General features: G+C 37.0%; 2 protein-coding genes across 5 annotated transcripts in view; both read left to right on the top strand.

Annotated features, from left to right (window-relative positions):
- Nucleotides 1-9,900, top strand: part of slc6a4a (solute carrier family 6 member 4a) — an 18,822-nt gene extending 8,922 nt beyond the window's left edge. For all 3 annotated transcript variants that reach the window (XM_051129266.1, XM_051129265.1, XM_051129263.1), the window contains exons 6-14: nt 7-141; nt 294-397; nt 2,586-2,713; nt 2,891-3,003; nt 3,610-3,741; nt 3,904-4,003; nt 4,496-4,596; nt 6,212-6,379; nt 6,888-9,900. In XM_051129266.1, coding sequence (XP_050985223.1) covers nt 7-141; nt 294-397; nt 2,586-2,713; nt 2,891-3,003; nt 3,610-3,741; nt 3,904-4,003; nt 4,496-4,596; nt 6,212-6,379; nt 6,888-6,971 — 1,065 coding nt within the window. In that variant the 3' untranslated portion in view covers nt 6,972-9,900. The remainder of the gene's footprint in view (nt 1-6; nt 142-293; nt 398-2,585; nt 2,714-2,890; nt 3,004-3,609; nt 3,742-3,903; nt 4,004-4,495; nt 4,597-6,211; nt 6,380-6,887) is intronic.
- Nucleotides 9,901-34,078: 24,178 nt separating this feature from the next.
- On the top strand, nt 34,079-65,955 carry ssh2a (slingshot protein phosphatase 2a). Of its 2 annotated transcripts, XM_051129126.1 has the most exons (15): nt 34,079-34,259; nt 41,412-41,455; nt 57,635-57,747; nt 58,900-58,964; nt 59,035-59,156; nt 59,231-59,296; nt 59,393-59,458; nt 59,544-59,738; nt 61,128-61,221; nt 61,336-61,464; nt 61,743-61,789; nt 61,892-62,038; nt 62,113-62,313; nt 62,753-63,578; nt 64,263-65,955. In XM_051129126.1, the coding sequence occupies exons 1-15, from the start codon at nt 34,197-34,199 to the stop codon at nt 65,532-65,534; spliced, it is 3,450 nt and encodes a 1,149-aa protein (XP_050985083.1). In that variant the 5' UTR covers nt 34,079-34,196; the 3' UTR covers nt 65,535-65,955. The 2 variants fall into 2 exon arrangements, with proteins under 2 accessions (XP_050985083.1, XP_050985082.1); XM_051129125.1 differs by lacking the exons at nt 34,079-34,259; nt 41,412-41,455 and adding an exon at nt 49,580-50,095.
- Nucleotides 65,956-72,089: the final 6,134 nt, after the last annotated feature.

The raw sequence follows: 72,089 nt of genomic DNA, 5'->3' as shown, positions 1-72,089 counted from the left end.
TGGCAGGTAGTCTGGGTGACGGCTACCTTTCCGTACCTGGTGTTGCTGATCCTGTTGATAAGAGGGGCCACTCTGCCGGGAGCATGGAAAGGAGTGGTCTTCTACCTGAAACCTGATTGGCGCAAACTTTTAACCACTTCAGTGAGTAGAAACCAAGCAATTCTGAATACTATATTGCACAATCTGTGTTGGTTGCTGCGTCCCTCTTCCCCTATAACACATAGTTCTTGTCAGGTATGATATGGATGAATGAAATTCTTTACAGACAAATCACTCCGTCCTTGTTTTTTCAGGTTTGGCTTGACGCAGCTGCACAGATCTTCTTCTCTTTGGGTCCAGGCTTTGGCGTTCTCCTGGCCTTTGCCAGCTACAATCCCTTTCATAACAACTGCTACAAGTACACCTGGCTCACATTTATACTGCTGTCATTTTCTATTATCTGCACTAAGGTTCTGTTATCACAAACTTGAGCTTAAAATGTGAACTTTATTCTCCCTGTACCATTTTTATTCCCTCTGCATCTTATTGCATGTGTTTCTATGCAGGTTTGACATTGGCCTAATCCTAAGCATTACACTTTGGCGCATAACTCTTCCAGCATTGTTCAGGCTATAGCCAAAATGATATCATAAATCAGATTTGTTGAGGAAAGGAGTGCTAGTACTTCTCTAAGCAACCTTGTTTATTATAAAGCAAGTGTGAAAAAATTATCTAGACTTATCTGATAACCAGAATATCATAGAGACTTGGAGGTGGACTCTGTTGACTTGGTGCTGTCAGAAACAACCTAGCAACCTTTCTTAACACCATAGCAATGCCCTAGCAAACACTCAGTACACTATAGAAATGTCCAACGTTATCTCACAACCAATTTGTATGTATTTTAGGAGGTGGCTAATTCATATGAACTCGTACAATTATATACAACTCCTGTGAGGGGTAGGTTAAAGGGCGGGGCTAGGGGTGGTTCTTTGTACGAATTTATACAACCTCATTTGTATAATTATATACAACTTCTGTGAGGGGTAGATTAAGGGGCAGGGATTGGGGTGGTCCTTCGTACGAATTCCTATTAATTTGGCACCTCGTAAAATACGTGTGATTTTTCACAAATCGTACGAATTCGTGCAACCTCACTCATACAACCTCACTCGTACAATTATATACAACTTCTGTGAGGGGTAGGTTAAGGGGGGTGTGTTAGGGGTGGTCCTTTCGTATGAATTTATACAACCTCATTTGTACAACCTTATTTGTACAATTATATACAACTGTGAGGGGTAGTTTAAGGGGCAGGGTTTGGGGTGGTCCTTCATATGAATCCCTATGAATTTAGCACCTCGTAAAATATGTGTGATTTTTTCAGAAATCGTATGAATTCGTACAACCTCACTCGTTCAAATATATACAACTTCTGTGAGGGGTAGGTTAAGGGGCGGGTTGGAGTGGTCCTTCATACGAATCCCTATGAATTTGGCACCTCGTAAAATATGTGTGATTTTTTTCAGAAATCGTATGAATTCGTACAACCTCACCCGTACAATTTCATACAACTCCTGTGAGGGGTAGGTTAAAGGGCGGGGCTAGGGGTGGTCCTTTGTCCGAATTCATACAACCTCATTTGTACAATTATATACAACTTCTGTGAGGGGTAGATTAAGGGGCAGGGTTTGGGGTGGTCCTTCGTACGAATTCCTATTAATTTGGCACCTCGTAAAATATGTGTGATTTTTCACAAATCGTACAAATTCATACAACCTCACTTGTACAACCTCACTCGTACAATTATATACAACTTCTGTGAGGGGTAGGTTAAGGGGGGCGGTGTTAGGGGTGGTCCTTCGTACAAATTCCTGCGAATTTGGCATCTCGTATAATACATGTGATTCTTCACAAATTGTACAAATTTGTACAACCTCACTTGTACAATTTTATACAACTCCTGTGAGGGGTAGGTTAAAGGGCAGGGTTTGGGGTGGTCCTTCGTATGAATTCCTATTAATTTGGCACCTTGTAAAACATGTGTGATTTTTCACAAATCATACGAATTCATACAACCTCACTCATACAACCTCACTCGTACAATTATATACAACTTCTGTGAGGGGTAGGTTTAGGGTCAAGGTTAGGGGCAGTCCTTCGTACAAATTCCTATTAATTTGACACCTTGTAAAATACGTGTGATTTTTCACAAACCGTACAAATTTGTACAACCTCACTCGTACAATTTTATAAAACTTCTGTGAGGGGTAGATTAAGGGGTGGGGTTTGGGGTGTTCCTTCATACGAATTCCTATAAATTTGGCACGTCGTAAAATACATGTGATTTTTCACAAATCGTACGAATTCGTATAACCTCAGAATTAACCTCCTAATAAAATATGTACAAATTTCTGTGAGTTTAGGTTGAAATTTCTTAGTAAACCACATCAAACACCCCAGCAACAGCATAGCAATGCTCTGACAATCACCTACTAAAAATCAGTTTATTTTCTATTACCCCTTTTCTCTGTCGCTCCCTGTTTAAACTACTTTTTATCCTTTCATCTTTTGCTTAAAGCTTTATATCTCTCTTTGATTTGCAGAGATGCATTAGTCACAAGCTCAGTGAACTGTTTGACCAGTTTCCTGTCAGGCTTTGTAATCTTCACAGTTTTGGGCTACATGGCAGAGATGCGGCGACAAGATGTGGAGACTGTAGCTAAAGATGCTGGTAAGCACCGCATTTAATTTCTACCTAATTTCTTTATTCTTGCTTTATGGTTCCCATTTCCTTTCAGTTATTAGAAACCTTCATATCAAATAAATCACTGCATTGACACTAAACATTGCTGTTTATACTAAAATGACATTTGATTTACCTTTCCTGATCGGATGCATGTGTTCAAAGGTCCCAGTCTGCTGTTCATCATCTATGCTGAGGCTATTGCCAATATGCCGGCTGCTACGTTCTTCGCCATCATATTCTTCCTCATGATAATTATGCTGGGGCTGGATAGCACGGTCAGTCTTTCTTGCTTTCGTGGAATACTAGCCAATGAATTCTCTCTTAATGAATTAGATTTTTTCCCTCTGTTTACTCAGCTTATTGTTTCTGAATTTAGTAAAATGTATTGTCAACAGTGTTTCATTACATTAGGTCTTCAGTGTACATAGTTAACCTCTTCCTGTCCCTATGCTGACCACACACACACAATCAAATCATGTTAGGCATGGCTTAAAGGGACAGTTCACCGCAACAATAAAAACTACCCCATTATTAACTCACCTTCAAGCCATCCTAGGTGTATATGACTTTCTTCTTTCAGTTAAATACAAACTGAGTTATATTAAAAAAATGTCCTGGCTCTTCCAAGCTTTATAATGACAATGAATGGCTGTTGAGATTTTGAAGTCCAATAAAGTGAATTCTATCCATCATAAAAAGCTTAGCATACAGTCTTCTAATGACATAACTCTATATGTATTCTATTTATTTTTTGATTGTAATGTCAAAAATCCACTGAGTGCTCTATTTACCATAAGGAACATTGTTTTAATTAATGCCTGTACAAGTTCAATGGGTCCTTGACCTACTTTTCTGTCATCCCCTGTGTTTGCGCACTATAGTTTGCAGGTCTGGAAGGGGTAATTACAGCCATGTTGGACGAGTTCCCCCACCTGTTGGCCAGGAGGAGAGAATGGTTTGTGCTCGGCCTAGTGTGTGTCTGTTATCTGGGCGCCCTCTCCACTCTTACCTACGTAAGTCTAACAGCACTGCTAACAAAAATTTTCCTTCAGTTCTAACTACAGGCATTAAACACTGTCCAGAGACCAAATTTGGAATTTTATCAAATTAAACACATTTTCCAAAGTGGTGCACATTAATTATTCCTTTTTAATACGGAGGCAATGTGTTTATAGGGAGGTGCGTTTGTCGTTAAACTATTTGAGGAGTATGCCACGGGCCCTGCTGTTATCACCGTAGTCTTCCTCGAAGTCATTGCTGTTTCCTGGTTCTATGGTATGTATCCAGCTTAATCATTCAAAATATAACTTTCATTTTGATTGTGCCGCTGGTTTAAATCCATGTCGGTTTGATGAAGCAATCAAACTCTTACATAGTCTCTTAATGAACTGTCTAAACAAGATGTTCCCTTAAAGGCTTTCTGGGCTGAAGCTAGAAAATGTTTGCTTTTGATATGTCAATTTTTGTGTAACAGTTCCTTCACTCCCTCAAAACTTCAAAATGAAAATCCTGAACCTTACTGTTAAACTTCCTAGCACTGTGAAAATTAAATTTCTAGTCACTACTACAGGGAGAGAAGTCATTATATCAATCCATAAAACTGTTGAGCTACTTCCGTCACCTTATACTCTGCTGTTGTCCATCTGTTCTTTCTTATTCAACTACCGTTTATAAGTCCCAAGATTTTATCATGTACCTCAATAGTTTCCTAATCCGATATGCTGCCTCAGGCAATGTGCGCTAAGTCTGTTTGTAAAATACGTGCAGGGACGACACGTTTCTGCAACGACGTGCAGCTGATGCTTGGCTTTGCTCCTGGTGTGTTTTGGAGGGTCTGCTGGGTAGCCATCTGCCCCTGTTTCTTATTGGTCAGTCCATTACATTACATTTATGTATTCAGTGACTTACATTGCATTAAAGGTATACATACAGGTTTATGCATTCCCAGGGATTCATACCCATGCTTTTGATATGCTACAGTTGAAGTCAAAAGTTTATATACACCTTGCAGAATCTGCAAAATGTTAATTATTTTAACAAAATAAAAGGGATCATACAAAATGCATGTTATTTTTTATTTAGTACTGACATGAGTAAGATATTTCCCATTAAAGATGTTTACATATAGTCCACAAGAGAAAATAATATTTGAATTTATAAAAAAATTACCCTTTTTCTTAATACTATAATGTTACCTAAATTATCCACAGCTGTTTTTTTTTTTTGAGTGATAGTTGTTAATGAGACCCTTGTTTGCCCTGAACAGTTAAACTGCTCGCTGTTCTTTAGAAAAATGCTTTAGGTTCCATAAATTCAGCATTTTTGTGGCCTGGTGAAAAAACCAGCATATGTTGGTAGGTATGTTTTGATGCTGGAATGCTGGTTAGGTAGGTTTTGATGCTGGTTTAAGCTGGTCCTTTGCTGGTTTATGCTGGTCCTTAGCTGGTTTAAGCTGGTCCTTTTCTGGTTTTTGCTGGTCATGTTGCTGGTCAAGGACCAGCATAAACCAGCAAAGGACCAGCTTAAACCAGCATCAAAACCTACCTAACCAGCATCCCAGCATCAAAACATACCTACCAGCATATGCTGTTTTTTTCACCAGGGTGTATTTAAACCCTTTCCAGCAATGGCTGTATGATTTTAAGATCCATCTTTTCACAACTGAGGGACAACTATTACAGAAGGTTCAAATGCTCACTGATGCTCCAGAAGGAAAAAACATGCGTTAAGAGTCGGGGGTGAAAACTTTTGAATTTGAAGATCAGGGTAAATTTTACTTATTTTGTCTTCTGGGAAACATGTAAGTATATTTTGTAGCTTCTGAAGGGCAGTACTAATTGAAAAAAAGAAAGATATTTAGGCAAAATAAGAAAAATGTACATATCTTCATTCTGTTCAAAAGTTTTCCCCCCCAGCACTTAATGCATTGTGTGAGTCCCTCAGTTGTCCTCAGTGTGAGAAGAAGGATCTCAAAATCATACAGTCATTGTTGAAAAGGGTTCAAATACACAAAAAATGCTGGAAAGCCAAAGAATTTGTGGGACCTAAAGGATTTTTCTGAAGAACAACAGGCAGTTTAACTGTTTACGACAAACAAGGGACTCATAAACAAATATCACTAAACCAAAAACACAGCTGTGGATCATTCAGGTAACAACACAGTATTAAGAATCATTTTTTTACATCTTATAAAACTATTATTTTGTCTTGTGGGCTATATGTAAACATCTTTTAAGTGAAATAAAATAACATGCATTTTGTATGATCCCTCTTATTTTGGTAAAATAATTACCATTTTGCAGATTCTGCAAGGTGTATGTAAACTTCTGACTTCAACTGTATACTGTCCGAGTTACAGAAACCCAGTCCAGAAAGTGATCTCTTTAAACTCTCAGACAAACATCATACACTTATCATCTATTAACAGATCTCAGCATGTCAGATGCAAATACAGTTTTGTCATTTTTTCCTCTTTGTCTATAGTTCATTATTGGGAGTTTCCTGGCAGTCCCTCCTGAGGTAAAGCTGTTTGACTACCTGTACCCTTTCTGGACCACAGTTCTCGGCTACTGTATTGGAGTCTCCTCCTTCATCTGTGTGCCTTCTTACATGGTCTACCATCTACTCACCACCAAAGGGACCTTCAAACAGGTGAGCCTAGACAGACAAAAACATCAAAACACATGCATTACTGCATCTTGTCAGGTCTAATAAGTGAGACAGATTTAATAATGACACTTAAACACATTACAGCAGCACAAACGCAATTATGCTGCAACGCATCAGCTTGATAACGCTGTAAATTTTCTGTTTGAGACGTGAGGATAGACATCAAAAAGTCCATACAGAGTGACACCGAGAGTGTGTGCTTTAGACACAGGATGTGTGTTTGGCATACGATGAAACGACACAAGGTTAACCTTTGTTGATTCTGTAATGTAACTACTAGTGCCTTTAGCATGTCAGGCTTTGAGTGAGTAATTATGTGTCTCGCAGAGAAGAGGTTTAGCCCACAGCTGTTCAGTATTTTAACTGACAAGAGTTGCAACATATCACTTAGTGCAGTTTCTTTGTAGTTGAGCTGTTCGACTTGCTGTAAAGCTCTCCTGTAGCTTAAATGTTTTCACCACTCCAAAAATCTCACTGCTTACCCCCATAGCGTCTGCTAAAGAGCATTACCCCTGAGCCTCCAGGGTCCAGCGGCCCTCAAAGAGACACAATTGTCATCACCAACGCCGTGTGACACATTCCCTCTTCTGCTGGACATGTAGCACAAACGCAGGAGACCCGTGTCTCCTGTAAGGGCCTCGGCTGACCTCCCTTCACACCTCAACCAAGAGGAGTCTGCTACCTGTATTGTGTGACGGTGAGGCCAGGCCTCCAAAAACAGCCATTGTTTTATTTTTATTCTTGCCGTCCATGTGAATGACTGTCATAGCTCATGAGTTACTGACTGCCATGTTTGTGTTTTGTCCATCTGTTGTTCATTTCAGATCTCCATAAACAATTAATATAGATAAATTGCTCATGACTGTGTACACTAATGTTGAAAAGTTTGGGGTCTGTAAGATTTGTAGCATTCATCAAAGAAGAGTTTTCAGCATTGATAATAAGAAATGTTTCTTGAGCACCAAAATGGATCGTGTGACATTAAAAAAATCTTACCAACCCCAAACTTGTTTAGTGAAATTTGAGATAAGAACAGGAATGGACACACAAATGGTTCATTTACTTTATAAAAATCTAAAATTTATATAGATTGTTTTTCTACATTTTCTTTTTCCTTAAATAGCAACTAAATACATAAAGATTGTTATATTATGGTTTTGTGACCAATTTTCAGGTATGTTTTACATGTATACACATTTATATGAGGCCAAAAATTTTGTTTCTTTATTGTTATTATAGAAATGTGTAAGTATGACTTCAAAGAAGCTGATTATGTGGTTTAGGGACTGAAAGCATCACTTAATTGTGGATATATATTCTTATTTTCTTTCTTTTTTGTTAAACATTTTTTATTTTATATTTTGGAAAGGGTAAAAGTAGGAATGTAACAGACATTTTTATGAGAGAAGCAAGCACCCAAATCTTATGTGGCCAGATGTGTTTGTTTGGGGGTTTTTTTTGCACAGGTGTGTATGTGTGTGTGAGTGAATATGAGTGTATGTGTGCGTCTTTGACCACCATGCCCATATACAGTTGAGGTCAAAAGTTTTCATACACCTTGCAGAATCTACAAAATGTTAATTATTTGACCAAAATAAGAGGGTTTTAGTACTGACCTGAATAAGATATTTCACATAAAAGATTTGCATATAGTTTATAGTCCACAAGAGAAAATGATTGAATTTATAAAAATGACCCTGTTCAAAAGTTTACATACGCTTGATTCTTACTGTGTTGTTACCTGAATGATCCAAAGCTGTGTTTTTGTTTAATGATAGTTGTTCATGAGTCCCTTGTTTGTCCTGAACAGTTAAACTGCCTGCTGTTCTTCAGAAAATTCAGGTCCCACAAATTCTTTGGTTTTTCAGCATTTTTGTGTATCTGAACCCTTTCCAACCATGACTGTATGATTTTGAGATCCATCTTTTCACACTGAGGACAACTGAGGGACCCATAAGCAACTATAACAGAAGGTTCAAATGCTCACTGATGCTCCATAAGGTAAAACAATGCATTAAGAGCCGGGGGGTGAAAACTTTTGAATTTGAAGGTCAGGGTAAATTTAACTAGCTTTGTCTTCTGCCAAACATGTATGTATCTTCTGTAGCTTCTGAAGGGCAGTGCTAAATGAAGAAATATGATATTTAGGCAAAATAAGAAAACACATGTACACATCTTCATTCTGTTCAAAAGTTTTCACCCCCGGGTCTTAATGCATTGTGTTTCCTTCTGATGCATCAGTAAGCGTTTGAACCTTCTGTAATAGTTGCATATGAGTCCCTCAGTTGTCCTCAGTGTAAAAAGATGGATCTGAAATACACAAAAATGCTAAAAAACCAAAGAATTTGTGAGACCTGAAGGATTTTCTGAAGATTAGCAGGCAGTTTACCTGTTTAGAACAAACAAGGGACTCATGAACAACTATCACTAAGTAGATCATTCAGGTAACAACACAGTATTAACAATCAAAGTGTATGTAAACTTTTGAACAGGGTCATTTTTATAAATTCAACTATTATTTTTTCTTGTGGACTGCATGTAAATGTCTTTAATTTTCATTTTGTATGATCCCTCTTATTTTGGTCAAATAATTAACATTTTGCAAATTCTGCAAGGTGTATGTAAACTTTTGACTTCAACCGTATATGTATCAGATATTAAGTGTTTAGCCTACTTTTGGAGGATATGTACCAATTGTTAGGCATATGTGTATTTATTTGTGGGACATTTGTTGCATTTCATTCACATTATGTTTATTTTATTTACAACTGGAACTTGCCTACCCAGTTACCACTTACATGTAGCATTTACAAGAATGGGACCAAATATTCAGCACTGAGGGAGCAAATGTAATTCAAACAAACAACATTGATCAACCACTAGCACGTTCCTCAACGTCAACGGGGGGCTTCGGCATTTATATTTACATATTTCTTTATGTGAGTTACACAAAGTAGCAGAAACCAAATACTAATGTGCTTGTTACAAATGCTTCAGCCTTGATCCTCAAGACTTTTTCATGAAAAAAAGGTGTGACTGGACATCTAAGTATGTGCATGTGTACTTTGTGAGTCTTGCTGTTCGTGCGGTCCGGCGTTCTGTGCTGACTCGTTGAAATTTGTAGAGTGGGCAAATGTGAGGACGTCGATTTCTCTGTCGAACTGACGTGTGAGCTGTACATCGAGGTAGAAAAGTAATAAGCCATGGTCAGTTCCGTCAGTGTGCGTGTGCATGCCGTAGACGTGAGTCTATATTGTGCATCTGTGTGTGTGTGTGAGTGTGTGCGTGAGTGTGTGTGCGCTTCAGTCCAGTGCTGACCTTTCCTCTTCTTTCTCAGCAGAATTTACTATTCTGTCTATCAAAGTATTGAAAATCTATTGTACTTTATAAAGTCTAACTTTGATCTATGTATGTCTCCAAGACTGTTATGAGAAAATATGTATAGGACGAAGACATATATGAATTATTAGAGATATAAAATAAAGGTATATGTATTAATAATGGATGTGTGTCTTTACTGTGTTTTATGCTACAAAATAGGTGAATTTGTTTTTTTTAGCAAGGATGCATTGTTCTTTTTAACTTTTTTTCAGCAAAAAGTCCTGAAAAATAACCGTTTTGACAAATATATTAAATAGCAGAATTCTGATAGTAACAAATGTTTCTTGAGCAGCAAATCAGCATATTAAAATGATTTCTGAAGGATCCTGTGACACTGAAGACTGAAAATTCAGCTTTGCATCACAGAAATAAATTATATTTTAAAATGCATTAAAATGGTAAACACTTATTTTAAATAATAATAATATTTCACAACATTACAGTTTTTACTGTATTTCTAATTAAATAAATGCAACCTTGGTGAGTATAAGAGACTTTTCAAAGTCTTTAAAAAATATTCCTGACCCCACACATTTGAACTATGACAGAACGTATTAAAAAATATTACCTCCCTTAAATTCTTTGACTGGATCTGATTAGAGTTGAATCACATCTAACTCTCCCTTGAGCTAATTCATGTGTATTCCCTCTCTCCCGTCTTTAGAAAACCCATTTATCGCACACTCCTCCCTGAGAGGCTGTTATCAGGTGGGTTTGGGCGTAGATAAATGAGGTCTTGCTCACAGATGTTGTAAGGAGCGGATTGCACACATATACACACACGCTGGTGCTCTGCACCGCAAGTCACAAAGGAGTCAGAGCTTCTCCTCACTGAATTAACATGAGCTGTCAGTCATGTTCCTCCTCAACCTCTTCCCTAGAGGAGCGGCTTTCCACATAATCAACTACAACATGTTTTTCTGGTTTTACAGATATACATTATCCATTGGAAATGATCCAGTCATAAATTTCATTCTCGTATCAGATTTCAACTGTTTTATGCTTAAAAATTACTTCCTTCTGGTGTGTTACAAATTATAATAATATTCCTAATGGGCTGAAGTGTTGTTAATAGGGTCCATATGGATTTTTAAATGTTGGCTTACATAATAATAATAATATTCATCGTCATCACAATTTGTAGGGTTATTATATAACACTTTGTTTAATATTTATCTAAATATTTCAGGAATAATAAAGCATTTTATTCAGCAAGCACGCATTAAATTGGTCTGAAGTGACTGCAAAGACATTTATATTGTTATAACAGATTTCTATTATGCTGAAAATCCAGCGTTGACATCACAGAAATAAATTACATTTCAAATATATTAAAATAGAAAACAGTTATGTTAAATCGTAAAAATATTTCACAATTAATTATGTATTTATAATAACATTTTTAATTTTAACTGAAGACACTGAGCTATGAAAATGTATCTTTTGTAATATTTACCTGTCATTTCAAAATATAAAGTATCTATAGTGTATATGTTTCCCCAGGAGAGATTTTAACATTCTTTAATTTTATTAATGCACTTTCTAATTACTTTCTCATACTGTATACTACTGAAAAGTTTTTTTGTGTTTTTTTGTTTTTAAGTCTCTTTAAGTCCAAAGCACAGCAAAAACAGTAAAACTGAAACTGTTCTATTTGAATATATTTTAAAATGTAATTTATTCCTGTGATTTCAAGGCTGAATTTTTAGCATCATTACTCCAGTCACATGATCCTTCAGAAATCATTCTAATATTTTGATTTGTATGCTTAACAAACATATATTATTATGATTATTATGTTAAAAACAGCTGAGTAGATTTTTTTTTTTATGTTTTCTGATGAATAAAAACTTTAGAAGAACAACATTTATTTAAAATAGAAATAGTCTGTAACATTATAAATGTCTTTATCATCACTTTTGATCCATTTAAAGCATCATTGCTTTTGAATGGTATAGTGTATAATGTTACAAAAGCTTTCATTTTAGATATAATATTGATATTAACAATAATAAAAAATGGTTTTTTTTTGAACGGCAAATCAGCATATTAGAGTGATTTGACTGGAGTAAGACTGGAGTAATGATGCTGACAATTTAGCTTTGATCACAGGAATACATTTTTTAAATATATTCAAATAGAAAGCAGTTATTTTAAATAGTAAAACTATTCAAAAAATTACAGATTTTGCTGTATTTCGGTTCAGATAAATGCAGGCTTGGTGATTCTTTTAAAAAAAAATCTTACTTTTCATGTAAAATCTTACTGTTCCAAAACTTTTGCCTGGTAGTTCAGAAATATTTCATAGTGAAAGCATCTGGGTTTCTAAACAATTACATAATGATGATACTGATTATATAATTCGTGAAGAATTAAATTGCATTGAGAATCTTGATGAACTCATGATTAAAATGTGCTTTCAGTACACTGAAAGTCACATGCATATCAAATTCTGCTGGTGCAACAAGAGCCATGTGACAAGCAGCAATGTTGAGTTTCTGTCATCAAGGACTAATCTATACAGTACATTGCATGTAAACGCTGGGCCTCTGAACCAAGAGACTAAACAAACACTCCTCTGCACTCTCACACAAGCTGAACTCAGATACGTACAGTATTGAGTTACAGCTTTCACACGATGTGAACCGCAATGCAAGTTCCCTTCAGGATTTTTTTTTTACTCAGAATGTTAACACTAATCAAGTTGTACAACCATACCATGCATGCATTTGGACAAACCCCATATCTGATTACCAAAGCTCAGTAATAATTTCTAAAAAAGAGAGAAGAAATACAGAGTAATGAGGGGTGTCAGTCACGTAAACCTCCTCTCTCATTCTCTCTCTCTCTGTTTTTCATTCTGGCAATTTCCTATGAGTCCCTGGTCTTCTGGGGATGGGAACCTCCTGTCAGTTTTATCAGACTGGAGGATCTATATTAAACACCCTGTCACATCTCCCTCTCTCCCCTGCAACGATCACACCATCTCTTTATCTGTCCGTCTGCTTTCACACGCCTACTCTGCTCATATTTTTGCTTTACTGTTTTTGTTTGGTGATTTTGTAAGCCTATCATTTTGACCTCTAGCACTCATATTAGCTCAAGAAAGTTCGTTTTCTCATTGTATACTGTTCATCTCACTACACTATAAGGTCACTTAAAGGGATAGTTCACCCAAAAATCAAAACTCTGTTTTATTAATTACTCACCTTTATGTCATTCCAAAACCGTAAGACTTTTGTTCTTCTTCAGAACACAAATTAAGATATTTTTGATTAAATCAAATCAGCATTCTGACCCTGCATAGACATCAACACAAGAGACACGTTCAAGTCTCAGAAAGGTAGTAAGGACATCATTAAAATAGTCCATGTGACATCAGTGGTTCAACCTAAAATTTTATGAAGCTACAAGAAAATGAAAAGTATGACTTTGCTCAACAATATCTTCTCTTCCATGTCATTCTCCGCTCACATTTCATCAAAAATATGTTAATTTGTGTCCTGAAGATGAACAAAGGTCTTGCAGGTTTGGAACGACATGAAGGTGAGTAGCTAATTAATGACAAAATTTCCATTTTGGGATGAACTAATCTCATTAAAAACAGGGAACAGTAAAGTTTGAACCTTCCAAAAACTGAAAACGAAAGCCAACTCTGAGCAGCATTGAACAGTCTGTGTGAAAACACCTAAATGCCACTTCAGAAGCACTTCTATGGCACCTTTGCAGTGTAAATTTGACATAACATCAATAGAAATTGCATTGAACCGAGAAGATAATCATAACAACAGAGCATTTTTAATTATCTATATTTATGAACAAAACACAAACACAATTCAAATAAAAAAAAACCCATTGGTATTATCCACCTTTTTTCCTGAGTAACCGATGAGCGCCGCCATAATGGATTCTAACTTCCGTTCGGTTGCTCTCGTGTTCCGGTCTCTAGAAATCCATGTTAAAATGGGGAAAAACGATCGATGGAATTAACTTAACTGAAACTTTTTAAATGTAGCTAATATAAGTTGTACATTAATTTGACTAGAAACACCAGAGACCTGCAACGTAAAGCATCTTTTCATTATAATAACAGCGGACGAGACTTCTGCGTTCAGGAAAAAGGGTATAACAGATTTAGAACAACATGTAACGTTAGGCCTATTGAACGTGAGCTCTTTTCCACCTCAAAGTAAATATTTGATTAATCAGTAATTTATATCTCACAAGTGTTCTTAAGTCTTTGGATTATTTTATGCTTTATAACACCTTGTTTCACTCTGAGGCAAAATGGATTTCCAGCTCTTCAAGGTACGTGTAGGTGCGCACGAAAATTTCCTAGAATTTCCTCGACGCCTAGAGTCAGTGTAAAATTGGCATACTTCTCTGAAGCTATTCAAACAAAAATGATCAACTCAAGGCAAAATGCTGCAACCGTTTACTGAAAATTTAAAACGCCCATCTTAACGAATGGAGCACGCGCGTGTTAGAACACAGGCTTGGATTCACTAGTTGCACTGTAAACAAGCTAAAATCTTGTTTTATTTGGTATTTTAGTGATCCTTACAAAAGCTGGCAGAATATGAAAGCTTAAGTTTCCTTGGAAAATGTAATGGAGAGATCACATCATACCTCATAAACTTCCTAGGCAGTTATAACCTGTGCCAAAGAGGTTATAAAGGTGTGATGAACAAACAGCAAATTAGAAACACGATCTGAGAATGTCAGAGCAACATGTAGGTTTAATTAGCGAACTCAGATTCCTTATTTTGGGCTGTGCACATATCAAACCTGTGGTTTAATGACTGTAACTCATCCATTTCTGACTTTCTTTATATATAGATATGTGCAGTATTTTCTATTATAGAAACCCACCTGTGAACATAGGCCTATCATGCATTTTCTGCATCTAATATATTTTCTTCTCTACCTGTTTGTACTAGCTCTTTGAATCTTGGTATTTCTCTCCTCCTCTTCCTCTATCCTCCAGTCTGTCTGTCAGCCAGCCTCCCTAGCTTTGCCCTGCCACTTGCTGATCTGGGTGATATGTTGCCTTGCGAAGACAGGAAATGAAACCTTTCATTCCTCCCCAGTTGCAGCCCCTTTATCAAAAGCAACTGGGTTTCTTCATTGCATCCCGCTGCCTAATGAACTCATTTTGTGCACATAGAATGCCTTCTTATCTCAACAAATACACACACGCACACTCTTCCTTCTCCTCCTTTCCCCAATTCTCAATACACTGTTAGTATAGTTTTTTGCATAAGGCTCAGAACTTTAACTTACACACACCTTCTTTATAACCTGAGAGTAAAATAAGAGGCTACAAAGAAAAAGTGGGGGGGGGGGGTGGTTCTCAAAAGTTAAAATATAAGTACAATCTGGATAAATTAGAACGTAAATTTATTAAGATTATATCTTGTATAATATGAGAAATACATTTTTTAGAATAAACCTGATAGTTTGTCATTACTTTTCACAACTGTTGCTCTGTCATCATCTGGGAAGTGGCTCCATCTGCTGGAAGATGGAGTTATTTGAAGTTAACTGAAGATACATTTGTGACCCTGAACCACAAAACCAGTCATACGTAGCACGGGTCATCTGCACTGTATGAGTCAAAATGATCTATTTTTGTTTTATGACAAAAATCATTAGGATATTTAGTAAAGATCATGTTCCATGGATTTCCTCCGTAAATATATCAAAATTTAATTTTTGATTAGTAATATGCATTACAAAGAACTTCATTTAAACAATTTTAAAGGCAATTTTCTCAATATTTTGATTTTTTTTGCACCCTCAGATTCCGCATTTTCAAGAAGTTGTATCTCGGCCAAATATTTCCTATCATAACAAATCATACATTAATGGAAAGCTTATTTATTTAGCTTTCAGATGATGTATAAATCTCAATTTTAAAAAAATTGAGCCTTATGACTGGTTTTGTGATCCAGGGTCACATTTGTACAAGAGGTACATATGTGAGACACATATGCTTTTATCACTGTTAGGCCTACTCATTGCCTTCTCAGTTAACTTTTTAAAAACTGAAAACATTCTCTCTGACTGTCCTAAATTTTTCCGTTCTGACGTGTGAAATATATTTTCTCCTTCAGAAGTTCATGTGCAAGAGTCCCAGTTGAAAGCTTGCATTATAAAACATCTTCACAATGAAATTAGTTGATAATTTAGGGAGATATTTTATAGTTAATCCACCTTATTCTTGGCGTAAGAGTGGGCACGGCCATTTATAAATTTCATGGGTCTAGCTTCCGGTCTCATCGGCCTCCAGCTATTTTTAGCTTTACAACAGCTCATTTTGCTGCTTGATATTGAAAATCGGTGTGTCTTGCCATATCATTTTAATGTATTATCTTCATTATGAACACATTGTTTTGTAGTGCAAACCGTTTACTGCATGTTGTTGTTCTCGTTATACAGCGGCTAATAAACCGGAAGTCTCACCCATTATCTTACTGAAGAATAAGGTGGATAGGGAGAGATTTTCACAGTTCCTGGTTCCAGTTGGATGCGAATATCAAAAAGATTCTTAAGCTTAATATGAGCTGAAGACAATGCTATAAAATCTTGTAAGTTCCTCCATGCAAGAACAGTCAATCAAACTCAAAACAGAATTCACACAGTGCTGCCATCTATCGGCTATGCCTGCACTTCTCCTTGTGTATTTACAAAAATAATGACAACTGCATATAGAAAATTAACAAAATAAACACACATCAAATAAATACAAAATACACATCTTGCAATCTAGTTTTATAATTTTTTTCGTTTCTTGAATCTGTTAACTTTAACAATCACGTGACCAGCAGGAAGGGACTTTGCGTGTCTTCTTCAGGACAAGAGTTTTCCTCAGTCCATCGAAGTGGATGGTAAAATCTCCTGCAAAATCATGGAGCGACTTGCGACCGTCATTGGACAACAACATATAGGTAACAAAAGCAGGCACCGTGGTTCATGGCCATGATAACAGAAAAAAAAAGGTTTTAACAGGCTAATCACAGACGCTCAAGATGATGTACAGGCACGTCTTCTGTCTTTAGTCATTCTCGTGACTGGTCACGTATCAGTTCCGTTCGAACCAGAATCAACGTTCTAAGAACGTATATTTACTTAATGATATTGTGCAAACATTTCCTGAAAGTATTAAAAAAGTAAATGCCTCCACAGGTCTGACGGTGGGATTGAGTTTGATGATCATCGTTGTGATTATCGTCCTGGCTGCTGTTGTTTACACTCCGCCGGGCTTGAGAAGACACAGGAGTGAAGAACACCTCTCCCTGACTGCTAACAGAATTTCATGACTGTTAACAGAAATAAATGAACTTTCAGGATCTCCGTGTTGGACCCACAACATAATAAACACTTACACTAACAGTAATAGGGGCAATGGGAAAGCTTTACCCCTTTAGATAATGGTTTATGAAAAATTACTCAAAACAAATCACAGTTAAGTTTCTAAAGTCATTTTCTTTGTTCCGGTGTTCTGTATGGAAGCATTTAGTTGGCCTTCATTAAGCAGAATTCTAATCTAAGGCCATTTTTGTAAACTTTTTGTACACAAGTATGATGATGAAGTGCCTATCTTTAAATTTGTATACTTGTTATATAAATGTAAATCCTCCCCAGCAGTCTGTAAAATAATGTTTAAAATACTTATTACCATTTTCTTGTAATATTTGAGAGAGAGAGAAACTGTGGAGTTTTGCTGGCATCTTATGGGGGAAATTTGGTACTGCGTCCAAACAAAATCTTCCTGAAAGCTCATTTTTTGAGATATCAACCTCAGATTTGGAACACAACTTGTTTAGATTATGTTAGATATGGCTTTATTGTCTAGTGGGTTTAGAGTTCAACATATTTCATAAAATGTATATTTTATATAAAATATTGTTCATAAAGCTTTTTTATAAACTTTTTTTTTTTTGTATCAATTTTTTAACTTTTTTTTACTTTACCAATAATCTGCCATGGGTCTTCTTTAAAGTGAGACCAAACTTAACTCTGTGTTCCCAAGCTTAATATTTATATGCACTAGGTAAAAAAAATTTACTCTCAGCAACTTTTGGACAAAAATATCCCCATTGAAACCTATTAAAACTGCTATTTTCAATCGCAGTGCCATTTAACTGTAAAATGATGCAATTTTTGTTAGGAGTCTTTCATTCTGTTGGCAAGGCATAAAATTTAATCTGTCATGGGTCTTCTCTAAAATGAGTCTTAAGTCTGTGCTCCTAAGCTTCAAGTTTTTATGACAGTTTTTTGACATGGACATTTTTGTCCACTATGGACCTATGTGTAACTTTTTTTTTTATTTTTTTTTTTTATTGATGCACAAAGGTTAAATTGGCTTTGATAAAAGTGTCTGCTATTTGAATTGTAAAGGACTTATAAAATCTTACTTCCAAATCCTACTTATAAAATTAGGAAGGCACATTTTTCACAAGATTGTTTTACTTTAAAGTACATTTGTGCTAGAGATCCTTTTCTTACTATTCGGCTAACCAAAACCCACTCAGATCTCAGCCAAATATTTTATTTTTTCTCGTGAACCAAACTCTAGCAATGGCACAGCCAAATAGATACAATTTGCTTTTTGTTTCTTTCAGTTGGCCAGATTGAAGCTAGAGCCAAATGCTGTTTCACACCAGACTGTGAAAAAGAAATAGCACCAGAATTGAGCCAGAAGTGCCAAATCAATGTAAGCCAGACTTGGCCCACACTCTGTTGCTAGCTGGGTCTTTAACAGCCTAATCCACCTGTTAGTCTTTTAAAGGGGTCATCAGATGCCCATTTTCCACAAGTTCCACAATGTTTCTTTAGGGTCTTAATGAAAAGTCTCTAATATACTTTTATTAAAAAATCTCATTGGTTTTGTAAAACAACACCCTTTTTACCTTGCCAAAATCAGCTCTGCAAAAATCATCTCATTTTAAGGGGTTGTTCCTTTAAATGCAAATGAGCTCTGCTCACCCCGCCCCTCTCTTCTCTCTGTGGAAAGACCATCTTGTTTACTTTAGCCGCGTTAAGCCGCTAAACTTCCTAACTACCACGTTATAAGGAAAGGTGATCGCAAAGATTCATAAAAAAAGCGCTTATACTCACTTCTGCTGTAAGTGAAGCTGGATCATGAATGATTCTCGCAAACATAGACGATATATGTAGATCGGGAGGCGCATTCCATTCACAAACAAACGTAATCTACTGCATCTTCAGCAGCTCAGATGTCGGGAGTAAATGACGGCCACTATGTTCATTATTACATCCAGCAGCAACACAACACCTCAATCGCTCAATCGGAGATATTCTTGTCTAACTTAATCCCTGCTCTGGCATCAAAACATGGAAAGTTACTGCACTGTGACAGCTGGTCTAAGGTAAGAGCTCATGTCAGTCAACTGTTGTGGGACGGCACAACGACAGGCATCTGAGAATGGCTCGATTTGAAAAAGGGGATATTATTTTTACAGATTAATTAAAAACCACTGCATGGATTTTTATCATTATAGGGTAGATTTGTACATACACTGCCAACACACATTAATGTTCAAACAACATGAAAAAGTGAACTTAGCATCCGATGACCCCTTTAAGTAAATTTTACTTTAAAGGTAACATCTAAAAAGCCTAATAAAGACTTCTCAATATACAACATTTAATTGTAAAAAAACACATTTGCAACAAATTGATATTAAGCACGTTACTCAAAATTTCAAAGAAAAGTACCATACATGGATTTATTGGTTATTATTGATATATTTATTTTTTACAACAACTCCACTCAGTCATTTTTTCTCAGTGTGTGCCAGATTATCATCTTTCTCTTGATGGACTACAGATAGGGTGTTCTATAATGTCCTGTTCTATGTGCTTCATGACGTGCTGTAACCTATCCTTTTTAGAAAGGACTTCTCCGCAAATTGCACATTTATGAAGTTCCCCTTTCAACATATCCACTCCGCTGTCTTCATCCCTAATCTCAGAGACTATGTCAGGCATGGAATCGAGGTCAAACACATTTGAAGAGCTTTTCTTGATGTTGTCACCATCGTTCTTTTCCTCCTTTACATTTAGACATGAAGATGTCATAAGGCATGTGGGATTGAGAGATGCAGTATCTGGCGAACTCTCTGGAACTGTTTTTTCATCAGCCAGTGCATGCTTAAAATTGAATTGAGTTATGTAGTCTTGTGCAATGAGAGCTGGGACCATCAGCATGGAAGCCACACTTGGACCAGATGAGGTTTTATCTAAGACTAGAAAGATGGTAAAACATTTTGGGAGCTCAGATCTAAGGAACTATCATGACTGATTTGAACTGTATGCAAGTGACTGAACAAATAATAAATATGCTGACCAAAAATCTCTTACCTCCAACAACACTGACAACTAGACACACGAAGAAGAAGAAGAAGAAGAAGAAGTTAAGTGAACAGAAACATATGTTGTAGGTTATAGATATTTTTATAGTGGACAGTTACAGTAAAATACAGCAAATTCACACCATACTCATTTAATGATGAACACAATTACGAAATAATATACATAATTTGGCCTAAACCACCAACACAAAACAATATGTGGAAAATAATTTCTCTATGGCAAACAAACAAAAGCTGTTAATCTGCTCTCTCTGAAAAGTGCATTAATCTGACAGGATGCTGCAAAATGCAGGACAACAGGAAAGGGTGAAGAAAGGAAGACACAGAAAAAAAACAATGATTATCTCACCTACCTAACAGACAGAAGGAAAAAAATTTAAGAAAGCCTTTCTTTGACAGTTTCTGTGTCTTCATTGTGTGATCTTTGATCCAACAAGATAAATGCAGCTGTGTTCAATATAACAATCTGTCAATATATTGAAAAATTTCAAAGAATAGTACATACAATGAAACTAGTGTTCACAAAACATTAATATTTACTTATTGAGTTATTAGAGTTATTACTAATATAAATACTCTTTTTTGCCATTTATGTCTAAACAAAACTATACATAAACTGAAATGAGGTCATAGCAGTGAACTACGCACAGATACTTCGCCCGTAATTTTACATATAAGTATGAAATAACAGATTATCACATGCTTTAGCATATATGATAATAAACTTTATGGACACTCCTAGACACTATTAGACACTATTAGAACAAGTCTAAAACAAGCAATTTGAAAAAGATGACCACACAAGGACACTTGTCTAAAATCGCGTTGTAATGTTTTGACTTGGATTTTACAATTAAAAACGTGTCACTTATTAAATACTTTAAAACAATGAAGAGTGTTGTGCTTACCAAGTAAGTGCTCACAGCTCACAGTTTCCCTTAACAAATGGTTTCTGTCCTTTTATATGAGAGAGAGAGAGAGAGAGAGAGAGAGAGAGAGAGAACAAACCAATGAAACTTAATGAGCAGATGCTTATACATTCAGTATAAAACATGGTTCCTTGGTTCATGGTTCCAACATCTTCAACAACTTTTTAAAAATCTGTTTATTCTCATATATTATTTCTTTTACTAATATTCCAAGTATCTTATATTTTGTTGAAAATGCATTGAAAATTACTGTAGTGGTGCCATCTGTGCACTTTGAACTGGCTTATATTTTGTATATTTAAATATTTAGAAACAAGTGTAAAGAATTTTTAATTATTGTGTGTAAACAGTGACAGCTGTGTTGCTTTCTTGTGTTCAGGGTTTTGTATCACAAGTTCATCACAGAGCAAACTGTGTCTTAGTGAGTGAGAATTTTTTTATAGTTTTGCAAAAAGAGTGCATGAGATCTGCAAACAGTGTCTAAACTGCCTGAACTTGTTTAAAGTTTTGCAGAAAGAGTGATTTATTTGGCAAGTTAGGCTATTGAGAATTTGATTGAGAGAATGAGGTTTAGTATTTTAGCAAATGTGAAAAACTGTAATACGGATATAAGTCTAAAGGTCTGTCCATGGGGCAGTACCGGTGGTTTCCACTGGATTGTATCAGTTAACTAAAGTAACCCTATGAACTCTGGGTGATTTCCAGAATATGACAGGTACATGTAAACAAGTTTGATGAATGTCTCGTGCAGTGTATGGTGTAACTAGTTACTAAGTAATTAGTTACTGTAATTTTATTACTTTTCCCTTGAAAAAGTAAAGGATTACTCTTATTTTTTTCTGTAATTTCATTACAGTTATTTCTTATGTCATTGAACTTAATACTGTGTATATACTGTAGAACACTTATATACAATACAATAGTGGATTTAACATCAAAATTTAAAGTCTAACCTTCAAATGTATGATTTTATGTACCCTTCTCACTTTAAATATACTTTGGTGAGTTAATAGGAATATTGGCAACAGTGTCCAATTCTCACTATTACAGTTTTTCACATTTGCTATAACACTAAACCCCATTCTCTCAACCAAATTCTCAGTAGCCTAAACCAATTTGTCAAATAAATCACTCTTGACATCTGTGCACTATTACACCCCTAATATACATATATACATACAAACATTTGAAATTTAAAAATAATTTGAAATTATGTGTACACAACATTCTTTTTTTTTTTTTTTTTTTTTTTTTGTATTTCAAAATTGGTCTGTCGAAAAATCCTTCATCAATGACCTATATATACACACACAAACTATATACACTATAGTTTGCATATGTGTGTATGTGTGTATTCACCACATTTAGGTGTGATTTCTTTTGAGTGTGTGTATGTCTATGTATGTTTTTTATTGCAAATTAATTACCAAAAAAATGTGTTTTAGCAATTCAGAAAAACTGTAACAGGTTGGTTATATTAGCATGAACATTACTGACATATTGGCTGTTTATTATTACTTAAAGAGCAGGTCATATGGGTTTAATAAAAAATATCTCTTTTGCAGTTTGTTCTCAAAGAACAGAAACAGAAGAACAGACCACACATTTTTTGTTTTGTTTTCACAACCACAAATGCTTTACAGTAAAAAAAAAAAAAAAAAAAAAACTCTTTTGGTTTCAGTCTTGCTTTTCTGTTTACTATAAATTTTTCAACATCTCTCTGCCAATTACTTTCAGTCTTGTACAGAAATGTACATAGGAGCTCATGAGCTTTAGGTTTTGAATAACTGTGTGTGTATATGATATATCCAAAAATATAATATTAAGGCAAAGGTGTTTGCAGCTTATGGCAAATGTATACATTTTTGAAAATGTGTGTAAGCAGTTGACAAAAACTGTAACAGAGCTGTATATACTTAGGTCTTGATTTACCCATACAGGCTACACCCACTTACATGACTCATAAAGAAAAACTAGTGACGGGTTAACTGATGAGCAACTTCATCATTAAAGTTGAAACGAATCAATAAATCACTTCGGCTTAAAATGACTTGGCCAAATAAATCAAATAAATCACTCTTTCTGCAAGTTCAAACAAGTTTAGACACTGCAGATCTCATGCACTCTTTTTGCAAAACTCTAAACACATTCTCACTCACTAAAACACAGTTGGCTCTATGATGAACTTGTGATGCAAAACTCTAAACACAAGAAAGCAAAAGTTACAGTTTTTCTGAATTGCTAAAATCACTTTTGTCACATCATCACTCATTTTCTCAAAACCTTAAACACAAATCCAAATCTTCAAACTAAATTCACAGAACCCCTGACTCCTCTGGCAAAATCAAACAATTGCTTTAAATGGTTTCACCTGTACTCAAAATCAAATGTTCAAATTTCAAATCATACACAGATTAGTCAATAATATACGCACTACAGATCACTTATTAGACACTACATCAAAAAAATGGAGAACAGTGTTCAGTGCATGTAGTTACAAAAAAAAAAAACTATGTTTACTGTATACAGTAATTATTTTGCAATAAAAAAAGATACATAAACATGCACACACTCAAAAAACATACACACTCAAAAGAAATCACACTTAAGTGTGGTAAATATACAAAAAAAAAAGGAAACACATACGCACATACATAACACATATATATATTATATATTACCGACGCACACACATACAGCTTGCACACACATTAGCATATGGGCTAATGTTGTTAGTGCTGCTCTGACGATTAACAACTTAAAAACTACATGACATTTTTCACAAGTGAGGTAACAACAAACTTAAAGTTCCCTTTCTAACGTTCACTCCAACATTGTGTCAAGTGTACGACACTAGGGGCTGCTCTTAGGAGCCCAAAAACCATCCGGGTATACATAGGTCAGTGTGGCATCTGCTCACTTGTTCTATTCTTTTCTTTTCTCTGTGAGAAGCAGCACCATTCATCTCTTCATCATTTGATCTATGGCACAGGCAGCGGTCTCTCCCTTCTCAAACACAGAGAAGTCTTGTGAGAGTTTCCCCTGGGTGCTTCAACGGTGATCTTGAAGAGCAAATCTTCCTCCTAAAAGAGTAATTTCTCTAAAAGAGCTGGTGTGGTTGGAATTGTGTGTTGATAAACATGCCTTTCCTTCTGTGCCCTTCTGGTTGCGGCTTTACCTCTCCCTGAAAGATCGACACGATCATTGTGTTCAGTGTTGGGCCATGCTCACGCTGAAGCAGCGTTCGTTGATGGTTTATATTCTGCATACTCTGCGTGTGCTTGTACAAGAAGCTGGGTGAAAACCCCACAGACCACTCGCTCTTCGCGTCCATTGGTCGAGCTTCCGGATGAGTTTGATAGTCTGTTTCAGCACGCCTTGATTTAATATTCGGAGCTCCTAAAGGGGAAGAATGGGAGGCGGCAGCATCGCAAGGAGGGCGTGAGCCATCTGAAGCTGAGGCCTCGGTTGAGCAGGAGATGAGCAGGAGACTGATCCAAGACGTAAGAGTTTTGAATCGGGTCCTTTCACAAGCTCCCATTCAAAACATCAGCCCTCCAACACACTTCATGTGTGTCAGGGTTCAGGATTTGTTTGTGGCTATTGACCTGAAGGACGCATACTTCATGTTTCAATCCTTCCAAGACACCACGGCCTGCCTTCAAAAGGCAGACATTTGGTACAATGTCCTTCCCTTCAGGCTTTCCCTGTCACGGAGGCTGCCCTTGCCCCTCTCACAGAAGTAGGTTTACACATTCTCAACTATCTTTTCGACTGGCTGATTTCTTCTAGCACACTCGCAGGAGTTGGTTTGTGCTCATAGAGACGTGGTTCTCACCTACCTAGCCTGATTGGGACTTCAGGTCAACTGGGAAAAGGTTAACTCTCCTTAGTGCAGAGCTTCTCTTTTTGCGGTTTGGAACTGGACTCAGTCGCTTCAGGATCATGCACAGTCAGCGCTGGAGTTTATGAGAACACTCAACTTACAACATTGGCTCCCCTGAAGACTCTCAGAGGCTCCTTGGACATATGGCATCTTCGGCCCCGCTCTCTCCGCCGGGCCTGATGCACACGAGACCACTGCAGCACTGACTTCATACCTGAGTCCCGAGATGGGCAAGGCACCAAGATACACAGCATGTGATCATCACACATTTTTCCCAGTCCTTGGGAAGACATTTTGTAATGACAGATGCTTCCAAGACACTGGTGCACCGTATGCAACAGGCATGTAGGTTCTGAGTTTCGGTAGTCTCTCCTTATGTGGAGCCCTCCTCAGAATCCTCCTTATGTTGTACTCCCTCTGTGAGACCTTATGTGGTTATTCACATGTTACCTACCCTTTGGGTAGGATGTGATCTCTGTAGTGGCTCTCCCCCCTTGGGGGGAACAGCCACTGTCCCAGCGTTCTTGCCAAAACTCTCAGACTTTTTTTCTACTGTTTTTACTACAAGGAAAGTCTTCTGCTGAAGAACCTCTGCCTTATGGTGGCCCTTCAGTGAGAGAGCAGGTCAAGTTCTTGGGCGTTGGAAGTGTCACAAAGAGGTGAGGTGCATTTATTCTAACACATTGGCTTGTTGATATCTGCGCCCTTGTTCACTCGTGATGCAGTCCGATAGTTGCAGCATTTAGTATAGGGACCCCTAGTGTCATACACTCAACACAATGTCGGAGTGAACGAAAGAAAGGGAACGTCTTGTTCCCAGATGGAGGGAACGGAGATGTTGTGTCCTTCATACGACAACTCTGGACTGCCTCTGAGTGGGTTGAGACATTCTCGACTCCTCAGAACAGACCAAGTAAGCAGATGCCACGCTGGCCTATTTATACCTGGATGTCCGGGGCATGGCCAGTTATGCAAGCTCTGCACACCCAATTTCTTTGGCCTTTTCTCAGTGCCTATCTGCTAATCTTCAACATGTTTTACAATAAACAATACTTTTGGATTGAACTATTTTTAGAGTTTACCACGAAAACTCTAAGAGAAGTCAATTACTTTTTGCGACAGGTGGGATTCAGCTTACGACACTTCTCGTTCACTCATATGGTATCTGTAAACGGTGATAATGTGTCGCACAACTCTGACTGAAATTCTGTGACGTCAAGGCTGTAATGTAATTGGTTATTAAGGAACACGTGATCCAAGTTAGCCATTACGCTTTCTCCAATAGCAAGTAATACAGACCCTCTTATCTCCCTATAGTAATAAAATCTCTGGTCCGGTTACTACCACTGATCTATATAATGAATATATGTTCTCTAATAGATCAGTGGTACTGTAAAATAAACGTGGGTACAACTTCCAGTGAGGAAGGTGAGGATAACCAACACACACATCATTTGCACACAAAAACACACACACACACACACAGAAATAGAGAGAGATCACAGCTTGCGCTGCTACAGACATAGAGTTGTTGTCAACGTTTCCCCTAGATACTAGATCGCTACATTATATGCCTCAGCAACAAGGTAGTAAAGTTGCTGTTTTTAAAGTACTTAACTGTTTGTACAGTTTGTGCAGCATGCAGGTGACACCCCTGGTGAAAAAACAGCATATGCTGGTAGGTATGTTTTGATGCTGGAATGCTGGTTAGGTAGGTTTTGATGCTGGTTTAAGCTGGTCCTTTGCTGGTTTATGCTGGTCCCTTGCTGGTTCATGCTGGTCCTTGACCAGCAACATGACCAGAAAAAACCAGCAAAGGACCAGCTTAAACCAGCTAAGGACCAGCATAAACCAGCAAAGGACCAGCTTAAACCAGCATCAAAACATACCTACCAGCATATGCTGTTTTTTTCACCAGGGACTCACACAACTGTCATCTCTCTCTCTGTCTGTCTGTCTCTCTCGATCGATTATTAATTAAAATAAATGTTATCATTTATTCAAATAAATGTGATCTTACTGCACTGTTTCATCTCGGTGTCTCATCTGAAGCGGGCAGAATGCTACAGCAAATGTCCCCTAATATATAAAAATAAAAAATAAAAAATAAAATTAATAATTACACAAAATGTCAAATTCAAAGAATAATCAAGAGGTAACCCTTACATCGAAGTCATTTTTTTTTCCATCAATACGGTTGTTTTAGCAGCTTTCTTATTAAGTGATGAGCAGAAATAATGGAAAAAATCCTAAAAGGGAGAAGTTTTATAGCTGGTCATTTAGGGAAAGACTTTCCATATTTCCTGGTTCAGATTGGATATGAATACCAAAAAGATTCTTCAGCTTAATATGAGCCGAAGACAATAAATATTTAAATTTTAAAGTTTCTCTATGCAAAAACAGTCAATCAAACTCATAATTCACACAGTACTGCCACCTATCGGCTATGTCTGCATTTGTCCTGATGGCTTTACAGAAATAATAAGTATAAATAAAAAAGTAACAAAATAAACACATAACAAAAAAATACAAAATGCACATCTTGCAGACTCGTTTTATAATTTAGTTTGATTTGATCGTTTCTTGAATCTGTTAACTTTAACAATCACGTGACTTCCAGCAGGAGGGACTTCTTTAGGACAAGAGTTTTCCTCAGTCCGTTGATGGTTATCTCCTGCGGAATCATGGAGAGACTTGCTACCGTCATTGGACAACAACATATAGGTAAACAAAATCAGACATATATAGTGGTTATGACGTGTCGTAATGATAACAAAAAAAAAGATTTTAACATAATAACATAATAGATTTAAACGTCTTCTGTCTTTAGTCATTCTCGTGACTGGTCAAGTTGCGTTCGAACCAGAATCAACGTTCTAAGAACGTATATTTACTTAATGATATTGTGCAAACATTTCCTGAAGTATTAAAAAAGTAAATGCCTCCACAGGTCTGACGGTGGGATTGAGTTTGATGATCATCGTTGTGATTATCGTCCTGGCTGCTGTTGTTTACACTCCGCCGGGCGCTGCAACGCGCTGCTTGAGAAGACACAGGAGTGAAGAACACCTCTCCCTGACTGCTAACAGAATTTCATGACTGTTGGGAACACTTTACCCTTTTATTAAAAAGGACTTCTCAACAACTCACAATTTCCAAAGTCATGGAAAAGCAATAAAATGAAAAGTGATTGACTTTTCTAAAGTTAATGTCTCTGTTCCAATGTTCTGCATAGAAGCATTTTGTTGCCTTCACTAAGAAAAATTTTAATCTAAGGCCATTTTTGTATATTTTTGTACACTAGTATGATGATGTAGTGCCTACATCTCTAATTCTGTGTGCTTGTTATACATATGTAAATCCTCTCCAGCAGAATGATGTTAAAAATACTTATTAGGAAAAATTATTGCTGAGAAAATTATGGGAGCTCTGTAAATTAATTGTGTCCCTAAATGAAACTACCAAATGCACTGAGAAACATTTCAAATTCAAGCTTTGTATACTTTCTCTGATTGTCATACATTTCTATTAAACAATATATAAATTGAAATGTGTGTTCTTTGTCATGTTGATGTAATGCTTAGCCAAGAACATGAGCTCAGTAGTCCTTTAAGGGATAGTTCACCAAAATAATTAAAATTACCCCATTATTTACTCACACTCAAGCCATCCTAGGTGTATATGACTTGTTTCTTTCAGATGAATCCTGGCTCTTTCAAACTTTATAATCACAGTGAAAGGGTTTTGACGTTTTTATGTCCAATAAAGTGCATCCATCCATCATAAAAAGTACTCCACACAGCTCCAGGGGGTTAATAAGGGCCTTCTGAAGCAAATTGATGTGTTTGTGTAAGAAAAATATCCATATTTAAAACCTTATAAACCATAATCTCTAACTGTCATACATGCATACACGAGAGGTTCCAGTGGATGGCATAGGTGAACGTGGTAACGAATGCAAAACAAAACAGGTGACAAATAAGAATTACAAAACCAGGATTTGTAAAAAAAAAAAAATGTAGGAGGATTTCAATATAAACCTAGAGGAGACTGGTTTTCCTTTGCTCTAAACAAAACTTGGTTCTCACAAGACTAGCATATTCTCACCGTCACCAGAGCTTATGCTACGCCTACGTCCTACGTCATCCACTGGAACGCCACTCTCTCGTGAATGCATGTACGACAGCAGAAGATAGAGATTATGGTTTATAAGGTTTTAAATATAGATATTTTTCTGGGGGTTTGCTTTACAAGGCCTTTTATTAATCCCCTGGAGCTGTGAGGAGTATTTTTATGATGGATGGATGCACTTTATTGGACTTCTCAACAGCCATTCACTGTCGGAGCTTGGAAGAGCCAGGACATTTTTTAATATAATTCCGATTGTGTTCATCTGAAAGACGAAAGTCATATACACCCAGGATGGTTTGAGGGTGAGTAAATTATGGGGTAATTTTCATTTTTGGGTGAACTTTCCCTTTAATCGGGTTAGACGCCATATTGAAGTTAACACAGATGAAAACTAGGCTGTGAGGGATAAACACTGTCCCAAGATCAGCCAATTTTCACAACATTCAAAACTGTTTTATGGAGTTTTTGCTTACAGCTCAACAATCGGTAAACAACACTATTGAACGCATTGTACTTCTATCCATCACTGCTGTGTTTTCAGTCCTGTCAAAAATTAAATATGGCGCTAAAGTCTATTATGCTCATTAACTATATTTTAATGACAGGAACTAGAAAGGTTGCAAATTCAGTAGACAACCACTAGATGGACTAGTGCTCTGTATAAAGGATGAGACTCTCTGCACTTATGCCATACAGCATTTAATGTCTGTCATTTAAAGGCAAATATAAATACTGCTGTTAAAACGTTCCTTTGCTTTCACACTGTGGACACTGCGGTTATAATGCTTTTCCTGACATATAAGAGTTTTCAAATGAGATTTTTTAACACTAAAATGACTGATACCACAAAAATAATGAAGTGAGAGTTCAATGCTACTCCAGTAGCAGTATGTTCACTGCATCTCATTTGAGTAAGTGGGTCAGATTAATTTTGATTTTACTTTGTCCACTTACTATATATTTGTTGTTGTGTGAAATAGAGCATTAAAAAGGAGCAGTTTTTCTTACTCCACCCTTCCAGCCCCCCTTTCACTGTCACTGAGGCAAGCTCTCTGAGTCGAACTTTAATTAAAAGACACTGCTGTTCGTCTGTCTGTCTTAAAATCAGTCAGTGCCCCCTAATCTCAATCTTATCTTCCCTGCTCTGCCTGCAAATCCACATGGGGAGACAGAGATACGGTCACTGACAGATGCAGACAGTGTCATGCTTGTGATAACAGACAAAATGTGAGACGTATTCATGCGACAAAACAATATTTACATGGAGACATCATGATGTAGAAAAGAATGCCTTTCTATTTCTTCATGTATGGCTGTTTTTTTAGACAGAACTCATGGTATGTGACTGTATGGAGGAACTATGAGGAATAGTGATGCGTTAAATAACCAATAAGACGTTCGACCGCTGAAAGCAATAACGCTATGAGATGAATCCATTAATCAATGTCAAAACACCCACACCCAGCAAAATAATTTCTTTTTTACCCCTCTTTCTCTGTCCCCCTTACTGCGGTGTTTCATTGCTAATCAATGTGTTTTGTATCTCCAGCTGATTGCTTGTTTTCTCTGACAGAATGAGTCAATTGATTGTAGGCTGTGGTTTTTCCCACAAGCTCTCTAAAACAGCGTGGTACATCTGCTGGGATGAAATGGGGGATGGAGATCAGAGCGGATGGGGGTTTTCAATAATCTGTAATCCAGATATTTTAAAGGATTTGATGAATTTTTCCTACATACATTCCACTAGTGATGCTAATATTCTGAGAAAAATCTCAGGTGGATTGGTTTCCATTAGTCTACTATTTCTAAATAGGATAAAGAAAGTTGTTGGATAATACAATCAGCTCTAGACTTATGATCAAGCCCTTCTGTTTAGGCCCTATTATAGCACCCTCCTCCATACATATGCAGTCATATAACACATGGGTGACAGTGCTTTCCCACCAGCTGCTGTCTGGCTGTGGAATTCTTTACCCATTTCAACCAGGGGTTTCACGAATGCCGCCATTTTCAAGCTTGTTTAAAACTCCCAGGCTGCATTGGTTTAGGTCTAGCTGCTCTCTTACTTCTTTGTCACATCCTTTATTTCTTCTTGTATTCTATTCTTTATTGTTGGAATTATTTGGGGTTATTTAATTTTTTCTGTATTTTTGTATATTATTTGAGACATTAGAGAACAATTCTTCATCAGCAAATAAATAAATACATACATGCATACATACATATACATACGTTTCTTATTTACCCCTTAATTTGCGCAAGACATTGACAAAATAAATAAATAAATAAATGAAATAATAATTTAAGGTTAGTGTTATTTTGTTAGTTTATTATTTTTATATGTATTTTTATATATTATTTCAGGCATTTGAGAACAATCTTTCATCAGCAAAAAATAAATACTTTTAAAATATATAAATACATTTCTTATTTACCTCTTAATTTGTGCAGCACATTCACCCAAAAATAAAACAAAATAAAATAAAATAATTTATGGTTAGTGTCATTAGTAGTGTTAACATCATCAAAAAATAAATACATTTCAAATAAATGTATACATTTCCTATTTACCCCTTAATTTGTGCAGCACATTGACAAAATAATAATAATAATAATTTATGTTTAGTGTTAATTTGTTATTTTATTATTTTTATATGTATTTTTGTAAATTATTTTAGACATTTAAGAACAATCTTTCATTAGTAAAAAAAAAATAAAATTAAATAAAAAAAAAAAATCTTATTTAAACACTGACCAAATAAAGAAAGAAAAATTAGTTGGTTGGTCACTAGTGTTATCTTGTGTTATTTAATTATTTTTATGATTATTTTTTATATATATTATTATATATTATTATTTTACATTTGTAGAAATTTGAGAAGTTTTTTTTATTATATATATATATATATATATATATATATATATATATTTGAAATAAATAAATATTTAGATAAAATACATTTCTTATTTACCCCTTTATTTGTGAAGCACATTGACAAAAATAAATAAATAAATAAAAATAATAATAGTAATAATAATAATAAATTATGGTTAGTGTTATTTTGTTATTTTATTATTTTTATATGTATTTTTGTATGTTATTTTAGACATTTAAGAACAATCTTTCATCAGCAAAATAATAATAATAATAATAATAATAAAATTAAAAATACATTTAAAATAAATAAATACATACATTTCTTATGTACCCCTTATTGTGTGCAGCACATTGAAAAAATAAATAAACAAAAATAAGTTATTGCTGGTGTTATTTTGTGTTATTTTATCATTTTTATCTGTATTTTTTATATTATTAGATATTATTATTTTATATTAATATTATATATATATCAGATAAATAAATAAATAAATAATCCCTTAATTTGTGCAGCACACTGATGAAAAAGCAGATACAAAAAAAAAAATTATGGTTTTTGTGATTTTATGGTTATTGTACTTTTTTTATCTAAATTATTTTAAACAATTGAGAACAATCTTTTAGAAATAAAAGAAATAAATATCAGGTCAGTTAAATTGTCTGAATTTGAAAGTCAAACTTGTTTTTAATTAGCCAGTTTTATTCTGATTCTTTATCTGCATAATTGCCATGCTCTTCATTCAGCCTCAGAACCCAGGAGACTAAAACAGCCTTTTTATTTGAGTGACACAAATGTTTGGTGTTTGTAGTGTTGTCATCAGTTGTCTTGACTATGGGGAACAGGTTCCCCATCTTAATGAGGATGGTTAGGGACTGACTACAGCTCCCAATGAAACATGACCTTAGCATCAGTCATCTAGGTGTGGATTGTTTACTGTCACCTTGACCACAGCTTCCTTAATGTTGCATTGAAGGAGGTATCGCTTAGAGACCAAAGGTTTTAAATGAAATGGTGAATAGTGTTCAAATGAGATGAGATATTTATTATGAAGATATTCTGTTTTAGAGCACCAGACCAATAATATATACATCACAGTTTTAGGTAAAGTATTTTAGATTCATTATTGTATAAGAAAAAAATTATATTTAAGAAAAATAAAAGCTGCATATCTCAAACTTTAATGTAATAGTTAACATTTGTCTGCTATCCATCTTATTTTTTCTGTCCTTCACTTTCAGCTATTTTTAGCTGTACAAACACCTCGCTTGCTGCTTGATATTGCAAACTAGTGTGCCTTACCATATTATTTTAATGTATTATCTTAATTATAAACACACTGTTTTACCGTTTACTTAACTTTGTTATTCTTCCCGTTATTTCCTTAAGGCAACTAATAAACCGGAAGTCTCGCACATTCACAGAAATAGGCTTTTAATAACGCGTTGAAAAATAAGGTGGATAAAGTAAAGTAGCTCAGAAATAAATAAAAGATCCCCAACAACACAAATCGTATTTAAACTTTTTGATTAAAAATATTAAAGGAAGCACCATTTCGTCAGATGTAAACATACTGGTCCCGATACACTTCCTATTTCTTTTTTTTTAACTTTACACAAACATCACAAAAAAATACAACCAACATAACATTTGACTGGATGAAAATGTTACATTAGCACCTTTAAGATGTATTTGTATATGTGAAATAAAATAAAAAATTAAAAAACAAAAAAACAGGAAGTGCTTCTGGACCAGTGTTGTTTACATCTAGCGAAAATATTAGTAACAAAATTAAGCTTACAGACGTGAAACAGGCTGCTTTCTTACCTCATTTTTTTTGTCATATTTATAACACTCCCTGTTCTTCATTACAGTAATTATTAAAGAAAGAAGAGAAAACTGTTTCAAATAGTTTTACGCAGCTGCCACAGACAAACATTTCAACGATGACGTTATTTCCATGACAACGCATCATTTAAAAGCATTCAGAGAGAGCTCAGATAACTAACAGGAGAGGTATGACGCCTCACCGCTTTTATTAAGTTACTGTTTGACAGCTGGTTCGCATCGCGCATGCGCAGAGCACACAGAAGTGAGCGACCTCGAAGACGCTGCACATCCTCGTATGTGCGACGGCACCAAATGATGTGAGTTTCGCCGCTACTTTCTCTTACATCTTGTGTTCTTGGACCTTGAATGGCGCTGGTCACCGTACAGCGGTCGCCAACCCCTAGTACAACCTCTAGTCCATGCGTGTCGGTGAGTTTCTTGTCTATTTCACCAGTTTGTTTCTACTTATTAAATGGTTTTATTCATGTCCGAGCTGTAGGGGCAGCTAGGGTGTTTACCCGGTCTGCGCATGCGCAAAAACGGTAGCTTATCAGTGGTAGACCTGGAACTAGCCGGTGTGCTTTGTTCTGTTTAAGTGTTCGTAGTTTAATGCTTGATATTTTTGAATGTCATTTTAAAATCACTAAAACGTTACTTCTTTACGTGTTTGCGAGTTATTAGATAGGAAAAGCGATTGTTTGTAGTTTTGTAAGAGTTTTGTTAGCTAGTTGCTAACTGCTGATCTGCAGTACATATTCTGTGACATTTGGACTAATATCATTATTTAAAAATTGGAAAGTTTCTTAGTTCAACCTGAAATATGGTGAAAGCACACCAAATACATACATAACTTAACATATGTATCTGGGATATGTGTGACTTTAGATTAAATGTTGTACATTTGTACAAATTTGTAAATGCTTTGGCGTGACCCAGTTGTGCAGACTCTATATTTTTGTCAACAACTGTTGTGATTTGATCAAGTAGCCCAGCCCTGTGGTTTCCGGGCCACTTCCTAATTTCTCTGAAATGCCTTAAGGTTTTCTCACAGACTCACTGCCATCATCTTCACAAGATTTGTGTTCAACTTGCATATGTCTTACAGTTGTAATGTTTGCCTGTGTTGCACAGACTGACCATGAATTCCCACATCTTTTGCTTGTGCCTTTTGACAGCTCTCAGAGATGTGGTGTAATGCGCTTTTATGCAAAAGTGTCTTCACTTTTGATGGTAAAAATTCTGGCTGTAAATACTTGTGTATGCTCATGCACACTGTGTAATGCAGAAACAGTAATAGCAGTATGGTAGCATGCTATTGTGAACAAAGCCTGTATGTCTTATAGCCACTATTTTGAGATCCAGACAACACTGTTGAATTGAATACGTTTGCTGATGTAAAGGGGGAAATGGTGCATGAAAAGTGGGTTAGTTCTGTAAAGCCCACGTCATGTTTTGTCACATCTCATGGTGCACAAGGAGCAATTTTCAGTGACAGTAAGACACATGGCATGAAATTCAGATATTTAAGCCCTGCAGTCTAGTTCTGTACCCCAAACCATCCTTTTACACTCAAATGAGTATTTAGATATGGGACTGAGTTTATTATTATTATTACCTTTAAGATTAGTTACTGTGCAGATACACTGTACGCTACATATACTTTTTCTTCATATAGTGGCTATTTGAAACGGTATAAATTCAGCACTAAACACTTAAAATATGTGACCCTGGACCGCAAAACCAGTCTTAAGTGGCAGGGGTATATTTGTAGCAATAGCCAAAAATACAGTGGATGGGTCAAAATTATTGATATTTCTTTTAAGATAAAAATCATTGGGATATTAAGTAAAGATCATGTTCCATGAAGATATTTTGTGAATTTATTACTGTAAATATATCAAAACTTAATTGTTGATTAGTAATATGCATTGTAAGAACTTTATTTGGACAACTTTAAAGGTGATTTTCTCAATATTTAAATTTTTTTGCACCCTCAGATTCCAGATATGCAGATAGGTGTATCTCAGCCAAATAATGTTCTATCCTCACATCCATAACCATACATCAATGGAAAGCTTATTTATTCAGCTTTTAGCTGATGTCTAAATCTCAATTTGTCAAAAATTTACCCTTATGACTGGTTTTGTGGTACAGGGTCACATATAAGTTTGCTACATTGTTGTCAGCTGACAATATTAAATTGGATAATTCAGTCTTTTTATGAAGTCTAACATATGAAATAATATGTTCTGTTTAAGTGTTCGTAGTTTAATGCTTGATATTTTTGAATGTTATTTTAAAATCAATAAACGTTACTTCTATACGAGTTTACGAGTTATTAGATAGGAAAAGCAGTCGTTTTTGTAGTTTTGTAAGAGTTTTGTTAGCTAGTTGCTAGCTGCTGATCTGCAGTACATATTCAGTGACATTCGGACTAATATTCCTCATTATTTAAAAATTGGAAAGTTTCTTAGTTCAACCTGAAATATGGTGAAGGGACACAAAATACATAGATAACTTCACAGGTGGTTCTGGGATGTGTGTGACTTGGGTGCCTGAGTTTAGGTTAAAGGTTGTACATTTGTACAAATTTGTAAATGCTTTGGCGTGACCCAGTTGTGCAGACTCTATATTTTTGTCAACAACTGTTGTGATTTGATCAAGTAGCCCAGCCCTTTGGTTTCATATCACTTCCTAATTTCTCTGAAATGCCTTAAGATTTTCTCACAGACTCACTGCCACCATCTTCACAAGATTTGTGTTCAACTTGCATATGTCTTACAGTTGTAATGTTTGCCTGTGTTGCACAGACTGACTATGAATTCCCACATCTTTTGCTTGTGCCTTTTTGACAACTCCCAGAGATGTGGTGTAATGCGCTTTTATGCAAAAGTGTCTTCACTTTTGTTAGTAATAATGATATGGGAGAATCTAAAGCTTACATGAAAATTGAGAATACAAAGCGTAATTGTAAAGAAAAAAACAACTTTTTTTAGATGGTGCATGCAAAGTGGGTTAGTTCTGTAAAGCCCACCTCATGTTTTGTCACATCTCATGGTGCACAAGGAGCAATTTTCAGTGACAGTAAGACACATGGCATGAAATTCAGATATTTAAGCCCTGCACCCCAGTTCTGTACCCCAAACCATCCTTTTACACTCAAATGAGTATTTAGATATGGGACTGAGTTTATTATTATTATTACCTTTAAGATTAGTTACTGTGCAGATACACTGTACGCTACATATACTTTTTCTTCATATAGTGGCTATTTGAAACGGTATAAATTCAGCACTAAACACTTAAAATATGTGACCCTGGACCGCAAAACCAGTCTTAAGTAGCAGGGGTATATTTGTAGCAATAGCCAAAAATACAGTGGATGGGTCAAAGTTATTGATATTTCTTTTATACTAAAAATCATTGGGATATTAAGTAAAGATCATGTTCCACGAAGATATTTTGTGAATTTATTACTGTAAAAATATCAAAACTTAATTATTGATTAGTAATATGCATTGTAAGAACTTCATTTGGACAACTTTAAAGGCGATTTTCTCAATATTTTAATTTTTTTGCACCCTCAGATTCCACATATGCAGATAGGTGTATCTCAGCCAAATAATGTCCTTTCCTCACATCCATAACCATACATCAATGGAAAGCTTATTTATTCAGCTTTCAGCTGATGTCTAAATCTCAATTCGTCAAAAATTTACCCTTATGACTGGTTTTGTGGTACAGTGTCACATATAAGTTTGCTACATTTTGTCAGTTGGAAAGTTTCTTAGTTCAACCTGAAATATGGTGAAAGCACACAAAATACATAGATAACTTAACAGATGTATCTGGGATATGTGTGACTTGGGTGCCTGAGTTTAGATTAAAGGTTGTACATTTGTACAAATTTGTGAATGCTTTGGCCTGACCCAGTTGTGCAGACTCTATATTTTTGTCAACAACTGTTGTGATTTGATCAAGTAGCCCAGCCCTGTGGTTTCATACCACTTCCTAATTTCTCTGAAATGCCTTAAGGTTTTCTCACAGACTCACTGCCACCATCTTCACAAGATTTGTGTTCAACTTGCATATGTCTTACAGTTGTAATGTTTGCCTGTGTTGCACAGACTGACCATGAATTCCCACATCTTTTGCTTGTGCCTTTTGACAGCTCCCAGGGATGTGATGTAATGCACTGTTATGCACAAGTGTCTTCACTTTTGATAGTAAAAATTCTGGCTGTGAATACTTGTGTATGCTCATACACACTGTAATGCAGAAAATAAATCAGATCTTTGCACATGTGCAATGACTCACATAGTATGATATGGGAGAATGTAAAGCTTACATGAAAATTGAGAATATAAAGCATAGTTGTAAAGAAAAAAACTTTTTTTAGATGGTCAAACTAAGGAAAAACATGCAATTTGGTGCAGTTTCTGATATTCATTTAGCCAAAAGGTAAGATGAAATTCTGATTGTGTGTAGCCTAAATTAGATCTTTATAACAGTATAGCAAACTACTTGCATGAAATGCATGTAAATATCAGTTTCCACTCCATATCTCTCCAATATGACTCAGTAGGCTTTATAGGGTTTATAGGGTTAAATGTCTATTTTGAAATCACATTTTGAATAAGTTGAAGAAAAATCTGTCCACATTTTTCCTAAACGCGGAAGTAAGCCTATGGGTGAGACTTCCGGTTCATTATCCGCTATAAGGAAATAACGAGTAGATTACCGAAGTGCAGTAAACTGTAAAATTGTTTGCACTACAAACCAGTGTGCTCATAATCAAGATACATTAAAATTATGGTAAGACACACCAACTGGCAATATCAAGCAGCAAAAAGAGCTGTTTTGTACAGCTAAAAATAGCTGTTCTTGGATGAGACCGGATGCCAGACCCACACAATTTACAAATGGCAGCGCCTACTCTTATGGGAAGAAAAAGGTGGATATTATGCACAGTATACATGCGGTTACAAATAACATGGTATGTTGTTCTGAAGATACTGTGATTAATTCAAACAAGTGTTTAATTTTTTTAAATTTTTTTTTCTAAAATTAAGACAGTCTGCCTTAACAAATTCACCTTAAGATGCTGATCTAAAATCTTAATTGTATATCTAGGCTAGCACCAGGCCACATAAAGGCCACAACCAAATAGGAAAATTAGGTTATGTGAGTGAAATTAGCTTTCTTTCCCCCCCCATTACCAGCTGGCCATCATGTGACCCCATTGAGGCATCCATGTGAGTCATCTTGTGAGATGCCTTAAGGTTTTCCAGACAAAGTCCTCAGTGAACCTATCCCAGCTGGCCTTATTAGTATGCCAAGCTTGACGCTGGTCGTGATGCATATCCGCATGCAAATTTTACATGCTGGGAGCTGGTATTTGGTTAGCAAATTAGCCAGTTTCTCAAATGTATTGAAATGAATTACAGTGGTGTACATTTCTGTATTACTTTGTCACAGACACCTCGAGTTCGTGGCATTGCAGTGCAGCGCATCTCACACTGTTGTTTGCTGCCTCTGCATATTTATGGTGATTAAAATCTGAATGGTGCCTTACTACCTCTTATTTACCATGAGCAGTGTTATTGAGAAGCACTGGGTTGCAATGATGTCCATGTGCAGCATGCATTGATCCCTGAGAGAAAGTACACTAGGATTGGGATTACCGAGACAGGCAGTATGGATTAAACACAGGGCCTTTGTCAGCAGAGGAGGCCTGAAGCTTTGTAGTAGTCATACACCTACTTGTGAAATATGAGTGAGGGGTTTAGTTTTGCAAGATAATAATCACTGTAAAATGGGGATGTGCTTGCGCGATAAACAGACTTGACGCGTCATTAGTAAGTAGACAAAAGACTCTTCTGTAATGAGACTGCAAATGGAAAAGGTGTTTTTGAATAAACATCCTTGTTTATTTTGTTGGTTAATGAGGTGTTTGTGGAGTGCGTGTCCTTATCTTTATGATTACCCTCACCTACCATATGCTGATTTTGTTCACAATAAAGTTATTCTATACTACCAGTCAAAAGTTTTTGAACAGTAAGATTTTATATTTTTTTAAAGAAGTCTCTTCTGCTCACCAAGCCTGCATTTATTTGATCCAAAGTACAGCAAAAACTGTAAAATTTTGAAAAAAATTTACTATTTAAAATAACTGTTTTCTATTTGAATACACATCAAAATGTAATTTATTCCTGTGATTTCAAAGCTGAATTTTTTGTATCATTACTCCAGTCACACAATCCTTCAGAAATCATTCTAATATTTTGATTTGCTGCTCAAAAAAACATTATTATTATTATTATTATGTTGAAAACAGCTGAGTAGAATTTTTTTTTTTTAGGTTTTTAGGTTCCGGAAGAGCAGTATTTATCTGAAATAGAAATGAAAAAAAATCATAACTCCAGATTTTTGCATGATATAGTCTATGATGTTACAAAAACTTTTTATTTAAGATAAATGCTGATCTTTGGATCTTTCTATTCATCAAAGAATCCTGAAATAATTGTACTCAACTGTTTTAAATATGAATAGTAATAATAATAAATGTTTCTTAAACAGCAAATCAGCATATTAGAATGATTTCTGAAGGATCATGTGACACTGAAGACTGGAGTAATAACGCTGAAAATTTAGCTTTAAACACAAGAATAAATTACATTTTAGAATGTATAAAAAGCAGATATATTAAATAGTAAAAATATTTCACAGTTTTAATGCTTTTGCTGTATTTTGAATCAAATAAATGCAGGCTTGGTGAGCAGAAGAGACGTATTTAAAAAAACATTTAAAATCTTACTGTTCAAAAATCTTTGACTGTTAGTGTAAAAAGTTTGGGGTTATTCTTATTTTTTATTTCTAATTCAAATAAATGCTGCACAACTGTTATTATCATTGATAATGCTCATAAATGTTTCTTGAGCACCAAAATGCAAATTAGATTTCGGTCACCATATTATGATTTCTCAAGGATCATGTGACACTGAAGACTGAAGTAATAACTACTCAAAATTTAGCTTTATCATCACAAGAATTAATTACATTTTATTTAAATGTATAAAGGTAGTATACAATTAGAAATTGTAATACTATTTCACAATATTGCTGTTTTTCTGTAAATAAATGCAGTTTTGCTGAGCATAAGAGACAAAATAAACAAAATAAATTTAAATGCTAGTGTATATAGACATTTTAATTTAATTCTTAATTAGTAGATGTGCATATGAATACTGATGAATATTAGCCATATTAGAAAGGCCAGTTTTTTGCTAAGATTAGGAATTGTTATTATAAATATTTTCATTATTATAATCTAGCAATACATCCCCAACAGTGCGGAATACATTTTTAGTATCATTTCTGTTGTTTACTGAAGTTTAATGCTAACGTTTAATAGAAAAAAAGACCAGTTTATCATCTTTACGTTGCAGATACCAGCAGAAGTACGGTTACAGTAAATTGAGTGGATTGAATTTCATGCTGGCCCACCATAATCTATATGAATGTACTCAAGGTCTAACTATTATATCTTTGTTTTTCTCTCTTCTCCGTTTCTTTCTGCAGGACGCAGGCAGTGCTGAAGATGACCGGCGCTCTCAGCCTAGGAGGTACGTCCACAGGCCTGCATCTAACCTTGTGTGTTCATCCATCAGCATGTTAAAATCCATTTGTATCTCAATTGTATTTAAGGAGAACATTTCCTTTAATTTTGATCCAGCTTATGATATGCAGTATCTCCACCAGGGGGAGTATTCTGATCGGTACATGACTAATGAGCGGAACATGACTTTAATATTCAAACCCTGTCACCTTCAATGTTTGTTTCAACTTAAAAATGACTAACTGCATTGTTTGGTCTACCTGTTTTGGCCAGATAGAGGCCTAGTGAAGAAATCAAACTGAAGTAAAAGTGGATATCGATCTATGATTTCAGATAATGTCACAATCAATATCTCTGGCTAAGAAGGAAACCAAAGATTTTAAATTAGTTACTGAAACCAGGAAGATCGTGACCTGTGACTACGTGTACGTGACTTTGCAATCCAGTACACTATTTACATGAATATCAGTTTTCTGTATCTGAGGTCAGCAATATTTGTTTATTTTAGAGTACACACGTATGTAAGTGACATCAGACTTGTTTGTTTTCGCATCTGTCTCTTGTTTTGGATAAACTGATTCTTTCACGCTATGACCGCTGTGGTTTATGCTAAATCGGACCTCAAATGAGGACCTAAACATAGGCCCAGACAAAATCTGGTTTCTGGTTTCTGCAGAACTGAAACAGCGTCATCCAAAAACACTACTTTCCTACACCATGCGTGTTTATTTATTTAATATTTTGGCTAATTTAATGATGCTAATAAAATGTTAGTTCTCTGAGCTCTACATTTTGTTATATTTAACTCAATTTCCTCGCAAAATTTGTGCAGGAAATGAGAAAAAAACATTTTTAGTCACAGTTGTGCATTTATCAGCTTACGTTTGAATTTACTCAGATATCATATATCTTGGTTTGTATCCATTAGATTTCATATCTATATCTATATTTGCAAGAGTACGAGCTTGTGAAGGTCTGCAGCACATGTTTGACAGCGTAGGGCTTTCATTAGAGGGTCTGGACAGGGTTCAGACTCCGGTCTAATTTGAATCATAAGAATCCTGGTGGACCGATAACTATTCAAGCTTGGTTATGCAACGCTGTTTGGCTTCCCACCACCAGAGTTGGAATCGTCTGGGAGGGTCTTGCATGACATCAGGCTTTTGTTTGTGTAGTATCCAAGACAAAAATTAGAACCCTCAGGTCGAGCTTACAAGACACCCCAAAACTTTTAATGCTGTGCCACACATGTCCTCAATTACACAGCATGTTAGGTAATCCTATGACGAACATGATGTCATTTCCTTGCAGTATTCTCATATCTCTGAGCTTAGTGTGTGTTTTCATTTGCCTTTTCCCACTGGCACCCCAATGCAACAACCTGACCCGGGATTACGTAACATTTGGCCTGAATTAAAAGTATATTTCGCTGTGCACAAACACTTAAGATTTCAAGGGGTGCAGAAGGGATTTGCAGTACTCTCAGGAACACAACATAAACCAAATGTTTTTTGATGCTGTCATGTACGTTGTCCTTCAGAAGTTTGGTGTCTGTTAAAATGTGTTAATGTTTAAATAAAATGCATGGAAGCCCGTTTCCGCCACTGAATAAAAAATTTAAAAAGGTTATTGCGACTATTTATCTCACAATTCTGACTTTTTTTTTCTCTAAATTGCATGATATAAACTCACAATTTTGACTTTTTCTTACACAATTCTGACTTTTTTCTTAAAGTTGTGAGATATAAAATCGCAATTGTGAGTTCTAAAGTCCAATTTTGAGGAAGAAAAAAAATTTTCTCGGAATTGCGAGTACATATCACATCTATGCAGTCTCACATCTCTATCAATTCTGACTTAACTCACATTTGCATGTTATAAAGTCAGAATTGTGAGGTATAAACTCAGGAAAAAGTCACAAGTGCAGGATACAAACATGCAGTTTTAAGAAAAAAAGTCATAATTGCGAGATACAAACATGCAGTCCTGAGAAAAAAAGTCAAAATTGTGAGATGCAAACGCAATTCTGAGAAAAAAAGTCACAATTGCGAGATATAAATTTGCAGTTCTGAGAAAAAAAAAGTCAATTGCGAGACAAACTCACAATTCTGAGAAAAACGTCATAATTGCGAGATACAAACGCAATTTTAAAAAAAAGTCAGAATTACGTGATATAAACTTGCAATTCTGAGAAACAGTCACAGTTGTGAGATATAAACTTGCAATTCTGAGAAAAGCATCATAGTTGTGAGATATAAACTTGCAGTTATGAGAAAAACGTCACAATTGCGAGATATAAACTTGCAATTATGAGAAAAACGTCACAATTGCGAGATATAAACTCACAATTTTGAGAAGTCATAAACTTAAAATTTTGAAAAAAGTCACAACTGTGACATATAAACTTGCAGTTCTGAAAAAAGTCAGATTTGTGAGTTTATATTACATAATTCTGATGTCATTTCTCAGAATTGCAGATTTATATCTCACAACTGCCAAAAAAAAAAAAGTCAGAATTGTGAACTTTTTTATGCAGTGGCAGAAACGGGCTTCCTTATGCTTACCAAGGCATTTATTTAAATAAAAAAAGTCATATTGTGAGAGATTATTACAATTTAAAATAACTGTTTTCTATTTTAAGATATTTTAATTTATTCCTGTGATGGCAAAACTTAATTTTAAGCAGTATTACTCCAGTCTTTAGTGTCACATGACCCTTCAAAATTCCTTCTTAAACAGTAGTGTACCTCCACAAGACATTTGTCTGCAACTTGTTTTATCTCAAAAATGGATATCGTTTTCAAAACATAGTCATAAAATGACTCACAATCACTTGTAAATTTCAAAATGTGGTCTGTATCTTGGCAACAATTTAAACTGGGCTTGGTGCTTGTAAAACCCAATGCGGGTGATAAATAAAAACATGGTTAAAACAAATCAAATGTATTAAAATATATAACAAAAGTTGTAGCTGCTAAAGAGATTTCAGAATCTGTGTGTTTGGATTGTGGTACGTATTAGCAGGACCATCATCATCAATGTTTGCATTTATTGTTTTTTTTTTTAATGGGACTATTAAGTCATAGCAGGCCTGCAGTGCATTTATTGTATTTTTTTTTTTTTTATGGGACTATTCAGTCTGAGCTGGCCTGCAATACATTTGCTTTGTGCACTGGCCTCATTCCAGCAGCTCAAATTAGTCTTGAGGCTGGAGAAGGGGGTGGTAAAGAGAGAAAGCAGGAAATACAGGCACCAGGAAACAGAATAGAAAAATAGATCCAGCATAAAGTAGAAATTTCAGAGAAATTAAGGCTCAGCTGTGTGGCCCAACAGGTTCCTCTGGACCACGTTCAAATGTATATTTATATGTGCATGTGTAGATGAATTCGGTTTGATGGCTGTTTCTCACAGGGCTGGGCAAAGCAAGTTTATTCATGCCTGAGTTTCTGTAATTTCACCTAGGTTTCATACTAGGTCAGGTATAAATATGTCAACCGGTAAAACTATGGTGCTACTGTTTATAACGTTGTATTTATGCAGTATAATTTAGTGCAGACGGTGACTTCCAGTGTAGATGGCTTTGTTAAAAATATAGTTAAAATTTTGTTTTGTTGCATTGAGATGCATAACACGTCCAATGTGAACTGAAGGTCATTTTCGCTTGCTAAGGAGCCTTAAAACTTTGTGCATGTAGAATTTATCTACGCAGGTTTTGTCACAGGTGTACATGTAATGGCATATATATTTTACAGCTGCTTTGAACTGTTTTTGCACAGATACTATTAATTTATAATCATATCTTTTGGTTTGTGTCCATCAGGTTGTGTCCTCCAGGTTGTGTCTGTTCATCAAGGCTGTGTTTATTTGAATAAAAATGCAGGAAAATACAGTAATGTTGTAAAATATTGTTGCAATTTAAAAGAGGGGTTTTCTATTTTAATATACTTTAAAATGTAATTGATTTCTGTGATGCAAACTGAATTTTCAGCTTTATTACTCCAGTCTTCAATGTCAAATGATCCTTCAGAAATCATTCTAATATGCTGATTTTTATCAATGTTGAAAACAGTTGTACTGCTTAATATTTTTTTGGAATCAGTGATATATTTTTTAGAATTTTTTTGATGAATAAAAGATTTAACAGCATTTATTTAAAATTGAAAACTTTTGTAACAATACTGTTCAAAGAAATTAATTTTTTTATTCAGCAAGGATGTGTTAAATTATTAAAAAGTTATAGCAAAGACTTTTATTGTTAGAAAATAAATATATTTTGAATAAATACTGTTCTTTTTAACTTTTTATTCATCAAAGAATCCTGAAAAAAGTATCACAGGTTACAAAAAAAAATATTAAGCAGCACAAATTATTACAACATTGATAATAAATCAGCATATTGAAAAAGGACCGAAGGACTGTGTGAAACTGAAGACTTAAGTAATGGGTGATGAAAATTCAGCTTTGCATTACAGAAATAATTTGTATCTTAAAATATATATATCTATAAAATCTATAAAATATCTATAAAATAGAAAACTCTTATTTTTGATTATATAAATGATTATATGATTTTTATATGGTTTTTATTTGATTAAATGTAATAAAAAAAAATTAATAAATGTAAAAACTGTAACAAATTCCAGCAACAACTACTTTGTTGAAAAAGACTTACCGTTACCATAATAAAATTACTCATACCGCAATATAAGATTTTGGTCATACCGCCCACAGGATTTCCCATGTGGCTAACCATTTTTTTTAATGGAGTAGGAATTGGTATCAGACACATTCCCAGCTCCAAGCATAGGAAACAGCTGGCTCTTAAGAACACTGCGGTCGTGAAATGGGGGTAATCAAGGGAGCATCCATAATCTTGGAAGCATTAGTGACCTTTTCCAGGACATCGCATGCAAGACGGCGGCCGTTGCACAACAGGGACTTATAATTTTGTAAACATGACATGACAACAGCAACATCTCAAATTACCAGCCAAGAAAGTCAAATGGAAAACTCTGATATAAACACAAAGTAGCTTACACAAGCCTGAGTGTGCTAACAGGCCAGAGGTGTTTTCTGATAAGGCTTCAGATGTTGTGCGCTTTCAGGAGAGCAAATGTGGTGGAATGTGGAATGTAATGTATTGTAACGTAAGGAGATGGGTGTGTTTAAACCACCTTGTGATGCCATCAGAGAACCTACGTCACGCATTCACATGCGTGGCAGATCTGTCTTTGATTTAGATTTAAGTGTGTTGACATAAAACACACATAGACATGTAGAATAACAAGCTCTAAACAAACAGTCTTAATGAGTTTAAGGGAACAATTGACTAGTATTGCAATATTGATTCCCTGCTGTCCGAGTCTGGTCTCTGTGATGTTTATCTATCAAACCCAGACATCTTGTCTGTACTGCAAACTACTAGACAAACTACCCAGGTTCCTCTTTTAAGCCATCACGCAAATGTCTTGATGAAGTTCAGTTGTCTACTTAAGGCTTTTATTGAGTCATCTGCATCGGAATTGCAGTGGTGTGTACAGCGCATCTTGCTTTAAGTCTCCAACGATGATAAAAATATCCTTAATTCAAAAAAATAATACAGTATGACTAATTTGTCACGTGTAAGAGCTCACCCGGATATTTAGATGAGAGATTTACAGTGTTTGTCATGTTGGGCCTTTTTAAACAAGATGGATTTTCCTGTAGGTCTGGGTCAGGTCATTGCCTGTGACAAGGACGCACAGAAAAAATAGACCGAATCTTGTGACGGGCCAAATATGTGGTTTGCAAAGCATTATCTTTCCTTTCTCATCAATCGGGAAGTGTTTTTTAAACTATGAATAATGACGCATTTGAAGTATTTGGTTCCTTGCTGCCAGGACTGGTGGCAATCCAAGTCATTCACTTTGTTTTTGTTATTTTAAATGATTGTCTGTGGTCCTCCAACAAACTTTGCTGTAACTTCAGAATCAAACCTAAAGTCTTTGTTGATGTTCGAGTCCTTATGATACCGTTTTTACTTCAAAGCCTGCTATTCATGTGTTCTTCACACTCTGCATGACAACAAAGGCATTGTTTTGTGTGTTCACTTATATAAGACAGGACATAGCCTAAATAAACTAGAGACTGAATACTTTCACCTGTGTGAAGCTATATTGTCTCTCTCCTATCTGAGAAGTCTATCACTCAGCCCTCGATTGACCAAAGCCTTTGATTACACCATTTCTCAAGAGGCTCTTAAAAGTGCATCTGAATCTCACAAACTTGTAAAGAAACATTCCTATTTTTTTAGTTACCCCAATTGATATACTAAATGTTTTAATGTAAATTATAAGTATTTGTGTACCATGGTATGGTTTAGATTTATGTATCAGCCTTATTATTCCGTAAGAGTGGGCGTGGCCATTTGTATTAAATTTTGGTGGGACTGGCTTCCCATTTGTTTGTTTAGCTGTACAAAACAGCTCATTTTGCTGCTTCATGTTGCAAATTATGAACACACTGGTTTGTAGTGCAAACAGTTTTACAGTTGAATGCACATTTTTTTGTTGTTGTTGTTGTTATTTCCCTATAGCGGCTAATGAACAGGAAGTCTTACCCATAGGCTTATTTCCACGCATGGTTGCCAAGTTTTCACAACAAAACCTGCCCAACTGCTGCTCAAAATTAGCTCAAAACTAGCCCAATTGTGTTTTGTGGGAGTCCATCATTAAAAATCGTGTTCTGCGGGGTAAAATACACATTTTTTGGCAGGGTTTCTTTGCATTCCAGGGGATAAAATTCACATTTCTGGGGTCATTTCAACCTGCTGACATGAAAGCCAACCCGTGGCAACAGTGTTTTCCGCAGGAAAACTGTGGACTTCGCAGCGACTAATGAACCAGAAGTCTCGCCCATAGGCTTACTTCCGTGCAGGGTTGCCAGGTTTTTACAACAAAACTTGCCCAATTGCTACTCAAAACTAGCTAAAAACTAGCCAAATCGCATTTTGAATGGGGTCCTCCGTTAAAAATTGTGCTCCGCGGGGTAGACATTTTTGGCGAGGTTCCCCTGATAAAATTTGCATTCCAGGGAAAAAATATTACATTTTTGTGGTCACTTCAACCCGCAGACATGAAAAAAAAAACCGCAACAGTGTTAAAGTAGCCCAATTCCACAGGAAAACTGCGAACTTCTCAGCAGCTAATGAACTGAAAGTCTCGCCTATAGGCTTACTTCCGTGCAGGGTTGCCAGGTTTTTACAACAAAACCCGCCCAATTGCTACTCAAAACTAGCTAAAAACTAGCCAAATCGCATTTTGAATGGGGTCCTCCGTTAAAAATTGTGCTCCGTGGGGTAGACATTTTTTGGCGAGGTTCCCCTGATAAAATTTGCGGTCCAGGGAAAAAAATATTACATTTTTGTGGTCGCTTCAACACGCATGAAAAAAAACGCAACAGTGTTAAAGTAGCCCAATTCCACAGGAAAACTGCGAACTTCGCAGCGGCTAATGAACTGAAAGTCTCGCCCATAGGCTTACTTCTGAGCAGGGTTGCCAGGTTTTTACAACAAAACCTGCCCAATTGCTGCTCAAAACTAGCCCAGTCGCATGCTGAGGGGGAGCCCCCTTCAAAAATCGCGGTGTAAAATACATGTTTTTGGCAAAGGTTCCCCTGATTAAAAAAAATTCCATTCCAGGGAATAAACATTTCACATTTTTAGGGTTCCTTCAACACACGAGATAAAAAAAAAACAACCTGCAGCAACAGTGTTAAAGTAGCCCAATTTCATGGAAAAAGCACAGACTTTGCAGCGGCTAATGAGTAGCCCAAAAAAATAAAGCGGACTTGACAACACTGCTTCCACAAACTCCTTGGCTGTTTAAACCTGGCTTGCTAAATTTATTTATTTCCCCCTGTTCCGACGTTCTTTTTAAACCTCAGCTATTCATAGAGCTGCTTGACTGCCCATGGGAAAACAACTGTCTGATCTGAAGGATGCACTGAAGTACACTCCAGGCTCGTGATTTCGCAGCTGAGGTCGTATTCCCGGTGTCGTTGCGCCGGTGTCTAAAGTGTTGGCCGTCTGTGGAGTCCTACAGTGGACTCCTCCTGAAGCACATGTCAGCAGCTCCTCCTTCCCTCTGTTCAAGCATTAGTGCGCCGCACCGCAGTTCCTACATACAGAGTGTGTGAGAGTGAAGCGGTTCGCCGGCTCATGCCAAAGCTAATACACATGTAGATTTTGTTTTGTAGCGTTATACGTTCTCATTTGTTGTTTTATGCCTATTTAGAAGCCGGGTTTAAAAGTAACAGTTAACTTTTTGAGTTTTGTTTGTTTTATTAAACGTTACGCTATTTTAAGGCCACGTTGGTGTCCCTTTAAGGCCTTATGGACGGGTCATTTTAAGACTATTTTAGCAGAACGGACAAAGCGTTTATCACCCGGTTTATTTATTTGGTTAGCTTTTATTTCTTGAGGGAGAATGATGGCTGTTGAAGAGTCTGTCTGAGGATATCCTGCTCTCTGGTCCTCCGTCATGACCCTGGAGAGTGTGGCGATCACGGAGAGCTCCTCTGCCCGGGGATTCTGCTCCTGCTGCGGGGCAAAAATCATGCCGTACTTCTCCGACAACGCGATCGCTTCTCAAAACCAGATCAACCAGCTGTAAGTAAAGTTGAAGTTGTTATTCACCGCATTTACGAGCGTAGTCGTCATACATTACGCACTTAAGTCTTTATTAGTGTTGTTTGTTTTTATCAGTGCACTGACGCTGATGGTCAAGTCTCGAATTTTTCACACGAATGCAATAAGTTACGGTAAATAGCACACTGCGAAGTACTTTTCCTCACATCTGGAAGCAGAAGTGGATGTTTCTCAAGCCTTTGTGACGTAAGTGTGTGTGTTGTGAAAGATGACAGGAGAGATGTGATTCACAAACCTGTAGACGAGGTTAAATGATGAGTCGTACTACAAACGTGCCACTGCGTTTTGCCATAACCATATAAAGTCATGGATATATTGTGATGATGTCTAGTACGTTTTTGAAGAAACCAACATAATTAGAGACATTCTGTAATGGCATGTTTTAGTTGTAGTTGGTGATACTGGGTGTTTTATGTCACCACTGCATTATTTGGTCAAAATAAAGTAAAACAGTAATATTATGTACTTTTATTACAATGTAAAATTACTGTTTTCTATTTTAACACATTTTAAATTGTATTTTGGGATAGCAAAACTTAATTTTCTTTCTAATATTCTGATTTGCTGCTCAAAACAGTTATTATATTGAAAACAGCTGAGTATAATTTTTTTCAGGTTTCATTTGATGAATAGAAAGTTCAGAAGAACAGGATTTATTTGAAATAAAAAAATATTTTTTATATTTTTTATTCTTTAGTTTATAATGTTACGAAAGTTTTTTTTTTTATTACAGATAAATGCTGATCTTTATATTCATCAAAGAATCTAAAAAATGTACTCAACCATTTTAAATATTGATATTATTATTATTATTATTATTATTATTATTATTATTATTAAAACATGTTTTTTGAACCGCAAATCACAATATTACAATCCTTTCTGAAGGATCATGTGACACTGAAGACTGGAGTAATGATGCTGAAAATTCAGCTTTGATCTTAGGAATAAATTACATTTTAAAATATATTTGAATAGAAAACAGTTATTTTGAATAATAGAAATATTTAATAATACTGTTTTTGCTGTATTTTTTTTTTTTTTTTAATGGACTGGTAGTATTTGATAGTCTTTACTGTCTCTTTTGATCAATTTAATGCATCTTTGCTGAATAAAAAAATCATACTGACTCCAAATAGTGAATAATTTTAGTTGTAGTTAAATGTTTAGTGAAAAATCTCAATGTCAGTGTTAGCTTCTCATATTACAGAATATAGGCAGTTTTATATGTCCTCAAAATTATTTCATATACTTTTTGACTGGTTAATGAGATCTTTAATGTATCAAGATAAAGATCAAGATAAGATCATGTGATTTTACAGGTCAGATGATTTGATGCAAAGACCAAATGTAAATGTTCTCCAAGTTGCTTTCAAGTTGTGATGGATGGCATTGCAATTCAGGAAGTGGTTTGAAACACATGCAAAATATGTGACTTGGCGAATTGTAAATGCATCAAATTGCATACACAAGTTCAGGAACTCCAAAAGAAAATGAGGTACATAACTGTTGCCTTTGGTATTGATTGATGTAATTTTGCAGAACTTGATGAGCTGCCTGCGTCAAGTTCTGCAAAATGTTGCTGTCCAGCATTCACGTCATCAATAAAGTGAACTCAGTTAAATTTCATATTGTGTGGGAATTATAGATATATGTATCTGTTTTACAGCTATTCACGTGGCCATTTCTAAGTGAGATGAAGATGCATGAAATGCCCAAATGTAAATATTTAAAAATCTTTGTAATGTTTGACATGTCATTGACTTCCAACTCAGGTCTTTTTTTTTTTCTTTTTTTTTGTCAGCATTATTATTATTATTATTATTATTATTATGGAAATGTATTGGTGGATCTCACAACAAACCTAACTGTAGCTAAACTTAGCTCTTACGTCAATCGTTGAATGCTATTTGAATGAGATTTTCTTTGTTTGCATATGTTGTTTGTTTTTGCTTTTTTTAAACATTGATGGCGCAACACTGTAGTTTCGATTCGACCACTGCTTTTACATATGTGAGCCTGGACCACAAAACCAGTCTTAAGCCGCTGGGGTATATTTGTAGCAATAGCCAAAAATACATTGTATGGGTCAAAATTATTGATTTTTCTTTTATGCCAAAAATCAGTAGGAAATTAAGTAAAGATCATGTTCCATGAAGATATTTTGTAAAAATCCAACTGAAAATATATCAAAACTTAATTTTTTATTAGTAATATCCATTGCTAAGAACTTAATTTGGACAACTTTAAAGGCGATTTTCTCAATATTTTGAGTTTTTTTTTTTTTTTTTTTTTTTTTTTTTTTTGCACCCTCTGATCCCACATTTTGAAATAGTTGTCTCTCGGCCAAATATTGTTCTATCCTAACAAACCATACATCAGTGGAAAGCTTATATATTCAGCTTTCTAATGATGTATAAATCTCAATTTTGAAAAATTGACCCTTATGACTGGTTTTGTGGTCCAGGGTCACATATGTCTAAGACCCAGGACAGCCTGAAACGACAAAATGAACAGCCCAGTGTGTATTAAATCCAATTGCTGTACACCTCTGCAAACCGAAGTCTTTAGCGTCAGGCCTAAAGTTTAGTCGACTGGTTTCTTTTATGTTTCATTGAACAGAACAGAGACACATAGCTTTGTTTTTAGACTGACTAAGCAGTCACCTGACATTAGTCAGTAGTGTTACGGCACCATCTGTTTAATGCAAAGGAATCAGTACTCATGTTATTTATAATGTGTTAATAGGAAAGGCTTTTGATCATTGGGGTGGAGTTGTGTTTTATCTTGCAAACAGTAGATATGAGACATTTGCTTTTCGGTGAACCTTAATCCACATTGTTAATTTGTCAGATAGGGGAGATGATACCTGATGGGAATCCCTTTGTTGATATTTAAGCTCATAAAAACCTCCATTACTCCTCATACACTGCCAAGACAAACAAAGCTAAGATTAGGTCTATGCTTGTCAGCGAGCTTTAATGATTAACCTGGGAAATTACAGGTGTGATGTACTGGAAGGAAGTTGAGTAGTGTGTTGAAACTTGCAGTGAGAAACAGAATTGCTATACTTGCCTTTACTTTAAACACCCTGTTACGTGGAAGTTGAACAACTTCCAAGAATAGTTAAATATGCACTTGATAGGCTTAAGGGTTGACTTTGTCATGGGGAAGTCTAATATAGTTTGTTGAAATATAGGGCGTAAATGGTTTTGTAAAATTGCTTCCTCCTAAACTCTCAGAAATGGTGTTGAAACATCAAAACCCAGCTGAGATGATGCTGATGTCGGCTAAATATTTTTCGTAAGTCCCAAATCCCACGTTGTTTGAAAGTGAGAACTAGGCTATATAAACGATTTTCCAACATTTAAACATAAATAGCTAGTAAATAAATAGCTATCATCCATTGTTTATAGCTAGAAATTCTATATAAAAACACAAATCAGAATTTATATCAGTGTTATTTCAGCATTATTTATAATGCTATTATAGTTTTAGTAATTTTAGTGTTTCAACTTTTTTCAACAGTTTTACATTAAGTTAATCTAATATTTTTATTTCAGCTTTATTTCAGTTACCAAAAGCAAGTTGTAAAAGTTTAAGTTCAAATTTAGATAACAGGATTATATTGTCATATAAAATAATTAAGTCTCATAATTTTTAATTTAACCTTTATTATTTTTATAACCTTTAATATTCCTGTTTTAATAATTGTATTATTAGTATAGTAGTACTGTCATTACATTAATATATTTCTGTCACCGTTTATTCGAGTTAAACCAAGCTTTTATTTTGACAGGTTGCTGTGAAGACATTTGTACATGTATTTGTATATGATATGACGACAGTATTAAAAGAAACAGTGTAATGCTCATGAAGTGACTCTTAGAGCAGTTCTAGAGATTGTTTGTGCTCATGTACTCATATTTTGAGGCAGCAGAGGCTGAAAAGACCGTGAGCTATTTGTGTGCTTCAGTATGTGTGTAGTAAACTAAACTGCATGTTTGTGCCATTCATTCACACAGAGACACGCAGAACATGCAGGATTCATACTTAAATAGTATTTTTGCAGCTTAATATTCACAGACACTAGTCCATATCGCATTTTGATTTAAGTGTAGTGACCTGCTTTTGCTTTATTCAACCAAAATTCCATGACATTCCGCATTATACAGTAAATTCCATTTTTATGATTGAATTCTGTGATTCCATCCACGTTTTCCGCATCATGGAAATCATAGGGCCCTATTTTGTACTCTTCTTGTGAAGAGTGCTTAAACAATTTTTAAATTAAATATATTGTTTAAAATACAATCATAAACACCAGAATGTATAATTTTTAATTTCATAGTTCCAAAAATGGCTTCTTTGGCCTCATTCACAGACATTTCTTCTCTGGATTCAGCCTCCACCATATCCCCATCTTTTCTTCCTCAGTATAGTCAGCATGACTTCAATTAGTCACCCATGTGGACCAATCTGAAAACAGGACTGTGAACTAGAATAGAGTCTCGCCGTCTCATTTAATTTCAAAAACTAGGCCTGTAGTCAAAGTTTTGCTGTGGTGTGGTGTTTGATTGTCCTCATTCGAGATTTCCAGGATTTCCAAACCTGCCTCTCTTTTTGTCTATTTATACTTGTACATCTCTGTATTAGTGGCAAGGGGCCTAATTTGTATCTCAGAAGGTGACAGAATGCCATCTCCTGCTCTCGCTCTGGTTCTCTATCAGGCCTGAACTCAAAAGGCCTTCAGCCCCGGGCCTATATTTATCTTTTCCCTAGTGGGACAGTGACTAATATGGCCAGGGACAGGTGGGGGTCAGGCATCTCCAGCTTGTTGCATGGCCCTCAACGGCCCCTTACATAGTGATGATTGTGTCTGTGCCCTAACAAGTACTGTCCAGTGCTTCATGCCAAAAGATGACCCTCCCACCCTCTTTTCATTTTCTCTCTCTCTCTCTCTCTCTCTATGCTGTGTGTAAACGAGTGGAGGCAGGTCATCTATTTCCTCTGTCTGACCCTTTTGGATTCTCTGCTTTTTTTCTCCTGTGTGTGGCAGCGTGGATGTGTATGCCCTTACATGTCTGCCTCGGTGAAATGCCAGTGGGTGGAAATTGCATCGCATGGCTGTGGTGCCCTCTCTGCTCCTTGCACACAGATACTGCGCTACTTTTGTGAAAATCAACCTGGCACAGTACCGAGTCATATTCTTGTCACTTTTTGCAGTTTAGTAGACTGCATTTTGGACTTAATTAACCTGAAGTACTTTGTTAAATGTTAAACTCCATCACAAACCATTTTACAGGGTGAAAGCAAAAAATATTGACTTAAACATTCATATTAAATTTTAACTTAAAATCTTTACATGCAAACTACCAGACAGTCGATAATCCTTATCACATCCTTTGCATGATTTCTTGCACGAAATTACAAAGTTTCGTCTCAAATGCACTTTCAGCTGTCATGTTTAGTTACATGAGATGGCATACAGTAGCTACCAACACTGTAAAAGTCCATCAGCGTTCATTCACTCTGCCCTTTATTTTTAGGTTTGTAAAATTAGCCACTACCCTGTATCAGCCTGCAGCTCATATCCCCTCATGTGCTGATAGATGATGCTCAAAGCTTGAAAGTGCAAAGTGCAGAGCATGAAGAGAGACTGCTCTAAACTCTTTTTTTTTTTTTTCATATATCTACAAGGGTTTTCTTTAAAAGTATTTCACAAAGCAGCTCTTAGCCATATTGGTGGCAGCCAGGGTCCAAAATTAACATTTTATCACACCTGCCAGTGGCAAGTGTGCCTCATGTTCTGGCCATGAAACTGTATTTTGCATTTTTATTGAAATATAAACTACTCTTCTGTGTATTTTTATTAAGGTTTAAAATGTGATTTATTCCTGTGAAGGCAGAGTTGAATTTTCAGCAGCCATTGCTCCAGTCTTAAGCATCACATGATCCTTCAGAAATCATTCTAATATGCTGACTTGGTCCTCAAAAATTATTTCTCATAAATATAGATTATTTGATGAATAGAAAGTTTAAAGAACGGCATTTATTTGAAATGGACATTTTTTTTGTGTGTGTATTATAAATGTATTTTTTACAGTATAATTGTCTGTCAAACTGTCACTATTGCTGTCAAACAATTAATCGTGATTAATCACATACAAAGTACACACACACATATGTGACCCTGGATCACAAAACCAGTCTTAAGTTGCACGGCTATATTTGTAGCAATAGCCAAAAATACATTGCATGGGTCAAAATAATCGATTAATCATTAGGATGTTAAGTAAAGATCATGTTCCATGAAGAGATTTTGCAATTTCCTACCGTACATATATTCAAAACTTAATTTTTGATTAGTAATGTGCATTGCTAAGACGATTTTCTCAATATTTTGATTTTTTTTTGCACCCTCCGATTCCAGATTTTCAAATAGTTGTATCTCAGCCAAATATTGTCCTATCTTAACAAACCAAACATCAATGGCTAGCATGTTTATTTAGCTTTCAGATTAAAAAAATGGACCCTTATGACTGGTTTTGTGGTTCAGGGTCCCATATTATGTAAACAAAAATTATTTTCGATGCGATTAATCACGACTAACTATCAGTTGAATGCATCCTTTTCTAATTTTTTTTTCTTTAAAATAGACCCAAAAGTAACCAAGTATTTTTCATTTTAGATATTGTATGTATTTTTCTGACACAGTTTTCTTTTTTTATCGTTTGATTTAAAACATGTTTTGTTTCCTAATAAATTTTGTACTTAATGAGTGTTTGTTTTGGACCCTGGGGCCGACTGTAAAGGAGAGAGGCCATGAGATAGACGGGAGACTAAGCGAGGAGAGGAAACAGCTGGGTCAGGGGTGACTGGGATGTGGGAAATGAGCTCAGTTGAGCCTGATGTTTTTTTTCTTTGTGTTTTTATTCGGGGTGTGACTGCCCGGGGCTTTTCGCGTCCCCTCAATTCTGCAATCCTTCCTCCCCCAAAATTCTGAGACGTAAAGTTGGTTTCCGCAGAATTACCCAGATTCCACAGAAGTTACTCTGAGGGTACTTTTCAGAGTCAGACGTGGAAAGTCCAAGGCCTGTGGCATGTGATACAGGAGCAGCAGTTTATGAGCGAGACCTCGGGTCACTGTAAGTGCTGAGTTGGAGGTGGTGCTTCGTAACGACAGCTGTTACGGGTCAAACGTGTCCCAGCTCTGTTACCGAGCCTCTGCCGGGTAGAAGCCACAGTCAAGCTGATAAACAACAGCGTCTCCATAGTGATTTCTGGAAACAATCTCTCTTGCAGCAGAATGCTTAAACACAGATGTGAATGTTTGGTGGTCCTTTGTAACAAGTTGGCATGCATTTTTTTGCGTCAGTGTGGTTTCCAGATGTCAAATGTCTGTACCATTAAAAATCTAAATGTTGACCTGAACTGCCTTTTCTATTTTAGTATATGTATAATAATATTCTTTCTCTCTCTCTCTGTTTTTATAATCAGTATCAGCGAGAACTTCCTTACTGTCAAAGGTGCCGCCCTCTTCCTCCCGCGGGGAAATGGCTCCTCCCCTTCTTCAGCACCCCGCATCGCACAGCGTCGGAACAAACACACAGGTACAAAACAGCATGAAAGATTCTCTTGACACATTCTCCAGCTGTTAGATGCAGCTCAATATAATGGTTATACGGAATCTGTTCTGGAATCTGTCTTTGTTTTCAGTTTTGCTTTGAGCTGTACCATATGGTAGTGCCCTGGAGATAAAGGACATTTTGTCACTGAAGAATATTTTGTGCATGCATTTGCATTCATGTTCATGAACACACCGCTGTGCCTGCAGATAGTCAGCATTGATTTCATTATGAGACCTATTAGCTTACAGGAATGCATTATGAAAGGGTCCCAGGAACTGTCAGTCATTATGTAACACAGTATGCAATAGTACATGTTTTATGAAGCTTTTCTAGTCTTCGGGCTTTAATCTTTTTTTGAAGGATTATTTCAATTCTTGAATTAAAATTTTCTAATAATTTACTTACCCCCATGTCGTCCGAGATGTTCATGTCTGTCTGTCTTCAGTCGAAAAGAAATTAAGGTTTTTGAGGAAAACATTCCAAGGTTTTTCTCCATATAGTGGACTTCAATGGGGATCAATGGGTTGAAGGTCCAAATTTCAATTTCAGCGCAGCTTCAAAGGGCTCTACACGATCCCAGTCGAGGAATAAGGGTCTTATCTAGTGAAACAATCTGCACGTTGCTCTTTGTAAACACTGGGCTGGTACTTTCGCCTATGTCACGTGTGACCTTTCCAAAAGGACTTTGTAATGCTGGACGCAGAGCTAGTGCAAGATGAGCATTTGTAGTTAAAAAGTATACATTCTTATAAAAAATTTTTTTTTAGAAAATGACATTGTTTTTCTAGATAAGACCCTTACTTCTTGGCTGGGATTGTGTAGAGCCCTTTGAAGCTGCGCTGAAACTGCAATTTGGACTTTCAACCCTCTGATCCCCATTGAAGTCCACTATATGGAGAAAAATCCTGGAATGTTTTCCTCAAAAAACCTTTCTTTTCGACCGAAGGAAGACAGACGTGAACGTCTTGATGAAATGGGAGTGATTTACAAACTGGTCTAATCTCCAGCCTGACAAAGAATGTATGTCTCATATGAGAGAAAGTGAAATTGACCTCGGAGTAATTTAACTCTAGTATGCAAATGTCACTGCATTATTATCTGAGAGGTTTATGCTTGTTAATGGTTCCTTCAAAGGTGACCTTCAGCAGCATTTGCAGACCATGTTCACCCTGCTACGTCCAGAGGACACCATCCGCTTGGTAACTACCACCATTAATTAAAATTAGTCAAAACACAGTCATCAGAATGCTGACCGCGTCTCTCTCACAGGCCGTCCGGTTAGAAAGCGCTTACGCTCTGCGTACACGGTACATGGTCATCATCTCCACAAATGGTAGACAGGACACTGAAGAAAGTGTGGTTCTGGGAATGGACTTTAGCAATTCAGACAGGTCAGTATAACGCAGATTGCTTTCCATGTGTTGCTCTAGAAAGTGGTGCTCATAACATCATGTGTTTCCTGTAGCACATGCACAGTTGGGCTGGTTCTACCCTTGTGGAGCGATACGCTTATACACTTGGATGGAGACGGGTGAGGCATAACGTGCACGCATAAACCAAGTTCTGCATTTTTAAAAACAACATTTGCAAAGTATTCAGACTGAACGTGTTGTATTCTGTTCATTAGTGGCTTCAGTGTGTCCACCGTTAACAGAGTCCATGTCTTCAAACCGGTCTCGGTGCAGGCAATGTGGTAAGTGTCTATAACAACAGCTTTTTTCAGATTCATATTTTTTCTTTTTTCTTTTTTTACCTAATGTATCTCGCACGTCTCACAGGTCAGCCTTGCAGTCCTTGCATAAGGTTTGCGAGGTGGCCCGATGTCATAACTACTACCCTGGGAGTCTATTCCTGACCTGGGTCAGTTACTATCAGAGCCGTGTGACCTCTGATCAACACTGCATCAATGAGTGGAACGCCATGCAAGACGTGCAGTCCCACCGCGCCGACTCGCCCGTGCTGTTCACTGACGTGTGAGTAACACACACACCCATGCCAGTCGAATGTACACTACCGTTCAGTATTTTAAGTTTGCTTAGATTGATTTGGTGAGCATAAGAGACTGTTGAATAGTTGTGTAGTTCTCGCTTTTTTGTTTTGCTCTGGTGTTGTGGAATATAGGTCAGTGTCCTTATGAAGCAAGGGTATTGTTATTGTGCTTTCCATATTTAGAGCCAAGTTGATGTTTACAAAACTTGCGATCTCCTATAGTCAATAGTGGTGAATTGCAGTGTTTGGGTTGTAAATCAGTCCTTGTTTTTGGGAAAGCGAGACACGTGCACACACACACGGTCAAGCGTCTGTCTGATGCAAGCTCCGAGTTCAATCGCATAGGCCAAGAGGGCAAGTTTGCATCAGAGCAGGACAAGGAGGCAGGGCGTTCCTTGAATAGGTCGACATGTTATTGCAAGATTGATGGGATGAACTCTAACTTCTTAGATGCACAGTGGCTTGATGGTGTAAGATGTTGTCTGGACTGTAGGGGGGAATTTCCCCACAGTTGGAAGCATTTCCACGTGCATGTGTTTTTAAAATACATGACTGTGGTTACTTGCTTTTTATAGCTCCACGCCGAGATGGATTGATTTACTGTCGGAAAAATGGGCGGGATAGATAGGTAGAGTGGCGGATGGATGGAAACAGGTGGCCTGAGAAGGGGAGTGAAAATTGCCAATCTGGTAGAAACTTTGTGACCCTGAAACAGGGTCTCAACTATGTTGAGCCACAGAGATAATGTTTTCCTCGAGAGGTGAGAGGCCTTTAGGCATCCTGTGGAATGGTGCCTATTGAATCCATTTAAATTAGGTTAACTGACTTGAGATTTAGTATCGGCGCTTTTCATATTATACATAGGAATATGGTGAGGTTGTAACTCTACACTGCCACTCTTTTCATGAAAGGTCAATCAAACTGGCATGTGTAAACATGTTTAACTTGCCACATAGGGGCTTTTAGCCCCTAAGATTGTCAAACCCATTGCCCTCATGCACGCCGCCACCAGCTGAAGGTGTTGACCTAAATTAGTAGTGTTTTTAAGGTCAGTGGTAGTGATTAAAAACACAGCACAGTCCCCTGAGAGCCAATCAGTGCTCGTGTTGCTATCAGTGAAGAGACACTTGTCCCGTAATGACCCCAACACCAGAGGCCTAGGGATGACGCACATTTACCATTTGGACATACTACAACTGAGCTAGGATTTGATTTCAAATTGTTTGTTTAAATCAAACAAAAGCTTTGTTTTGAGGTCTCTGGTTTTTGTGAAGACAATAGCACACAGGCATACAAAGAATCATACGAGGTGAGACACGCCTCACATTGAGACCAAACTGGATGATTTATGAATTCGGGTTTCATGTATACAGGCCAACTGAGAGAGAGCGCACAGAGAGACTGATTAAGACACGTTTGAGAGAGATCATGATGCAGAAGGACCTGGAGAACGTCACTTCAAAAGAGGTACAAACATCTCAAACTTTCCACGGTTTGATTCCTCCATTAAAACCTTACTTTGAGGACTTGAGGTCCGCATCAAAAATTGGTAACATATTGCATGATAACTGTCCTCTTCAGATTCGGACGGAGCTGGAGATGCAGATGGTTTGCAACCTTCGGGAGTTCAAGGAGTTCATCGATAATGAGATGATTGTCATCCTAGGCCAAATGGACAGCCCTACAGAGATCTTTGACCACCTCTTCCTGGTTGGTCTCCCAACTTATTGTCAATAGTCCTCCTAATCTCCTAAGAACTTTAGGACAGGGTTGTCCAGTCCTGCTCCTGGTGGGTCACTAGCCTGCAGAGTTTAGTTATAACCCCAATTAAACATAGCTGAATCAGCTAATCAAGGTCTTTAGACGTACTAGAAACTTTTAGACAGGTTAGAGCTCATCTCTGCAGGACACTGGCCCTCCAGGAGCTGTTTTAGACAGCTCTCGTTAAGGACTATAAACTATAATGTTACATTTCTGTCTGTTCCTAGGGTTCAGAGTGGAATGCTTCAAATCTTGAGGAGCTCCAGAACAGTGGGTAAGCGACACTGTTATTCCAGGCCTCTTTTGTTTTTTTAAACAAATACATCCGCTCGGCTGCATGCAGTCATTGTTAATTTTACCACCCCCACTTCCTCAGAGTTCGCTACATCCTGAATGTGACGCGGGAGATTGACAATTTCTTCCCCGGGCTTTTCGAGTACCACAACATCCGAGTGTATGACGAGGAGGCAACAAACCTTTTGGAGTATTGGAACGACACCTACAAGTTCATTTCCAAAGCCAAGTAAGTGGAAGTTCTAGTGCTTCTGACATTCCAGTCCAATGCAAGTGTGCTTTAATAAAACTCTTGTCATCTAGGAAAGCTGGGGTGAAGTGTCTAGTGCACTGTAAGATGGGAGTAAGTCGTTCTGCCTCCACCGTAATCGCTTATGCTATGAAGGAGTACGGCTGGGACCTGGAAAGAGCCTTTGACCATGTGAAAGAACGACGCTCTGTCACCAAACCAAACCCATCCTTTATGAAGCAGCTTGAGGAGTACCAGGGTATCCTACTAGCCAGGTATGAGCCACGCACATAGAGCCTTAGGTCAGAAAGCTTATTTGAATTTCTCTTGATCCCACCCAACCAAAGAATAGCCTCACTGACACACATTGGCTTTTAAAAGAAGGTCAGCAGAGAGCAAGGTTGGAGTTTCCATTGAGTAAATGCTCTTGTATTTTGCATCAATAGCGTTGAGTTTCGTCGCCATTGTGATTTAATGCATGTGCATTATGCAGGTCTCTCCACATTCCTTTTGTTGTGCAGCTTTTGCTGTCATACTTGCTTTCGTGTTTGTATTCCCATTCACACACCCTGAACTATTTTGTATGTTTAAAAGATCCGTCACCACCCTCAGTGATTCAGCCAACCTTTAATGTTTCTATCACATCAATGAAAGTTGCTCTTCTGACACTCGTGTCTTGTTCTTTCTTTATTTTTTGCTTGCTGATGCTCTCAGCAAACAGAGGCATAACAAGCTGTGGCGTTCCCACTCAGACAGCGATCTCTCAGAGAATCACGAGCCGCTGTGCAAGACACCACGCTCCCTGGACCGCTCAGACCCTCACAACAACAACGGTCCTGCTTCCATTCAGCAGATGCTGGGCATTGCTGTGCTTGAGTCTCTTACCAATCCACAGCCTGGTACAGGCAACACTCATACCAAATTGGCAGAGTCGCCCTCGAAGGTGGCACATGAAGACCCCATCCTCCCACCTCGTCCCAGACAACGATCGGCCACGGTGGTACCCGAGCAGAATATTGCAAAGAACTCTCATTTGAACCTCGCGGTGAGCAAGCCTGTTGCTCGTCGCCAACCTCCTCCCTCTCTGCACGTCCTTTCACCAGAGGAAAGAGAGGGCGAAACAACATCAGACCTCGGCTCCCAATCATCTCATCATGTGCCTGAGCCAAAAACAGACTGCGTTGAGTTGTCCCCGGACACGCCTGATCAAAATGACTCTTATCAAGTGTCACAAAGTTTAGAACTATGCCTGGAAAGCGCTGTCAGCAAAGATGAAAGGAATCTGCCTTCTCCAAGCACGCCCGAGGCTGACAGCCCCTCGGTACCCGGGCTGGCCTCCAGTGATGATAACAACAACCCCAACGCTGACATAGTGGATGCTGGCACATCCTGCCTTAGCACAGATAGCATTGACTTCTTTAGTGCCAGAGAGAAATTCCTCTGCCTGTCCCAGGATAGTCAACCTCGCTCGTTTTCTGAAACAACCACTCAATCCAGATGCACCCCGCCCTTGGACGATTCCAGTGAAGAAGCTCATGAGGTAAGTGTTGGCACTCACTTCAGAGATCCTTGCGCTTCCTGATTTGTCATACTGAAAGATAAACGATAAAACATGAATAGGAATGACTCATTTATCAATCTAACAGTACATGACACAGGAAGTATAGGCAAAAGAGACTAGTACAACACAGCCTCCTGCTGGTCTAAACTAGAATTGCACTTAAAGGGACAGTTCACCCAAAAATTTACTGAGGGAGTGGGCCCTATAGAAAATTCTGTGCAATAGGCCCAGAATCCTTAGTGACCCCACTGAGAACACAAAAGGCAAAATTTGGGCTTTCAGTTCAAACAAACAAAAACTTTTTCAATTATCTGAAACCGTGTGAGGATTGAACCAAATTTTGAGATGGAATGGTTCTACTGTAGCTTCAGAAGACTAGGAATATATAACATCTTTTGAACGTTGTTAGTTTTCTGACAGCTGCAGACCCCATTCTGAAAAATGGAGCTCTGGGCAGTTCTTATTTGTTTACCATGGAGGAGTAAGTTGAATTCGGGACAAAGTGAGGGTGCTTAAATGACGACATGATGAATGAAAAGTATTTTCATCTTTGGGTTAACTATTCCTGTAATGTGCTAACATGTACGTTGATGTGGGAAGCTCTCTTTATTGAGAGTGAATTGTCACTCTTGTAATCCAAATTTTTGCTTTTCTCCTTCCTAGTGCCACACCCACTCAGAGACCAATAGTGATGCAGTGCTCCACCTCCCTCACAATGACAACAGCGTGTGTGTGCGTCATATAGTTACCGAACTGGAATCCATATCGCACACCTGCAGTCCGCCACTGGCACGCAACTCACCCCAAACTGCTACACTGGAAGAGGAGGATGAGAAAACGGCTTCGGTTTCTCATTCTCCCACAGAAAAGCCCTCAGGATCTGTGCGCCGGGCCACCGAGCAGTTGGAGCTTATGCTGCGTCAGGGTCAAGAGGTTCCTTGCTCTCGGTCACCTCTTCCTTCCCCGTGTTCAGAGCTGCAGTCTTCCTCCAGTGACCCTGAGGGGCCTGCAGCTCTGACCTCTACTGAGCCCCAAAAGACTACAGATGACACCAAAGTGCTTGATGATGAGGACTCTGGTATAATCCCTGATCCTTCCTTCTCGGTGTATCTTGAAGGGAGCGTTTCAGTGGAGGCTGACCAGATCACATTGAACCCTACTCTTGAGCCCAGCTCTGGTTCTTCCTCTCTGTTGTGGTTAGAAGGTGTAACAGAGTTGGAGACGGACGTTGATGACCCACTGAGGCCTCATGTCCGACTGGCACGTAGCAGTGAGGACTTGCAGAAGATCCAGGAGACTCTTCGAGAGCTCCAGGCGTTTTTATACGAGGCTGGAGGATTGGGGTTGTGCACTGGACAAGTTGAGGAGAACCAGTCTCTTGAGGACAAGCAGGATTTGATAGATGGGGAGCAGTACTTAGAAGCCAAAGCACCGGCGATGTGGCAAAGAGCCATGGAAATCGAAGCCCGCATTAGACAAGCTGGTCTCACCCCTCCTTCGCTCATGAAACGCTCTGCCTCACTCGCTAAACTGGACCGACTAGAGCTGTCTACTAATGACTTAAGCGAGTGGGACTTCCACCCGGCTACCACAGGGTTTCATCAACCCACATCGTCGTCTTTATCCACTTTTGACTCCTTACCACTGACCCACAGCCATGACGACGCCCATAAAAAGCAGCGTGTTCTACCTCAGAGCCCTTCCACCCCTGATTCCGCCGTCCAGTTGATGGAGGCGGGCAGGACTGAAGGCTCCGCCCACCCCTCTCAGCAAACTCAAGTGGGCGGAGCCAGTCCCCCTGAACACACCCCCGTCCAGCCGACCGTTTCGGTGTCCACGCGACAACAGCAACATGTGAAGTCTCACCCCGTTCGACGTTTCCGCAAAGCGTTGGACAAGAAAAAGACAGTCACTGTTTTGTACAACACCATGTGACCATGAACGCTGAGTTTTGTCAGCGTGAAGGACTATCTCAGACTGCAATTAATTCAAGTTTCATTCAGTGAAGTCTAAGCTAAATTTGTATGCTAAAAATGTATGCTACTGTAGGTGTGAATGAGGGCATGTGTGAACGAGCGAGTGTCAGTTTTGTGTTCAGAATCTTTCAGGTAGCAACTCAGACAAGGGGGGTTGTTTCTTAACATGCACTTTACTCTCTTGTTTTTCTTTTTTATTGTTTTTTTTTAGATAGCATTTTTATTTGGATATTTTTGCACTGGCTTGAACGGTAGAGTTGACTGTATGTCCGACAGCATGTGGAGTCATGATTCTGTTTGAAATCAAGGTAAACTTGATAAACTTTTTTTATCCTGTGCTTTAGCTGTGACTATTATAAAATAAAACTGCACTATTTTAATTATTTCGTCAAAGTCATTCATTCTGTAGATAGGGTTATATATCAAATATCTAATCACTACATTTTCAAGATTTGTTTATTATTATTATTATTATTATTATTATTTATTTTAATTTTTTTTAAAGATTGGCATATTACAAACTGAATTTTACAGGGGGTTGAGTTTGGCTAGAGGGAATTGTTCACCCTGCTGTCTTTCAGTGAAATGCGCTGTTTGAACAATAGCGCCACATTGTGGTAAGACGCAGTACTGCAGTATGATGTAATGCTGTGTTCTGGTTGTTTGGTGGTGATTTTTTTTTTTTTTTTTTTTTTTTTGAGAGTGGAGAACACTGCTTATTTTTTCAAGATTTTGATAGCTTATTTTATTTAATTGGCTTTTTTTAATAACATTTTTCTGTCGTAAGACAAACTCAAAACACACATTTAATTAAGGGAGTAGTTCCCTTCCAGAACAAAAATTTACAGATAATGTACTCACCCCCTTGCCATCCAAGATGTTCATGTCTTTCTTTCTTCAGTTGTAAATTTCAATAATTTAAATTGCAATGCAATGCAATAATTATAGTACAATACAATAATTTAAATTGCAATTTATATACTTTTTAACCTCAAATGCTCACCTTGTCTAGCTCTGTGTGATCTGGAAAAAAAACAGTTCACACAGAACTAGACAAGACAAGCATTTGAGGTTAAAAAGTATATAAATTGTAAATTTGTTTTGAAAAATAACAGATCGTTGCGTTATATAAGACCATTCTTCCTCGACTGGGATTGTTTAGAGCCCTTTGAAGCTGAATTTAACCTACATTTTGGAATTTCAAATTTGGGGACACCATAGAAGTCCATTTTATATATAAAGAAATCCTGAAATGTTTTCCACAAACGTAACTACTTTATGACTGAAGAAAGAAAGACATGGATGTCTTAGATGACAAAGGGGAGAGTACATTATCTGTAAATTTTTGTTTTGGAAGCAAACTAATAGTATATGTTTGCTTTAACTTACACAGACTTTAGCCAAGCCAAGTTAAAGGGGAAGTCCACTTCCAGAACAACAATTTAAAAAATAGTTTACTCACCCGCTTCGTCATCCAAGATGTTCATGTCTTTCTGTCTTCAGTCGTAAAGAAATTATGGTTTTTTAGGAAAACATTCCAGGATTTTTCTCCATATAATGGACTTGATTGGTGCCACGGTTTTGAACTTCCAAAATGTAGTTTAAATGCAGCTTCAAAGGGCTCTAAATGATCCCAGGCGAGGAAGAAGAGTCTTATCTAGCGAAACGATAGGTCTTTTTTTTTTTCAAAAAATAAAAATTTCTACACTTTTTAAGCACAAAAGCTTGTGTAGCACAGGCTCTGGGATGCACGTTCACGGTGCTACGAATTAGTGATGGTTCGTTCTTTTTTGACCGAATCTTTAATGTGACTCGGAAGAACGAGTTGTCTCGGGGAGTGATTCGTTCAGTCGCGTATGCGCAACATCCTATTAGATTCTGTGCTGGAATTAGTTCACCTGTTTCGAGTCTTCAGGTTTTTCGAGTCTTTCATTCATTTTAATGGGGCTGTCACGTGATGAACGAACGACTCAAACCCGAAAACTTGTCAGATAAGAGGTGAGGTGAGCTAATCATAGACTAAAGACCCAGGTAAACAATGAATTAATCTTTTCTGTTTCTTATAGCATTATAGTTTTGTCTTGTTTGTAGTGTGATCAACGTTTGTGTCAGCAGTAGATGTGTTAGGGAAGTAACGCGTAACATTTTAATTATATTTTGCTGAAATGAACGAAATGACTCGGGAAAAAAAAGATTCGTTCATTTTGCTGAACGAGACTCAAAGGTCTGAGTCGGTAAAATGATCCGAACTTCCCATCACTACTACGAATCTCGTCTGAGTTCATCGTCTGTGTACTCCGGCCAAAAAAGGTAAAAAACCCCCAAAAAACTCCGTCCTACAACTTCAGAATCGTCCGACATTGTTGTACCTTTTTGTTTGTAAACAGTGTTTGACTTACTTGCACTTTTTTAGTCTTCGCACGTTCGCTTTGTAAACACTGGGTCTGTAGTTCCGCGTGACCTTTCGACATGAATCAATAGAGAGGGGGTTCAATCTTCAACTGGCTGGGGGGAGCCGTCACTGGCAGGTCACGTGACCTGCCAGTGGCTGGTGGCAGCTGTCAGTCTGATTTTGGGCGGGCTGACTGGCAGCTGCCAGCTGGCAGTATGCCTCAACAAGTTTCAGCAACAACAGATTTTCGGCAGATTTTGTGTTTTGTGCTTAATTTCTTATTGTGAACCTGTTCAGTTCTTTATTTTTAGCGCGATTAAAGTGTTTAAATGGCGGTGATTCCGACTGTTTGGTTAATGCCGCTTCTACTGGTCGCTCAGTCAGACAGCGGCAAGAGCGCTCCGAGTTCAACGCGTTCTCTACCACTCCTACTACAAGGAAGTATATTATTTCATGATTATTAATATCTTCTTATGGATCTTGTCTTTTAATTTATCCACTTTTTATGGCGTTTTATTATGAATAAAGTGTTTAAATGGCCGTGGTTTCAACTGGCAGCTTATTGTCGCTTCCACTTCCAGTTCAGTCAGTCAGCCGCGAGAGCGCTCCGAGGTTAACGCGTTTTCTACCACTCTTGCTACAAGGAAATACATAATTTCATGATCGTTAATATATTCTTATGGGTCTAGTCTTTTTATATGCCGACGTTTTATGGAGGTTTCTTACGAATAAATGGTTCAAATGGCCGTGATTTCAACTGGCAGCTTATTGTCGCTTCCACTGGCAGTTCAGTCAGACAGCCGCGAGAGCGCTCCGAGGTTAACGCGTTTTCTGCCACTCGTGCTACAAGGAAATATATTATTTCATAATCATAAATGTTTTCTTATAGGTCTAGTCTTTTAAATTTTCCACTTTTTATGGCGTTTTATTATGAATAAAGTGTTTAAATGGCCGTGGTTTCAACTGGCAGCTTATTGTCGCTTCCACTTCCAGTTCAGTCAGTCAGCCGCGAGAGCGCTCCGAGGTTAACGCGTTTTCTACCACTCTTACTACAAGGAAATATATAATTTCATGATCGTTAATATATTCTTATGGGTATAGTCTTTTTATATGCCGACGTTTTATGCAGGTTTCTTACGAATAAATGGTTCAAATGGCCGTGATTTCAACTGGCAGCTTATTGTAGCTTCCACTGGCAGCTCAGTCAGCCGCGAGGGCGCTCCGAGTTTAGGCGAAGCGTCAGTAAGCAACCAGTCGTGATCACGTTCATTTGACCGCTTTAGTTGTGGAAAAAAAAAAAAAAAACTAAAACGTCAATCATACTAAAGAACAGAGTCATAAGAATACATTCATAACAATAAAATAGTGTATTTCCTTGCAGCGAGAGTGACAGAGAACGCGTTATACTCACAGATCTAAAGCGGTTGAGACTTCCAGCCCCCAGCCCGCCACTGGCAGGTCACGTGACCTGCCAGAATCAGACTGGCAGCTGCCACCAGCCACTGACAGGCAGACTGGCAGCTGCCACCAGCCACTGACAGGTCACATGACCTGTCAGTGGCAGCTCCTGCCAGCCAGTTGAAGATCGAACCCCTACTGAATCAATAGTACATGAACGCACATCCCAGAACCTGTGCTACATGAGCTTTTGTGTTTAAAAAGTATACACATTTTTATTTTCCAAAAAAAAAGATGTATGAAGACTTTTGAAGCTGTATTTAAACTACATTTTGGAAGTTCAAATCGGGGCACCAATCAAGTCCATTATATGAAGAAAAATCCTGAAATGCTTTCCTCAAAAACCATAATTTCTTTACGACTGAAGACAGAAAGACATGAACATCTTGGATGACAAGGGGGGTGAGTAAATTATTTGTGAATTTTTGTTCTGGAAGTGGACTTCTCCTATAAGGGGATTCTAATATTATCCTCCATTAAGCAATCTAAATTATTATAAACTCCTTTCACAAGAAGCTCAGTTCAGAGGTATAAAATAGCTTGTAACATCTCTTTGTGGCCATTATATTGCTGTTCTGTTTACTTCTGAGCACACCCTTGATGCATATTAGATAAACTGTAATGAGAGACTAAGCATAGTCTGTTTCACAAGAGTCCATTTTTAACTCCATTTGGGACCAGTGGCTATTATGTTTGAATATTCTCGTCATAATACCTGCGCCGACTGACTCTGATTAATAATATTCACTGGAGTTGACTCATCACACAGCCAAAGCTTCCTCTAGACTGCTGATTCATACTGGAAACGGCACAGTGGTGCTTAAAACACTCCCCCGATAGTCCCAAAATAATCATGGGAATGAAGGTGTTTCAAGCCTTTTGCAAATGATAAAAAGCTATTTTAAATTACATTTGAACCTCCTGATGGAAACGTATCATTTTTAGAAGGAAAGATACATATTTAGCAGGTCTAGAAGATGAACACAACACTTTTTTTTTATATATAGTTATCTGTCCTTTAGCAGTCTCTTGTTTTCAGTGATGCATGCTAATCACTGATAACTAAACTATTAAACATGATATAAAGCACTGAAATAAAAAATTAAGCCAACTAGAAGTACAACTGAAAGTAAAGGTTTGTGTGCATATGTATTACAAATACTACAGCTGCACCATGACAATGCTATGGTCCAATGCCATGGTACTTTGGTGTATGCATATTTTGTTGCTGTTTACCCACCTTTTTCTTCAACGTGGAAGCAAGCCTATGGGCGAAACTTCTAGTTCATTAGCCGCTATAAGGGAAATAACGACGAGAATAACGTGCAGTAAACAGTAAAACTTTGCACTACAAACCAGTGTGTTCATAATTAAGATAATACATTAAAATATGGTAAGAAACACCAATTTACAATATCAAGTAGCAAAAGGAGCTGTTTTGTACAGCTAAAAATAGCTGAACACCGATGAGACCGGAAGCCAGACCCATAGGTTTTACAAATGGCCACACCCACTACTATGAGAAAAATAAGGTGGATACAGGGCTGTTGAATGCGTGCAATTATTTTTCGGAGAAATGCAAGGCAGAAGTAGTTCCAGGCAGATCTTGACTGAATTACATGTCCATAGAACTTCGCCAAATGATTTCAGTTTTTTTCAAAGGTGCTTACTATGGAACCCTGTTTCCACAACTGAATAAAAAATAAAAAAGGTATTTGCGACTTTTTGCGTCTCACTTCGGGCTTCATTAAAAAAAGGTCAGAATTGAGACGCAAAAAGTCGCGAGAAATAGAGTCAGAATTACGAGATATAAACTCGCAATTCTGACACTTTTTCTCGCAATTGCGAGTTTATATCTTGTAATTCTGACTTTTTTCCTCAGAATTGTGAGATACGTCAGAATTACAGGATATAAACTCACAATTGCAAGTTATAAAATCAGAATTGCGAGATGTAAACTCCCAGTTCTGAGGGAAAAAAAATATGTTTACAGAATTGCGACTTTATATCTCACAATTCTGACTTTATAACTTGCAATTGCGGCTTTTTATCTCAAAATTCTTTTTTCTCACAATTGTAAGTTTATATCAGGCAGTTGCGACTTTATTTACTTTTATATTTAATGTCGCAATTGCGAATTATAAAGTCAGAACCGCGCCTTTCGCACTTCTGACTTTATAACTCGCAATTGCGACTTTATCTCGTAATTCTGACTTCTTGCAATTTATATAACGCAATTCTGAATTTATTTCTAAGAATTGCAAGTTTATATCTCACAATTCTGACTTTTTTCTCAGAATTGGGAGATATAAACTTAATTCTGAATTTTTATATTGTAAATTTTATAAAAAGTCAGAATAACCTTTTTTGAAAACAGGCTTCTACACCTTACAGACTACAACAGCAAAAAAAAAAAAAAAAAAAAAAAAAAAAAAAAACCCACAACGACACTGACCAAGAAAATAAATATAGTAAACAATTTTATTTACTAATAATTCAACGGCCCGTCGTCAAATATTCCTTACATAATCAATCACAAGAACCACAAACTTTAAAAGTTAATGGCACATTCATTGACAACGCTCAAATTCAAGGTAATTTATATATCATCCTTTATTCGGAATGCCTTTAAGTTACAAATGTGAACAATATATTTCAGTCACA

The sequence above is a fragment of the Labeo rohita genome, chromosome 15, assembly GCF_022985175.1.
Source record: "Labeo rohita strain BAU-BD-2019 chromosome 15, IGBB_LRoh.1.0, whole genome shotgun sequence".
NCBI lineage: Eukaryota > Metazoa > Chordata > Actinopteri > Cypriniformes > Cyprinidae > Labeo > Labeo rohita.
This window is presented reverse-complemented; position numbering and strand designations above follow the sequence as displayed.

Excerpts from the sequence above, each read along its gene's own strand:
- ssh2a (XM_051129125.1), top strand. The coding sequence starts at position 49,968 with ATGACCCTGGAGAGTGTGGCGATCACGGAGAGCTCCTCTGCCCGGGGA. Across the intron at positions 58,965-59,034 it reads CAGAGGACACCATCCGCTTG|GCCGTCCGGTTAGAAAGCGC; the intron begins GTAACTACCACC and ends TCTCTCTCACAG. Across the intron at positions 61,790-61,891 it reads GAGGAGCTCCAGAACAGTGG|AGTTCGCTACATCCTGAATG; the intron begins GTAAGCGACACT and ends CCACTTCCTCAG.